The 51,634-nt window shown below is 55.8% G+C and overlaps 2 protein-coding genes across 6 annotated transcripts; one reads left to right on the forward strand and one right to left on the reverse strand.

Annotated features, from left to right (window-relative positions):
- Positions 1 to 528: 528 nt before the first annotated feature.
- CD74 (CD74 molecule) lies at positions 529 to 9,149 on the forward strand. Its single transcript, XM_027606088.2, has 9 exons — positions 529 to 807; positions 4,376 to 4,548; positions 4,755 to 4,834; positions 5,377 to 5,439; positions 6,124 to 6,219; positions 6,547 to 6,631; positions 7,612 to 7,803; positions 8,235 to 8,297; positions 8,556 to 9,149. Exons 1-9 carry the CDS (start codon positions 731 to 733, stop codon positions 8,564 to 8,566), a joined length of 840 nt encoding a protein of 279 aa, XP_027461889.1. The 5' UTR covers positions 529 to 730; the 3' UTR covers positions 8,567 to 9,149.
- Positions 9,150 to 10,242: 1,093 nt separating this feature from the next.
- Positions 10,243 to 47,775, reverse strand: TCOF1 (treacle ribosome biogenesis factor 1). 5 transcript variants are annotated; one of them, XM_027606862.2, is made up of 28 exons: positions 47,618 to 47,775; positions 45,166 to 45,221; positions 42,168 to 42,313; positions 39,814 to 39,887; positions 38,910 to 39,096; positions 38,202 to 38,275; positions 36,253 to 36,483; positions 34,903 to 35,115; positions 34,461 to 34,682; positions 34,133 to 34,297; positions 33,695 to 33,877; positions 33,280 to 33,531; positions 32,992 to 33,189; positions 28,688 to 28,825; positions 28,308 to 28,493; positions 28,046 to 28,222; positions 27,743 to 27,883; positions 25,412 to 25,522; positions 20,974 to 21,160; positions 19,138 to 19,271; positions 17,444 to 17,557; positions 16,854 to 17,076; positions 16,107 to 16,189; positions 15,432 to 15,612; positions 13,037 to 13,585; positions 12,159 to 12,256; positions 11,442 to 11,485; positions 10,244 to 10,677 (listed from the first exon to the last, which is right to left on the reverse strand). In XM_027606862.2, the coding sequence occupies exons 1-27, from the start codon at positions 47,723 to 47,725 to the stop codon at positions 11,459 to 11,461; spliced, it is 4,458 nt and encodes a 1,485-aa protein (XP_027462663.2). In that variant the 5' UTR covers positions 47,726 to 47,775; the 3' UTR covers positions 10,244 to 10,677; positions 11,442 to 11,458. The 5 variants fall into 5 exon arrangements, with proteins under 5 accessions (XP_027462665.2, XP_027462663.2, XP_027462662.2 ...); XM_027606861.2 differs by having other exon boundaries at positions 10,245 to 10,769; XM_027606864.2 differs by lacking the exon at positions 34,133 to 34,297 and having other exon boundaries at positions 10,243 to 10,769.
- Between the last annotated feature and the right edge of the window lie 3,859 nt (positions 47,776 to 51,634).

Consider the following 51,634-nt stretch of genomic DNA (forward strand, 5'->3'; position numbering starts at 1 on the left):
CTTGGATGCATGATCCTATGCGAGCACATAGCCTCTCAAAGCCTCAGCGTCCCTACCTATAAATGGAAATAATAAAATAAAACAGGCCTCAAAGGGTCACTATAGAGATTCAATGAAACAAAGCATGTAAAACAATTAGCACGGTGCCTGGCACAAAGGAAGGCTTAGTAAGTGGCAGCAAATGTTAGTACCAGAGCCTTAGAACCATGGACTCAGGTTCATAAAATGCCCAAGTTAGAAGGGAGCATGGGGAACACTGAGCGTATCATTCCTCACCCCACCCCCGACGTTCTGCGCCCACTTTTCAGTGGGGAAGCAGGGGAGACAAAGGCATTTTCTCTGTCCAAAGTGATTTTCCGTCTAGGGAGTGAATGTTTGCCTGTTTCTTGCAATATCCAAAGTGCCTTATGATTCCAAAGGTCTGCCCAGAAACAAGTGATGAGGGCCCTGAGTAGCCAATGGAAGTATACTGGCCTTTCTACCTGTCTGGGGAGCCCCCGCCTCCCCATCCTGTCCTGTTAAAGGCAGCTTTGCCCAAGTGGGGGTATTTCCAGCTTTGTGGTTTTCACTTCCACTTTTACCAGGTGGGCGGAGTGGCCTCCGGTGGACAAATCAGATTCCTCCTCAGCTCCAACTTCAAGAGGTAAGCCGGGGCTCAGGGTCCCAGACACCCAGGCGGCGGCAGCAGCAGCAGAAGCAGGAAGTGTGGGGAAGACCAGAGGCCAGAACCATGGAAGACCAGCGCGACCTCATCTCCAACCATGAGCAGCTGCCCATGCTGGGCCAACGCCCCGGCGCTCCAGAGAGGTATGTGTGAGCTGCAGGAGAGAGCACACAAATCCTGGACCACACAGACGTGCCTGGGTGCCATGGGAGGAGCACGAGACAGGGAGCCACGGGAGGGATGGATTCAGGCCCTGCCTCTGGGTGATTTTGAGCAGGTCTCTGGCCTGATCTGGGCTTCTGTCCTCCCTCCAATAAAATGAGGGAGCTTCTCCAGGGCAGGGGTCTTAAATTTCTTTGTATGATACACTTCTGTCCTCAAAAATCATAAGAGAGCCCTGGATTCTCCCCCTAGACTTACACACAATATCAGGGGCTTCCCAGACCCCCTGAAGCTAGACTGCGAATCCTAGGTTAGAAACCTTGGACTAGATTTGGAAAATGTTATGGATCCTAGATGGAGAAACTGAGTTTCTCAGAGAGGATGGTAGAAGCTGCTCATCACAGTGGAGTTTCTCCCTAATCACCACGGATAGGTGAATGTGTTTGTATCAGGGAAGTGTGAGTAGATGGACGCATCTGCCATTACAGGAGGGATTGAGAGATGCTGGGAGGAGTCAGGAAAAGGCAAGGGTGGGGGCTCTGGCTAAATTTTTAGAAGGGATTGAAGGTTCATGTGGGTCATGCCCTGCCTGTGTCCCTCTCCCTTTCAGCAAGGGGCCAGCACAGCCATCCAGGAGGACCCCGGGACCCCTTTCCCAGGCCCAGAATTGTCTCATCCAGGTGTTTCCCTGGGGAAAAAAAAAAAGAAAAGAAAAGAAACAGGGTTAGAATGTGGCTACCCCATAGCCCCACTCTCCCCAATCTTCAAAAAGTAATTTGCAAATTGGGGCGATCGGCTGGCTCAGTCAGTAGAGCATGAGACTCTTGATCTCAGGGTTGTGGGTTTGAGCCCCATGTGGGATGTAGAGATGACTTAAAAATCTTAAAAAAAAAAAAAAGTAATTTGCAAATTATAGAAACTCAGGGCAGTGATGTCAGCTGTTGCCAGGCAGAAAGAGGTTTGGGAGAGACACTTAGAGATGTCATGAGGAACTGCATTCTGCAGGACCAGATATAGACCATCAGAGCATTCCTGTGAAAACCCCAAGGAATCCCAGGGCTCGGAGGGCTGACTCTCCTGTGAGGGCTAGATTCTGGTCCAGGTTCTGCTGCTGTCACATATGACTTGGACAAATTGCTACTTCTTTCTGGGTCTCAGTAATAATAAAAACAATGACACTAGCCATGATAATAGTTCCCGTTCACTGACTACCTGTCACCAGTCCTCAGCCAGGGTTAGTAATTCCTATGATTAGTTACCCAACCCTAACTCTCACAGTAGCCCTATATAAGTCCGGTACTTTTATCATCCCCATTTTTACATAAGAGAAAATTGAGGCTTTGTTAGCAGCTTACTGAAGTTATCACAGGTGGTGAGTATTGGAGTGAGCTACTTAGAATTTGAATCCAGGACTAGCCTGACTTCAAAATGTGAGCCCACTCTACGATCTGGCCTCCTTCTAGAAGCAGGATTTGCAGAGAGGGCAGGAAGGGCCACGCAGTGAGTTGCAGACCTAGTGCGAGCTCAGTGTACAGAGAGGGTGCCCCCTCCTCAAATCCTTGCCTGACTCTCCTTTTAGTTCAGGGACTGCTTCTAAAACTGGCCCTGGTGTGTGCTCAGTCCATTCTAGCCTTGAGCCTGTTTCTCATACCCCTTTGTGAACACTTCTGCTTCGCAACATTTGTATCATGGTTCCTGCTAGTTCTGGTTGGCTCCTGACTTCAGCCAATTATTATTATTATTTTTCATTCAAGAAGGAGGCCGTGGAAAGGAGGAAATGAGGAGAGAGGTGGCAAGAGTTGGCAGTCATCCAGAACCAGGGGACCCACATTCAAGGGGCAAAAAGAGGAAGGAAACCAGACGCTAAAGTTAACTATTAACTCCCTTGAGAGTAGTACTCAGTGCTAACTGTGTACCTAGGTATGGAGCCAAGAGCTTTACCCTCATGATCTTATTTTATATAACAACCCTTTGAGTAGTTGTTCCTACTTCAGGTTACTCGGAGGGGTTGACTTACCCCAGCTCCCTGACCTAAGGGGGTGGCAGAGCCAGGATTCCACTCCAGGTCTCATCTCCAATATGACTCTGTAGATTCTTAGGCATTATGAGAAACTGAGGTTCAGAGAAGGTATAGTGGAAGGTAGAACTGGGACCTGATTGGGGTTGCAGAGGGGTGAGCATGTAGATAATGAACTGGAGAGCTTGAACCCAGGCAAGACCCGGGCTTGGGTGGATGTTCACAGAAGCCAGGCTACCCCTGTTCCTGGAGAAGGCCAAGAAGTGGTACTTGTTTTCCCTTCCTGTCTGGTCTCCTCCTTTTCCCCACGCGGGGTTTTTGCTTTCTCCTAACAGAACAACAATCTTTTGGCCTGGACCTTGGCCCAGAACATGCAGAGGACTGGCAAGCAGAGAGCCAATAAGAATGAGCTGTGTGTGTGATGTCATGAGTTACTAGGCAGAAGGGTCTCCTGGAGTTTCCTAAACTGTCCTTGTTGGTTCCTGGAGTAGGCAGAGTGTAGTCTCATGACGACAGTTTCTAGTGGGGTTCTGGTAGTCCCACCCCCGGGGTGAGGTGGGAGGAAACAGGCCAGGAACTGTCAGGGTCCTGGGGCAGGATCCTTACATTCCCTAAGCTGTGACATATTCATGTGCCCTCAAAACCGTAACCGAGGCCAACAACTCCAAGAACTACCTGAGGTCTGGCCACCCCTCCCTGTGCAGCCAACTCGTTTAGAGAATGTGAGACATTGTCCCAGTCACACAGGCTCAGGCACCATACTCCTACTGAAACCCCGCCCGGGTTGGGAGTACCATCTGAAATACTTGCGTGGTCACAGTCAGATTTTGCTTCAAAGAAGAAAACCACCAAATCCTAGAATTGCTGAGGTGAGAGGCACCCACATGACAGGCCCGGAGAATGGCAGAGACTTGCTCAAAGACACGGGGAGCTTGGGGTGAGGGTGTGTCCCCAGAGGGAGTGGTGCCCGACTCTGCTCCAGTCTGACATCATCCACTGTCCCCAGCCTGCTCCTAAAATGTCAAGGCCTCACTTCTCGTTTTCAGGTGGGCCACATGCTCTGCTGCCCAGGGCCCACTTCCTTCCCTTTTCTCTGATTTCACTGCAAGGGTTGGGGAGGTAGGGGGCTGAAACGTGTTCCCCTTGAGGGCAGTCCTGATGCTCAGGAGACCCCCCTGGCAGAAAGAACCCGGGGAGACCCTCCGTGTCAAGCCCTTGTAGCACAGGTGGGACGAGGCCCAGGAAGGACAAGGCACTCATCTCTGGCTCTTCCCCACTCATCCTAGGTCCAGGGGCAGCGCTAGGGTTTCTGCTCAGGACTGTAGGGAGCAGCAGTGGTTAGAATTGTGGGGCTGGGGGAACGTCTTCGAGCTGTGTGTCCATAGGCACTTGTTGTTTATGTGTGCGTGTTCGGGATAGCTGAGGGGGTGGAGGAGCCGACGGAAACGGGGGGCATCCCCCTGCTCTCAGTCAGCCCTTGGGGCAGCCACGTCTGTGGACCCTCCTCTGACCTACCTCCTGCCCCCCAACAGCAAGTGCAGCCAAGGAGCTATGTACACAGGCTTTTCTGTCCTGGTGGCTCTGCTCCTGGCTGGCCAGGCCACCACTGCCTACTTCCTGTACCAGCAGCAGGGCCGGCTGGACAAGCTGACGGTCACCTCCCAGAACCTGCAGCTGGAGAACCTGCGCATGAAGCTCCCCAAGCGTGCGTCCCCCACCTCCATCCCGACCTCCCCCACCCCACCATCCTTCCCTCGAGACCCCATCCCTGCACCCAGCTGGGCCCACTCTCTTCTCCCTCGGGTCTGGGATTCCAGCCCCTCCTCACTGGGTTGATCTTGGTCCCCAATCCGAGTGCTCTCTTCCCTGGGCACTGGGGCCACACTCATACTGTACCTCCTGTCCCCACAGCATCCAAGCCTTTGAACAAGATGAAGGTCGCTGCCCCCATGATGATGCAGGCGCTGCCCATGCCAGGCCTGCTCCAGGGGGTAAGGACAACCGGAGGGCGGTGGAACGGGGAGGTGTCATCTAGCCTGGATGGAGGGTGAAGGCCAGGGGAGGATGGCTGAGCCAGGAAAAGCCCAGCTCGGCGGGGGGCGGGGAGGACAGGGCCTGCCTTAGGAAGAAGAGAGCTCCCAGGGGTCGGGGAGGAAGGAGCCTCTTGGGGCCATCCCTGGGATGTTTACAAAATGCTTCTCGTTTCCCAGAGCATCTCACGGCCCCCTCCCTTCTCAAAGCCCTTGATGTCCTCTATGGGTAATGTTTCTGTCCTAAAACAATCTGCTGTCCACGAAGCCCTGGGCAGGAAAGCTGATGCAGATTTGACCACTAAGGATGTTGACGCAGTAAGGGAAAGTGACTGGCTTGAGCTCTCCTACTTGGGCTCCTACTCCGAGGTGGCAGAGATGGGCCTGTTCCTGTTGAGCAGCTGAACTCTGGACTCCTACCAAGACCCGGAGCCGCTGGCTCTGTTGCAGGGCCCCTCCTCTGTGGGCCGGTACTGGTAACCCCTGTTTCTTTCCTTCCACAGCCCATGCAGAACGCCACCAAGTACGGCAACATGACACAGGACCACGTGATGCACGTGCTTCTGGTGAGTGGGACGCCATGGGTGGCCCTGCCTGCCCACCCATGGTTCCCGCGACACCACACTCCAAGGCCTGCACAATTCCGCCCTCACCAGATTAGCGAAAGAATGCCAATGTGGCCCTTAACTGTCATATGTAGTCTAGCCCTGCCATCTGCTTGAGGGTTTGAGATGGAGAATCTGAGGCCCAAAGCCCGGAAGTGACTAGCTCAAGATGCCCATTTTCCCTTCCCAAGTTTCTGCTGTGTGTCTACTCCGCACCAGGAGCTGTGCAAGGCTCTGGGCTCACACTGGGAAGCAATCAGACTCTGCTTCCAACCCCACAGGGGTCCCAGGCTGATGTGGGAGATAGACAAGTGACCAGGTGATGAGGGACATGCAGAGGAAAGCAGTAGAGGACCCAACTGAGTGGGGGGGAGGGCAGGGGTGTTGATGAGGGGAGATCTGGAGGATGAGTAGGAGTCTGCAAGGAATGGAAGACTGGGGGTTATGGGTAGAAGCGGGCCTGGAACCTGGGTCTCCGAACTCCCAGCCCTAGGATCACATAGCCATGCAGGTGGAAGGCCCTTGCTGCCTCCCCCCTCCTTGGCTCCATTATGGCAGAGGTGCAGGGAAAGGCGGATTGCACATTTCACCTTGCCTGCCAGAGAGCTCTTTTTAGACCTTCCTTCCTGCCTTGCTACCCCACAGGAGACTGACCCCCTGAAGGTGTACCCGAAGCTGAAGGGGAACTTCCTAGAGAACCTGAAACACCTTAAGAGCACCATGGGGCCCCTGGATTGGAAGGTCAGCAGCTTCCCCTGCGCCGGCCCCCTCTCATCCCTGACATCTAGGACAGGGCTGGGAGAAGGTGCTGTAGGGCTGGGTCGGGGAAGCTATCCTCAGGAGGCTGGAGGTGGTGCACCGGCGCCAACAAAGCCACCGACATGAAGAGGGCTCGGAGTTGAGGAACCACCTCGACCAAACCCTATGGGTCTCTAAGAGGGAGCCTGGCTGCAGCTGGGCTCTGGGGTGTTGGGTCCCTCTTGGACCCTCCATGTCTGTCCCCAGGGGCAAAGTCAGGCAGGGCTGGAGGGGGCTGTGGAGCCTGACCCCTTGCCTCTATCCCATTAGGTCTTCGAGAGCTGGATGTATCAGTGGCTCCTGTTTGAAATGAGCAAGAACTCCCTGGAGAATAAGCCCGAGGTTCCACTAAAAGGTATGAGGAGCAGGAGCCTTGGGATGCCAGGGCTTCTGGAAGCTCCCTCAGGGCTCTCTGGGAGCTGCAGTGGGACTGCCCCAGCCTCTCTCAACTCTCACTCCTGTCGCTCCTGCCTGTTGCTTCTGGGCTTGGCTGCTCCCCCTCAGCACTCCCTTTAGAGGCTGACCTCCCTTGTGGAGGCTGGCACTGCACACGTGGGGCCTGGAGACAAGGACCCGACCCATCCCAGGTGTCATCACAGTGACCTTCTCCATTCAACCCCACGCAGCTTCGAGTGAGGGGGCTGGGCAGGGCTCAGGACCCCACCTGCTGAGGGACCTCCCCGAGCTCACACGGCCGGTACACGCCGGACAGGAGGACCTTGGGGTTTTTCCATCTGGGGGACAATGTATGCTAGGATTTTCAGCCCTAAAGCCTCAAAGAGGGCCATGTCTTCCTCCTGGCACTAATTTGCCACACAACTTTGGGCAAATGTCTTCCCTCTAGGCTTCAGTTTGGGGAGTGGAAGATCAGGGGCCCAGCCCATCCCACCAGAGGCCTCCGATTTTCTCAACATAGAGTCATAGAAAGCACCTTCGATGCCAGGGTGACCAACTCCCAGCTGATGTTTGAATCCCTCTACCACATCCTCAAAGCAAGCCCCATTTGTACCTGGATAACTCCAGTAACAGAGGCTCAGACTTACCAAGATGCCCATTGCTTTTCCCTAGAAATAAGAATCACAGGTGCAATTCCAAACTTCAATAGACATTGAGTGTCAGAAGAAACCGCGTTCTGGGATAAGCTTACTTCCACTTTGATCTCACACCTTGTTGGTCCAGGCCTTAGTTTCCCCACCTGTGCCAGGGGTAGAGTGAGCACAGCCCCGTGGGCAGAAGGCATTAGGCCCACGGCAGCGGTATGTGGATGTCTGGTTCTGCCGAGATTCTGGCCCAGGGCTTGCTCACTCACTGTCTTCACCACGCCTGTCGCTTCAGTACCGACCAAGTGCCAGGAGGAGGTCAGCCGCATCCCCGCCGTCCACCCTGGCACGTTCAGGCCCCAGTGTGATGAGAACGGCCACTATAAGCCGCTCCAGTGCTATGGGAGCACCGGCTATTGCTGGTGCGTCTTCCCCAACGGCACCGAGGTCCCCCACACCAGGAGCCACGGGCACCGTAACTGCAGTGGTAAGCAGTGCCTACGTGGCCAGGGAGTGTCAAAGAAGCAGAAGGACCCAGAAGGCCCTCCTGGCACATGTGGGGCAGCCCCTCAGCCACTCCTTCATCCACCTACCCATGCAGTCATCTGTCCATCGGTCCTCTCCTTACATCCACTCATCTGCTCACGCATCTGTCCTTCCTTCCTCCATCTGCGACGCTCACGCAGCCAGGCACCGCCCACGGTGCATCCAGGAGTCCTACAGGCCCACCCATCTCATGTCATCGTTCCTTCCCTTGGCCTGCCCCGAGCACACCTTAGTGCTGCCATCCAGCCAGAGTCCCGTCTCCACCAGGCATGAGGCCGGTGGCCAGGCTGGGAGGAATGACCCCAGCCTCTCGCCAATGGGTATGGGAGGCTGGACTGCCAAGTGACACGTGGCCTTGCTGTTCCCTTGCAGAGCCACTGGACATGGAAGACCTGTCATCCGGGCTGGGCCTGACCAAGCAGGACCTGGGCCAAGGTAAGGGCCCCTGCAGGGGTCATCCGGGCCCCAGCAGCTTATCCCCCGAGGGGCTGAATCCCTCACGGGCCCTCCGGCGCAGCATGACTCCGGGCCATTCTCCAACCTCCCCGGGACATCCATTTCACACCCGAGGACCACTACTAGGGGCTGTGGGGGTGGAGAGTCCTCAACTGCCCTGAGATCCCAGGGTGCTGGGAAGGGGCAGGGCCAACAGGTGACCCCCCCACCCTAACCTGCGGCTTCTCTTCTCTGTAGTGGGCATATGAGACAAGCAGACGCAGATGCCGGCACGCAGCCCGCCCCGCATGGCCTCTGCCTCCTTGCTCCTCTCCACCCCCAGCCCTAGCCCCCCTCCTTCCCTTACACACTGTCTCCCACTCTGCGCCTCCTTCCACGACACCCTGGCACCTGGCTCTCCATCAGCCTTAGACACAAGTCACGTCAGAGAACACGGAATGTAATGATGCAGGAGGGTCCTGCTGCCTCACCCCTCATCCATCAGCAGGAACGCAGGGCCCAAGGGGGTAGACCAGGAGCTAGGCTGACCCCCATTTCAGCCTCCAACATGGAGCACCAAGATCCAGGCCCACAGACAAGATGGAAGGCACAGGGCGAGGGGACAGTGCTCCCCCACATTAACCCAACACGTTAGCTGTTCCTGCCCTTTCGGCCTTGCCTTTCTAGCCTACCTAGCTGCGGGGAGGAGCCACCCTTCCCCTCTCCAGCAGCACTGCCCCCGGGAAGAACCAGCCTCTCCACAACCCCCGCCCTCTTCCCTCCGTGCGGCCAAGCTTGTCACTGGCCCTCAGGGCCGCAGCTCTGTGAGAATAAAAGGTAGTAAGTAGAACACTTCTGGCTCCTGACTGTTGTTGGGATCTGGCTCGTGGACCCCAAGGAGGTACCCGAGACCTTGAATCCAGTGGCGTGGGTGGGAGGACACAGCCCAGCAAAGCCCAGCCCCAGATGCCTGTGGGGCCCGGCCGGGCTGTGCGGAGTGCGCTCTTTGGACGCAGGCAGGCTCGGTTGCCGTGGGGACACACAAGCACACTCTACTTCCAAAAAGAAAGAGGCTCTTGCCCAGAATCGTTTAAGTACCAGTTCCTCCCGTTCTCATTCCTCTACTAAGAACAGCGTGAGTGTGAGGACGGACGGCAGTGGCACAGGCCCCGGTGTCGGGACTGCCAGGAAGCGGGGAGCTGTGGGGAACCAGGGGCTCACGCCCTACGTAGACCCGTTCTAGACCACCACACTAAGCAGGAGAGAGAAGCTAATACGGGGCAGGGGCCCGAGTGAAGGGTACAGCGGATGCCAACCCGGGCCTCCAAGACCTCCAGCCCAGCGCTCTCCTTCGCCACATGGCCTCTTACTCTCACTGGCAGGAGGCTCAGCGCACTGGAGAGAAAGCTCCGTGTCATCTGGGGCTCCACGCAGCTCTGGGCGATGGCACTCACCACATTCTGGAGATTTGGCACCCAGACAGGTCTTTGGAGTTCGTACATTTCTTGCCTGCACCATCCTAAAACCTTCCTTATCTGGACACGAGGGCGACTCAATCCTAACTGCTTTTCCTGCTCCTACTCTGCCCGCGGGACCTATTCTCTACCAGGCACATCAAGAGGGCCTGCCTCCAGCTCACACCCCAACTTCAAAAGGAGGCTCGTGAAGTCATTCCCCACCAGCCCTCTTCCATTTCCTGCCTCTGGATGTTTGCCAGGCCCTAACCAACCAGCCGTGACGATGCACGAGGTCCCCCTTAGCGGAGATGCCACTTCCTCCGGGAAGCCTTCCCCATGCTGACTCAGCACCTGGGGCACTTCGCAGGGTCTTGTTCTCTGGCGACCTGTCTGTTCCACTCACCACAGCGTCCCAGAGCTTGATGTGTAGCCAAGAACAAATCCTGAGCGGGATTTGGTCACCTCCAAGCGTTAGCCAGGCTGTCCCTTCCAAGAATAAGTCAAATGCAAAACATTTGTCCCGGATGCGCTGGGAACTCGCACCTTTCCTTCAAGCCTTTTATTTTCTGAGTTGATACAAAAAACCACACACAAAACAGGGAAAAACTGACAGAGGACAAAGCCTCAGCATCAGCCAGAGACCAGAGACGTAGAAGGAGCTGCAGGCTGGGCCTTGCTAGGTCTGCAGGAACAAGAGATGGAAAGTCCCGAGGCCTCTGGCCCTGTTGGGTTTGAAGGGGGAGGGGCAGGTCACTTAAAAAAATATATATATACTGTACACGTCTATCTGAAGCATTCTGTGTCAGGGCAGAAGTCAGACGCGAAGCTGGTGAGCTCAAGTCACTTCTCCTCCTCCTCGGACCAGCCTCTCTGCAGGGCTCACTAGCTCGGCCAGCACGGGCTCTGCGGCTGGCTGGCTTCTTCTGGGGAGGGAGGGAAGTTAAAGATTCAATTCCAACCCATGGTGGCCAGAGGGCAGAGGCATGGGGCTGGTCACCACTTGGCTAGGAAATCCCTGGGGGAAGGAAACATATCCAGATATAAGATTTCCCGACCTTTTTCTCCAAAGAGAAGAAAATAAAATCAAAGCCTGGTGTCTCTGACGCAGGGGAGGAGCTTTAACCACAGCGGGCACTTTAGTGCAGACCGTGTCCCAGGAACGGGGCTGAGCACTTTAGCGCTCCATGCTTAATCCTCAACGCCAGGCAGGCAGGCTCTGTGTGCCCCCCCCTCATTTCCAGGGGGCTGGTGGCTGCTGGGGTCCCATCAGCCCCTTCACCACCACCCGGAAAGCACAGCTCCATCGGGGTGGCTTATTATGAGGAAACCATCTTCTTCCCCATGAGGAATGCCCTCAAATGACAAGATCACAAGGAAGAGGAAGTGGGCAGTGGTGGGAAGAGACCGAGCTGTACTTGACCTCGAGCCTCATTCTCCTCTACAAAGAGGCACTATCCCAGTGCCCGCACCCAGAGAGTGCTGTGTTGGTCACGGCCATCATTATTCTGGACCCTTCTGACTCTGCAGCTCTGATTTCTGGCATCGCCTCACTGGCCCCACTGACCTTGAGGGACAGAACCACTTTCTCCAGCCCCTGCTCCTTCCCCCTGCTTGGCCCCTGCAACCAGGCCAGACGCTAGAGTTACCCTCCTACCCTCACCAGGGACCCCCCGGCCAGGAAGCGTACCTGTTGCCGTGTGCCCCTCAGACAGTCTGCTCTGCTGTCTTCTTCTGTGAGGAGAAAAGGACGAGAGGCTCCTGTACCTGAAGCAGCTCCGCACCCCCCCCATGCCGCCCCCCACCCCCCGGAGCAGAAGTGATGGTTCTCTCCTGAGGACTTGTAGCTCCCCCACCCGGAACAGATATTGGGTACACAGGGATCCCCAAGGGCAGGGCTGGGGCCCCATCTGCCCAGGAAGGAGCCCGGGACACTGAAGCCAACAGATGCTCAGCTTTGAGAACTGCCCCCTGCTCCGGTGATCAGCCTCTGGAACCCATAAAGCAGAGGGGACACCCTGCCAGCTGGGGTACATACATCCCAGGGAATGCCTCCTCTCACCTCAGCCTACCTGGCTAGCCTCCCTGCCCCCCACCTCAGGGCTCTCCTTCACCCATCCCAAGAACATCCTTCTACCTCACAAAGACGGGGCCACTGCCATGGCTGCACACACACAGGCCGTGTCCCTCCCTCAGGGTGGCCCCTGCCCTCCACCCATCTGCGCCAGCTTGTCACAATTCACGAGGCCCCAACCGCTGGACCCTGAGAATGGCTCGGGGGCAGGGAGCAGGTCTGGCCTGCCCGACCCGCACTCTGACACACACAGGATGGGGCTGGTCACATCCACCCTGGGGACCGGGTTTCCGTCCTTCTTCTGGCTGGAGACCCCTCAGGAACACACGCTACCTTTTTCTTCTTTTTCTTCTGGAATGGTGAGTCAGGGTCTTTGGTTGAGGTCTTTTTTACTTTCTTCTTCTTTTCCTTTTTCTCCTTGTCTTTTCTTTCTAAGGAAAGAAAGTAAACCCCCTAAGTAACAGAAGCACGGGGGGGGGGGGGTCAATGTCAAGAGACAGGGCTGGTCTCAAGGGATCCTAGAACCACTCCTCCAACGCCAGCTCCCCAGTTCTCCCCACACTCCGGGGACCCATCGAAACACAGGCCCCAGGCCTCTGTGACCACCTGCCCTGGCCCAAGAGCCCATCCACGGACCATCTGGACTACTATTTCTAACTCACTTTTTAAGACTTCCACACATTTTAAAAAGTGACATTCAAGGGACAGACAGGGCTGGATGAAAGGAGGTTCTGCGGCACGCAGTCTGGCACAGAGCTTGGGAAGGGCCAGCTGCCGTGAGCTCTGAGGGAACCTTCTCTCTAGGTGCCTGGGCCGCGGAAGCAGGACGCTGAGGTGCGCGGGACAACTGGCCACCCGCCGTGAGCTCTGAGGGAACCTTCTCTCTAGGTGCCTGGGCCGCGGAAGCAGGACGCTGAGGTGCGCGGGACAACTGGCCACCCGCCGTGAGCGAGCACCGGTGGCCCGTGAGCAGGCCGCACCGTGCAGCTGCATCTCCCCGGATCCCCGGCAGGTCAGCCCAGGAGCTCCGCGACCCAGCTCTGGCTCTGCCACCACCGCCCCACCCCACCCCCCGCCCCCGGCCCCCCGCAAACCAGTCTGCAGCCTTTCCCTTCTGTGCCCGCTGGGCGCCCGCCCCCACGGCACGCTGACCGGAGGCTCTCAGCATGGGCCCCGAAGCCTGCTCCGGGCTGCAGCGGCCAGCCACTTACTCTTGTCGGATTTCTTCTTCTCCTTCTTGCTCTTTGGGTTGCCTTGGTCTCCACCCTCAACCTTCAGTGTCCCTGGCTCCCCTTCCGGCTTTTCCTTGGCCCCCTGGGAGCCAGGAGACCCCTTCTCCTTCTTCTCCTTGATGTCACCACTCGCTCCGTCTCTCTTGGCTTTCCCCTTGGGAGTCCTGAGGGCCTTATCTGGCGAGCCAGCACCCTCCCCACCTCCCCCGGCCACCAGCTGCTTCTTCTTCTTGCTCTTGGGGGCTCTGGCGGCCGTCTGGTCCCCCGACAGCTTCCGCTTGCGGCCCACCCGGCCCTTCCTGCTGCTCTCCTTGGCGGCATCCGCGGCCTTCTTCCTCTCCTGCTCCAGCAGCTCCGTCAGGACCTTCACCACTGAGGCCTGGACCCGGGCCTCGTTCAGGGGCCAGGGCTCACTCAGGAGGCGCCGGCTGATGTCGCTCTGCAGTGCCAGCATGGAGGCCTGGGGGCTTTCGGCCTCCTTCTTGGGCTTCCGGGGCTTCTGAGGCATGGGATTAGCCTCTCTTCTGCCTGTGGACAGAGAACATGGGGTCATGGATCGGGAGAGACAGCAAACAGGCTCACCCTGAAGCTGCAGGGTGCGGCCTACTCACGTATAAGCCAAAGGGGGGGCGTGGTCTAGGGACACAGGTGACCTCCTCGGACAAGGTACAGACAGGGAAAGGGGGCCCAGAAGTCACTCTGCCCCATTGCCTGGCTCACACCTTTCCAGCCGTTTCTAACTTAGCTCTTTTGTCTCCTTGCACTCGAGTCAGGTTGGAGATGGAAAAAGACTCCAGAATCTTAAGGATGGGGAGTGAACTCTGCCAACAAAATGAGAGATCAGACAGGAGGGGACGGGATTGTCCAGTCAGAGGCCCAGAGCTGGGAGGTAAGGGACTTGGCTTCCAGCTGTGCCCACCGCCAGCATGCTGGGGGACCGTGCTCCTCCCTTGGCCTCGGTCTCCCCATTTGTAAAATAAGGGCTCAGATAAATGGTGAGGCCTCTATTCTAAGGCCGACTCATGATAAAAGCTGGTCAGGGAACAAGGCAGCCTAGCGGGTGACGGGCATGGTGTATATGCACGTGGTGGCTGACGAGGCAGGTTTGCTGCCTGCCAGAGCGACTTCTCGTGCCTTTGTTTAGAATTTTCCACGCCTCTGCTCTCCTTTGATAATTGTGTGTTGACTACACGTGTGAAAAAACCTGTCCACAGTCCCCTCTAAAATGTCTCCCTGTCGCACCCACCTCTCACAAAGAACAGTGGGGCAAACAGTGAGCAATGGCTCTTCTGCTGACCCAGCAGCGGTGAGCTGCAGCTAAGGCCAAGGCTGGGGTACTGGGGGGAGGGAGGGCGGCATTAGCAGTGTCCCACTGCTGCCCCTGACTTCCCAGGTGACTCGGCAGGTTTGCACTCATTCTGGGCCTCACAGACACAACCGTGCCTACACGCTGGCTCTGAGAGGCGCCCCGTGGCTCGGCCCGGCTCCCCGTCACGGGGCTGGGGCCTGTTGCCTGCAGCATGCAGTGGGCCCAGGACAGGAGCCCAGGGGAGGCGCAGACGGCAGGCTGAGCAGGGGTCGGTGCGGGGGGCGGGGTGGTCCCAGGACAGACGGAGGCCCAATTCAGTTGTTTGGTGCTTCTTGGCAAGGGCAGGGGTTGGCTGGAGAGGGAAGCTGAGGAGGTTTGCGCCGGCAACCTCCCTCCCCGCAGCCCACGTCTCTGCTTCCTGTCTACAAACACCCTAGAACACCACAGCTGGGGAATGCCTAGAGCTGTCCCAGGCGTGCCCATCAAAGCTACCTGTCCCTCAGCACTGGCAATGCCCCAGGCTGGGTGACCTCAGCAACTCCAGTCTGCCCTCCAAACACCTTGTGACAATTGTTTGTGTGCGCCACGCCCTGACACTCACTGGATGGATCTACTCTGCCCTGTGTGGTTGAGACACAGAGGCCCAGGGTGGCTAGGGTCCTGTCTGAGGCTTTACAAGTCAGACCATCACCTGGGGTCTCTGCCATCTGCTAGAGGATTCGCCAGAAATGGCTCCTGCCTTCTGTCTGAACTGCCCTCAGTTCCCACACCCCACACCATGAGTCCATTTGTTAGGAAGCAAAGGCAATGGGGACAGTTAGAGAAAGCCAAGGCCGCTCTAAGGCAGGGATCACCCAACCAGATGCACCAGCATCCCACAGAGCTGGAAAACCCAACTTCCAGGCCATCCCAGGTCCTAAGAGCCAGACACCCGGATGTGGGGCACCAGGCCTTGCTTGGAGAGGCCCTTGTGACAGACAGGACCATACTGGTAGGACTGTTCCTGAGGCCCACTGCCTTGTCCCTCCGTGTCCCACTGTCTCTCTCCTGTGGCCCTTGACTCACTTGTTTTAGGGGATACGGTGCCTGCTACATGTTGGCGCTCCACTTCCTGCTTGCCGTCTGGGGCATCTTTGGTGGCGGAAGTAGAGGAAGCCGAGGGGTTGAGGTCTGGCCTAGCAGTGGCCTTTGAAGCCTGGGAATTGGCCAGAGTCGGCCCAGGGGTCACATAACCTGAGAGGAGAGACTGCAGAAACCCAGTGTGAACGAGACCGGAACCCCGCCCCACCCTTGAGTGCAGAGCCTACTGTGAGGAAGCCGTCCCAGGAGCCCCTGAGAGCGGGCCAGCCCTCTCGGGCCTGGCGTGGGGCACACTAGCCCTTTGTATGAACCTCCTACACTATTTTAATTAATACAGATTTTCCTCAGTCGCATTTAAAAAGACAATCTCCCACTACTAACGCGAATGGAAAATCACTAGCACTTGCCGTGTACAGAAGATAACCTTAGAGAAATCCCATCTGTTCCAAAGTGTCTTTTTTTTTCTGGGACTCATCTAAAATCCGGGCAAGCCTTTCCTACAGGCTCTAGGAGTCCATACTCATGGCTCTATGCTGAAACAGAGCCCCACGGGGAGAGACGGGCCCCCGCTGTGGCCGACGGCCTCGGCCTAACACTGCAGCAGGCCTCCAGCGCCTGCCCGAACGGCCCCCAAGGGGCCAGTCCCGCCCTCACCATTACCTGAGAGGGCGCCACCACCTCGTCCTCACTGGACTCCGCTGTGGTCTCCTCCACCAAGGTCTCCGTTGTGGAGGGGGCTGGACCTACGGGGGGGGGGGGGGGGCGGGCAGAGGCCAGCTGTCGGGAGGCCCTGGGATGGTCTGAGCCTTCCGCTGGTCCCTCCTGCCCAAGGCTTTACCTGCTCCCACGACTTCCTCCCAGCTCAATGGCTATTCGCAGCCTTCTAAGCAAAACATCTCAATGCCAAAACCTTCCATTCTAATTCCTGAGGCCCGACTTCTGCTTCCCTGCTTTTCTTTTTTTTTAAAGGTGTTATTTGTCAGAAAGCGTGCACACGCACAAGCAGAGGGAGTGGCAGGAAGAGGGAGAAGCAGTCTCCCTGCTGAGCAAGGAGCCCGATGAGGTCCTGGGATCACAACCTGAGCCGAAGGCAGATGCTTAACCGCCTGAACCACCCAGGTGCCCCATTCTGTGTGGGAAGCATGACCCCAGGACTTTGGGGGGCCAGTTATGGGAGCCTGAGAGTAAAAAGCTGGCAGTCAAACAGCAGGGCTGGAAGGTCTTTGGTATCATTTGGCCCAACCTCCTCGTGGGGTTGTACAGGTGGGAAACTGAGGTCCAGCATGGGGTGACTGGGCCCAGGCTGCAGAGCAGGTGGAGATACAGTGCCGAGGCCTGAGACTCGTGCTCCATCAGGCTGCCACTCCCCTGCTCTGGGCCCACCTAGCCTTCTCCTGGGACCCTCACCTAGCCTGGGGGCCGAGGGAGCCATCTGAGGCCCGGCAGCATCTTCCTCGCTCCCTGAAGAGCTGCCGCTGCTGTCATCACTGTCATTGGAGGTGTCAGAGGCCTTGGCTTTGGCACATCTGGCAGGAGTGGCTGTGGCCCGTTGGACTGCAGGAACCTCAGGCTTTCTGAGCTTGTTGGTCCCCTTGGCCTGCACAGGGAGTGTTCCCAGAGCACCGTCAACCTAATTTGGTAAAAAAAAAAAAAAAAAAAGAGAGAGAGAGAGAACAGAAAAAAAAAATGAAGGGAAATAAACTTGGTGCTTACGGAACACCCCAGTTACCTCAGGGCTAGGCGTCTGTTAGCTGCTCTGCACCCGGGCCTCACTCAGCCCTCCCACAAACGCTGAGCTGGGCAGCAGAGGTTGGGGGGCGCGGGTGGTGTGGGTTAGAGATGTGTGCATGCTACAGTCACAGGGCGGGTAAACGCTGGCGCTGGGACTTGGGCCCCTCCCTGGGCCCTCCCTTCAATGGTCTGTCATCTTTGCTCACTGTCCCCTCCAGGGTGGGGCCTAGCCCCCCCCCCCACCACCACCAGGCTCCCCGGCTCACCCCACTGGAAGACGGGGTCCCAGCAGCAGGAGGCTGGGCCTCACTGGCTTTCTGGGCAAGGACCTTCAGGGCGGCCTGGGTCAGAGGGAGGCGAGCAGGGCTCCTCTTTGTCACCTGTGGACAGCCACAGGCAGCCCTGAGACTCGCAGGTCCTCGGGATGCCATCTGTGCCAGGCCCTGGTCAGATCCTGGCTGGGGTTGGAGGGGACCTCTATCTGCACAAGGAGCCATGGGGCTGGAGAAGGGGACTGAGGGCGAGTCAAGGGGGTAATGCCAGCATCGGGGCAGAAAACAGGGCCAGGCTTCAGGTTATCAGCTGATCATACTGTTCTCAGTGGATCCAAAGACAGCTTTTAGCCCAGGGGAGGGAAGCTGCTCGGGTCCCACCTGAGGCCCCCCGACTCAATCTGAGCTTGCACTTGGGAAAAGTCTCTAGCCTGGTGGCTGCAACAACCTCCTCAAAGGTGTCCCTGGTGCCACTCCTGCTTCCCACATCCGCCCCTAGTCAGGGAGACAGAACTGGAAAAGAGCTGGGCTGGGCAGGCACCGCCCCCCAACCCCCCCAGTCTCTGCTGCTGGGCGGCCCTCACCACAGCCTGTTCGGCCTGGCTCCTCTCGCCTTATTGCTTCCCCCAGCTCTCCCGCCCAAGTGCTTCCCCAGAGGGTCCCAGTCTGGGTTCCTTCCCCTGGCTGGAGTACTCCCTGGCTCGCCCTGGCGTGGCTGCTTCTCTAGCCTCGGTATCGCCTCCCTGGAGAGGCTGCTCTTTCCTGCCCACCCTTCCTAAAGCAGCTCACTTCATTATTCTCTCGTTTAGACTCAGTTTCTTTCAAAGTACCCACCAATTGGTGAGTACTTTACTTTTTGGCTTCCTTGTTTCATGGCCCATGAGACCCTCCCGGCTGTCTGCCTGGTGCGGACAGATGCTCAGCACCATCTGCTGGCCGAATGGAGGCAGGCTGCCGGGTGCCGTGACCACAGCACAGCTACCCAGCTCCCATGCTCCCAGGAAGCTTCTCTTGGGCTGTAGCTCGTGCTGAGCCCCTCTGGGCTAGGGGTGCCCAGCTCCCTCCTGCCCTCTTCGAAGAGAGGGGTGGGGTGCAATGGGATGGGAAAACTAGCCCACATGGCCCAGGAGCAGGGTGAGGAGTGAGGAGACCTGGGTTCTGGCCCTGCCTAATTCTGGACAGGCCTCAACGGTCTTGAGGGACAGCGCTCAGCTCTGTCGTTCGCACAATGAGTCGCTAACTCCACCCTGCTCAGGCTGTAGATTTAGGCAAAGACCCAACAGAAATGCACTGAAAATGGTGAAGCCAGGAAGTCACCATTATCCACACTAAGACAGGCAAGGTTTGTTCACAGCATTTCCAAACGGGGAGGGAAAAAGCAAACAAACCAAAAGCGCAACCACGTTGGAACAGCTGCCGAGGGGCGCGCGGAGCCACAGCGTGGCTCTACCCGGGGGCCACACTCCCAGACTACTCTTCCTTACAGCTCAGAGGCATCTGGGAGCCTGGTCGGGGCTGCAGCCAAGCCAGGGAAGGTGCGTGGCTGTGAGGGGGCGGCTCCTTGGGGGCGGGGGGTGTGTGGAGGAGAGCGACGGCAGCCCCACCCAGCAGCATGTATGGGGGTGGGGAGGGCGGGGGGGGTCCCCTCGCCCCTGCAGGCCCACATGGCCCTCCCTTGCCTGCCGTACCTGAGCACCAGGCGCCTCCTGTTTCTTGCCTTCTGACACCCGACCGGACGCCTCCCTGCTGCCGGCCCCAACAGTGCTGGCTCTGGCAGTTGGCCTTGGGTGGGCCGTGAGCACAGCTGCTTTGGTTCTACTGGCTGAAACGGAGCGGGATGGGGTGCAAGTCAGGGCACACGTGGAGCAATCCCCAATTATCAGCCCTTCCTGGGGATGTGGCCCAGTGCTCACGGCATTTGCAGCAGAAGCCTGTTTAATGTCCTCCCCGAGGGCGCCTGGGTGGCTCAGTCGTTGAGCGTCTGCCTTCGCTCAGGTCATGATCCCGGGGTCCTGGGATTGAGTCCCGCATCGGGCTCCCTGCTTGGTGGGGAGTCTGCTTCTCCCTCTGTCCCCGAATCCCTGGCTCATGCTCTCTCTTCTCACAAAAATAAATAAAATTAAAAAACCAAACACCATCCCTGAGCCTCGCAGGCAGGAGCCGTCACTAGCTCTGTGTCACGAGCTCAGGGGAACCACAGAACTGCTGTGACCGCAGGCTTTCTCCCCGGCCCCTCCCCACACCTCAGTCTTCGATGCTGCCGCCCCTCAGCTGGCCAGGCCACTACTTTGAGCAATGGTGGGGAGCACAGCTACCAAATGGGACTCTGTGCCTTTAGAAGACTTTTTTTTTTTTTTTTTTTAAGATTTTATTTATTTACTTGCCAGAACAGAGAGGGAGAGAGAGAGAGCACAAGTAGGGGAGTGGCCGGCAGGCAGAGGGAGAAGCAGACTCCCTGCTGAGCAAGGAGCCCGATGTGGGGCCCGATCCCAGGATCCCGGGATCATGACGTGAGCCGAAGGCAGACGCTTTAATCGAATGAGCCACCCAGGGGTCCCTACAAGAGTCTTCATTAAGAGTATCACGGTCATTTGCAAAGGCTCAGTTCCGTGTGCTCACTGTAGCACTGTTCGTGATAACCCCAAAGCCCCCAAACAAAGCCGGTCGCTTCCTCCAGCATGGCACTGCCCACATAAACTATGCTAAGCCCACCCAAAGGACAGCTCTGTGGCCAGCAGGACTCACACGGTAAATACGTAATGTCACAGTCCGTCAGGTAAAAATCAGAGCACGCGTGCACGCTATGACTCACTAAACACACGCACAGCTGAGGTTTCTGCAGTTTCGGTAAAGTTAACAGTTCTAAAACGCCAGTAATTATTCCAGACAGCGGGATTACGGTGTCAGTTTTTTCTCCTGTGCTATTCTGTATTTAATGAGCCCACCAAAACCAGGTCTTATTATTATGCTCACAGAGTGTCACAACAACGTTAGCTATTTTCCTGATGGCAACGGGAGTACCAGAGATTCTCAGAAGTCAAAAGAAACCCCAGATAGGGTCCTGTCTCCCACTGACAGATGGAACCCTTGCCTACGATGTCTGTACATGCCACCAGGACCGCGAGGCTCACTACCACCTCACAGCCCTCTCCCCGTTCAGGCAGTCAGTTGCTACAAAGCTCTCCCTTAGATTACGTAGGAACCTGCTGTCTGCAGCTTCCAGCCACTGGCATGGGTACCACCCTTTGGAGCTGGCACAGAGAAGTCCCGGCAAATGTGGTCTCCGGAGATGGAGACCAGAGCTAGTTCCTTGTCAGGACGAACCAATGTCAGGGGCAGAGACCTGGCTCCAAGCCCCTCTGGGCAAACAACTGTGTGCTGTGTGACTCAGCCGGCAGCCTCTCCCCTTGGGCCGCAGGTAGCTGTGTGTGTGCTGTGTGCGCGTGTGTGCCCGGTGGCCTCTGCCAGGCCAGCTTGGCGGTGGCGGCACGGGAGTCAGCCCTGCGTAGCGGGCCTGTGCTCACCAGGAGTGGAGCACTGCGTGGCGGGGATAACATCCTCATCCTCACTCTCGGAGGAGGAGCTCCTGGCTGTGCTCGCCGAGGCCCGGACCTTCCTCGGGCTGTTTGCCGCCGGGGCTTGTGTGGTGGTAGCAGCCGGGCCAGCTGGACTACGATTAGGGTCGACAAAAATCAGAGGGGGTTTAATCACCTTGAAAAACAAAAACAAAACATACCCCCCCAGTGATTAAAGGTTTGGCCAGGCAAAGGGGAGGCTGGGTGGGGGTCCAGAGCGCTCAGGGCAGCCGGGCAGGCGGAGGCCATTCCGGCCACCCACAGCACTCTCCGCGCGCCGCCCCCGCCCATGCACCTGCTAAGACCCACACAGCACCTAACAGCCCCCAGGAGCCCCTGAGGTCAGCGGTACTGGCTCCACTGTACAGCTGGGAAAACTAGAAGTCCAGAGAGGGGAGAAAAGTGGCCAAGGCTGCACAGCTTACTGACTGTAGAGCTGGGGCCAGAAGAGCCAATTCAGCCTTCTTTCCTCTGGCTGACTTCAGGGCCAGACAGACGCTGGCCAAGCCAGGTGCTCCAAGCAGCATGCCCCTCAGCTGCCCGGCTGTCACCCACAATCCTCCTGGGGAGCTGTGCATAGCCGAGTTGCCCCCACCCCAGACACGCTGGTGCAGCCTCCTGAGCTGTGGCCCAGGGCGCAACGACCTGACTCCACGCTGACCCCATGTCTTCAGCAAACAAACCGCACAGGGGAAAAGCCAAGGTGAAGACTTAAGGGACCCAATGCAGTGTGTGGCCCTGTGTGAATTCTTATCCGAACACACCAGATGTAGAGACTATCGTTCATGAGACAATCTGGGAAGTGGGGATGCCGAGCGCGCAGGCCAGTTTCTCAGGAGTGATACTGTATGGTGGCCGTCCTCTCATCAAAGAAAGGAACCCAGGGGTGCTGGGGAAGGAGTGCAGGGTTTTCATGAAGCAAGCCTGGTCACGAGTGCAGATCCACTGAGGCTGGTGAAGGCATGTGGGGGTTCTGCACGCCGTTCTATCTTGGGGCAGGCTGTACAGCTTCCAGTGAGGCAGTAAAAGAGAGAGAGAGAGTGGCCGCTCCCTGGGGCCCTGCGAACCAGGCGGGGTCACAGCTCTGGTGGACATGTCCGCCGTACACAAGGGCACCCTCACACACATGGAGCCTGCACCTGCCATCCCCAGAGGTCAGACTCGGTCTAAGTTCCACGCCCTCTCTTGCCTGGAGGGGAAACAGGACAGCAGGAGGAGGCAGCCCGAGGCCAAGGTCTGGGACCCTGTCTCGCCCACCACCCCACCCCGCCCACCTCCGGGGCCCAGGGGGGCCCAGGGCGCGGTGGGAGAGGCATCCTGAGAAGTCAAGCAGAGAGGTGCCTGCCCAAGGGTGGGAGTTCTGCTGGGCTGCGGCCCTTCCCACCCTTGCCAAACAGCCTCCCCCGCGGCTGCTCTGATCTGCCACTTCCAGAGCCTGCCTTCCCACATGATGAAAGAGAGAAGGATGGGAAGTGGGAGAAGGCTTACAGTTGGGGGGGGGGGGGGGAATCTATATATATGTGAGAAGACAGAAGAACAGATTGTCGGGGACGAAGAGAGGCACCGAACCCACCGAGGCAAACAATAGCGTCTGGGATGTTAAAAGCAGCTCAGCAGCAAAAGCTTCCTCCTCCCTGTTCCACCTGCCCACACGGCCTCGGCACCGGGGGCGGTGCAGGGGGCCTGGCACTCGAGGGCAGGGACACGAGGGGCCCGGGGCTGAGCCCTGGACACAACAACAGTGCAGCAGTGGCATCGGATCGTTCAAAAGGTGGGCCGTCCGACCCAGGGATATGGGGAAACCCACCTCTGACCCCACTCCTGCCAGACCTCACCATGTGGTGAGGCCCCTGAGCTTCGAGGGCCTGTTTCCCACCTGTTGAAAAGGCTATTAGTAATCCCAGCCTGGGCTCGCTCACCAGAGGGGCTCTGATGCACTCTGAAAACCGCAAAGCACGGCACACAGAGGTGACAAAGCCTCACGGGAAGCTGACGCAGCCTGGACACTTGGCTGGGCCTCCCTGTCGGTGCCAGGCCGCGAGGGCCCAGAGGGAATGTGGGGATGCCCTTCCTGCTGCAGAACCAAACCTGGGGGCCCGCCGTCACAGCTGGGCTCACCAACTCTGCCCTCATTCCAGTCTGGGGCTGAGTGGGGCTGGGGGGCTGACCAGCCCAGGCTGTTAACTCTGGGGTAAGGGACAGAGCTGAGAAGGCACCCAAGAGCCCCTCGCAGGACTGCCTGGGGCCTAGTTAACAGGTCCCGGGCCAGCCCTACCCAAAAGGGCTGGGAAATCCCCCTCCAGGCTGGGCCTGCAGCCTCGTGGTTCACCAGCCCCCAAGGAATGTCACCCCACGGGTTGAGAAGGCAAGTGGCCTCACCCAGGGTGACCAGCAAACTGTGCCAGAGCTGGACTGGAAGTCTGCTCTCCAGGGACCAGACAGGAGCTCCTTCCAGGACCAACCATGCTAGGGCTCCGACTTAACACCCTAATTTAGCTCCTTACGGGTCTTCTTCTCTGACTCTACCTGAAACATTGAGGGCAGGGCTTAGGTCTTTTTAATACGGCACTGACCCCAGCAAAGACCCTGGCCTGGGGTTAATAATGCCAGCAACAGGGCAGAGCCACAGACCACCCTCCCTGAAGTCGATCTCAGAGAAAGAGGCTGGGGTCCATCCTTGTAGGCGGGGAGACTGAGGCACAGCGAGGGAGCCTGGGAATGGAGCCACGATCGCCCCTGCCCCCCAGCCTGAGGCTCTGCCCACCACTCTGGCATTGAACCCTTTTCTCCACTGATAGGCTAATAATAAAAACAGAGTGAAACTTGTCAGTAGGGAAGTACTTGACAAATGCATAATAGTAATAATAATCATAATTAGTGAGCTAGGGATGAAGGAGCTCAAAATCCCCCAGCAGGGAGGAGAGGCTGCAGCTTCCTCAGGCTGCACCGCTCCTAGGGAAATGCACAAAATGCCAACTTTTTTCCTGCTTCTTCTTTAATAGGGACTCCAGAATCTTCAGGACTAACGTACCAATTAAATGGTTCAACTTAAGCATGATGTTCATTTTAATTGTGTTAGTCCGCCCCCACAACGCAGGGCGAGGCGGCCCCCTCCCTCCCAGCTGTCCCGATCCTGCTCAGACAAGGAGACGGCCTCCTAAGGGTGCCTGGACCGCCAGAGGGCAAGGCCCGGGCCACCCTCCCCTTTCCCTGGAGAGAGGACAGCGCAGTGCTGGCCCGTGGGCACCGTATGCACAGCCTGGGTTCAAACGCCAGGTCTGTCCCCTTGTTCCTGGCCGTGGGATGCCAGGGCAGGTCACTCAACTTCTCTGAGCCTCACTTGTTCCTCCTTCAAATGGGAATAAAAGAACCTACCTTCAGAGGGCTGTTGTGGGGACTGAGCAGGATAACGAAGTACGGGGTTTGTGACATGGAAAGTGACCGATAACGTTAGGTGTAGCTGTTCATCAGGACTTTTGTCGCCTGCACTACGGAGCAGAGAACGGCAGCGAGCACCCCACCCCATCACCGAGGGTGGCACGCAGCACCAGCCACTGACCTCACTGGTGGACCGATCAGCACGCGGTAGGTATATGAGGGAGGTGGTTAAGCAGACGGTCTGGGAATTATAGGACTCTAGGGACCCCGAGAGGACCTGGCAGAGGCGTCCAGCCACCTGGGGCTACAGGACAAAGGGCACTGCTACCTGCTGGAAAGGCTGGGGCTCACACAGAAACCTGGACTCAGCAAGCTGGGGAGATAAGGTGGGCCTGGTCCCAACCTTAGGGGGAGTCTGGGGAGGCCACGGGTGCAGCAGAGCACGTGAACGCGTGCCATGGGTGCCGGAGTGAGGTCCCGGACATGTCCGCTGGATTCCAACAAGCCCCGCAGGGAAGGCTCCCGGTCCCAAACAGCAAGCGGGATGTATTGGGAGCCAGGGGACCAGCATCCGGCCCTGCCTTGTCTTCTCATGGGTCATGAGAATTTGGGGAATGGACTTCAACTCACTGGGCTTTGATTCCTGATGCATCAAATGGGCCACAGCATGTGCCCTCCCGCAGGAACAGGCACTCCCATCAGGCAGTGCGTTGTGCAGGAATGCAGGAGGGAGGACCACTACCCTGCCTGCTTCCAGGACAGATATCTGGGCCTCAGGGTGGTCATGGAACTGGCAGCTGGGAGAGCCAGTACTGACCCTCCACCATTTGGCTGTGAAGCCTGGATGCTCAGTGATGCCCCACTGCCTACCTCCTGGGGTTACCGTGAAGATGAACGGCTCAACCAGGAGACCGTGAAGTGCTGTTTAAATGGCAAAGGTCTGCCCTCGCAACCCTCAGGGGCCTGCTGCCCTGAGTCTGCAGTGTCCCAAAGAGAAGGAAAGGCCTACCTGGCTGGCCGGCAGCTCCTCGTCGCTGCTCTCCGAGGAGCCCTCTGTGTTCTTCTCTGGGGGTGCTGGGGCCAGGGGCTTGCTTCTGGCAGCTTTGGAGTTACCCTCCTTCTGAGGGGACAAGCACATGGGTAGGGGACAGGGGGTGTTAGCTGAAGGGGAACACAACTGAGGGACCGGGGCAGGGAAACCATGGCCAGTGAGCAAGGATGCTCTCGTATGCTGGCTGTCCACGGGAGGCAGCACGGCCCCTTACTACATGCACAGGAGAACAGCTGCTGGCTTGGCATGCCCCCGGCCACTGGAAACACAGCCTTCCCCTCTGCTAATGCTCCCTCCAGAGCCGACTCTGAACTTGAAAGGGAAATAGGAGTCAGACCGCACTAAAACCTGAGAGCTGGAGTGCTGGTGGCCAGGCGTCCAAAATAGAGGAGACAGCAGCCTGGGACAAGGTTGCAGGGGTGAGCCAGCGGTAGTGGTCCCAGCGCGCTCACATCTGGCTGCAACACCCTCAGGTAATAGCAGGAGCCAGCCAGAAGTGTGCCAAGGCTGCTGCCCCCTCCTGCCAGACCAGGCATAAATGAGGGGGGCTGGCTGGGCATGAGCTGCAGTCGAGGGGCCAGAGGAGGAGAGCACGGAGTAGCAGGCACTGGTGGTGACCAGCTCAGGGGAGCCCAGGGCAGGGGCTTCCTTCACTGGGGCTTCCTTCACAGAGGCCCCCCCTTCACTACTCAGTCTGGCCAAACAAAGTGGCAGAGCAGCCTACGCTGCCCAAGTCCACTTTCTCAAGAGCAGCTAGGAGATCCTGATTTGTGTCACTTCCTACACCACAACAGCTGTGCCCCCGACTCTGCTCTGCTAGCCCCCACCAACCCCGCTCACCAGGCTCTGGGGACGGTGGCCCCCTCTCCCAGCCAATCACAGAACCACAGGCCCCTTATCAGTGAGCGGCCCTTTTTTTTTTTTTTTTTTTTTTTGGCAGGGGAAGCACATGCCTAAGATCTAGACAAGGAGGTGAGGGGAAGGGAGGTCTGCTGGGGGACTTCCTAGCTCTTTGGGAGACGCTGCAGCCCTGCCATGACAGTGAGCAGAAGATGGAAGAAATCTGGGTCACCCATGACACCGAGCTGAAGGAACCACCTTTAGAGCAGTTTTACCCCAAAGCTTTGTGCGGCATGATGGAACCAATCTCTTTTAAGCTCTTGGAATTAGGTTTTCTTCCGCAGATTAGGATGTCCTGATCCAAGAACCCACTTAAAACTTAAAAAACAAAAACAAACCAAAATACTGCTATGTCTAAACATGGCTGGGACTCTTGTGTCTTAGTCTGGCATTAGGCCCCCATACATGTGACTGGTGACAAGCAACTAGAAGTGACTATTGCCTACAGGGTGGCTGGCCTTTGTGGAACCCACCTGAATTCACATTCCCTCCTCTTGGCAACGCCCCTGCCTCGGAGTGCCTAGCTCCACTTGTCTGGTGAACCCCTGGTCTTCCTTTAAGCTCTGCTCAATCATCTCTTCTGGCCTCTAGAGACCTGTTCTCCCAGCTCCATCAGACAGGGCACTACCAGGATATTCTCCAATAATCCACTACTTCACCTTGCCCTACTGACTACAGGCCCCATGAGATGAGAGCAGGGCCAATATCTTTCATTCCTTTATCTCCACCCGCGAGATGGAGCGCTCGTAGTTGGTCTGATGCACTGAAGGCAGAGGTCAGTGCTAGGAGCATTTAACAAACTTCTTGGTGCTTGTTTTACTCCTGAAGAAAACAGAAACCTAAGAGGGGATGGAGCTCGGCCTGGCACAGGGATTTCCAGCTTCCCTTAAGAAACAAACATGTGGCCACATAGAGGTACGCTTCCATGCGGTCATAATCAGCTGCTGGGGCTGACAGGGACCATCTTTCTAGATGGGACCAGAACTCTCCAGTTTGGCCTAGCTGCTACCACCTTCTACTGCCTCTCCTGACACCAAGGCTCAATGGTGGCTACCAGGCCATCACACACGGGAGCCCTCTATGTCCTGGAGTCTGTTTCCCCGAACTTCTGCAGGACAAAGCCACTCCTGCTGCTTTCTGCACACAGACAGAAGGGAAATCTGCTTTCTGCACACAGACAGAAGGGAAATCGTCCACGTAGAAGTCGGTTCCTCATTCACTCCCTCTCCCCACTCCCCAGGCTTCACCCAGCTGAGCTCTCCCTGGGGCCCCAGGCCCAGATGAGGAAGGGGACTTCCTCTAGCTCCCCAGCACCTCCTGATACCTGCATCACAGCCCAAGCCTCCTCAAGACTCCCCATGACATCCTGAGATCCTTGGCCTCATTTACCTTGGCAGGAGTTGCTGGTCTAGCCTTCTGTGGGGCCGGTGTGTCCACTTGTGCTATGGAGGCCTCGGTAGAAACAGGAGTGCCCGGGACACCTTTCATCAGGGAAGCCTTGGTCGGGGGGAGCTTTACAGCAGGTTTCACCTAAAGAGACACGGAGGACAGTAGCTGGGGTAAGAGTCCAGGAGTCATGGCTTTCATCTGGTCTTCCTTCCTCACCTGGCCCTGACCCCAAGTCCTGCGCGAGGAGTGGGCGGCGGTGGCTCAGAGGCCTGGCGTTGTAGCGGCTTCCTCATTAGGCCTCACCTGGGCCGGCGCCTCCTCCTCGCTGGCCGACTCCTCCTCACTGCTGCTCTCTGAGTCCTCCTCTGACTTCCCAGCCTGGGTGCCTGTCTTCTTGGGAGGGGCTGCTGCAGCCCCTTTCCTGGAGAACCCCTTGCCGGGGGCTGAGGCAGTTCTGACCTGGGGGGTCTTCCCTGAGGGCTTCGCGGGCAGTGAGAGAAACAGAATTAGGGGAGAGAGCCAAAGGGACCGCAAGAGCTGCTCTCCACTCTCCCCAGGGCCTCACCTGAGGGGGGGCCTCCCTGTCACTGTCCGACTCCTCCTCGCTGCTCTCGGAGACCTCCTGTGGGCTCTTGACTGGCCCCGGCTGGGCCTGCGCTGCAGTGGCCACTGCCTGCCCCACGGCTGGCACGGACCCCCGGCCCTTCACCGAGACAGCATTGTTCCGGGGGGCTCTCGCTGGTGGCTTTACCTGAATGGTGAGAAGGTAGCAGCATTAGGGAAGGAAGCAGACAGCACGGTTCTATTTAGGTTAAGCACACCCATGGTGTGACTGTGTGGAAGTCTCTCCCGCCTGTGCAGGGCCCTGGCTAGGCTGAGCCAACTGTGTGCTCCCCTCCCGGGCTCCACCCCACCTCCGGCACCTGGGCTTCTGGTCCCACTTGCCTTGGCCGGGGACTCCTGCTTGGCTGGAGCAGCTGCAGTGACCACTTTTCCCGGAGCTGATGCTGCCCCTTTGGCTGAAGCTGCTCTGGTGGGAGCTGGGCTGGCTTTGCTCTGAGGAGTTTTCACTGAGGCCTTCACCTGGAAGGAGACACAGGAATTACGGAAGGGAGAAGGTGAGATGCAGCAGAGTGGTTAGCCAAGAACACCGATTCTGGAGTCAGATGCCTGAATTTGGATTCTTGCTTATCCATTTAACAGCTGTGTGAACCTGGGCAAATCACTGACTTCTGTGGCCTCAGTTTCCTTCTCTGTAAAATGGGGCTAACAACAAGGCTCACCCACAGGGTTATCACGAGGATTAAATGGGAAAGTCACAGTGTTTAGCATGGTGCCTGGCACATAAACTCATTTACTGTGAGCATTTTTCTTAGTGTTAGCTAAGCAGGAGCCTACCCAGGGCAGAGGTATTTTCCAGGCTCCCTTTTCAGCTAGGCGGCCACAAGTTTAACTTCCGGCTAAGAGAATGGAAGTCAAGTATACAATTCAACTTTCTTACATGGGTAGAAAACATGGGTCTTCTTCCTCCCAGGTGGAAGAAATGCTGAGGTAACAGCTGGAGCTCTAGCAGCCATCTTAGCATATGAGGCAGGAGCCAGGTACTCAGGATGGCAGAACAAGACAGAAAACCATGGCTGTTTGAGGTTTTCTTCAGTTTAACCTAATCTTAACTGATATCCAAGGGATCCTCCCAAACCCTCTCAGGGCATCCAAGCAAACACAGACCTAGAGAGATGAGGGCAACAAAGAGTAAAATCTTTTGACGGTGAGATTGCTCACAGGAGTGTGAAAGCAAACCGGGCTAATGTGAAGTAGAATGAGGCATCTGGCAGTGTTTCTAGGCCCCTGCCTCATTCAGAGATGCCATCTGATCAGTAACTTCCCCCATCCACATGAGACCAAGTGAAACTAAGAATCAGCACTTCAAGAAAGAAAGCCCTCTAAAGCACAGACTGTGTCTGGCTAAGGTCAAGGCGCTCATCAGCATAGAAAAGTCATCCAGAGGGGAGCAATGTCTTTTACATTCACTTAAGAAAACAGAAGACACCAGCATGAAGTTGATCTCACAAGTCTCAATACAGTATAAAATATAACTGACTCAAGAAGCAAAAAAACCTGAATACACCAATAAAAATTTTCAAAATTGATTTAGTAATTAAAAATCTTCCTCACAAAAAATCCAGGCCCAGGTGTCTTTTTTTGGTGAATTCTATTAAGGAAGAAATAATACCAATCCAACATAAACTCTCAGAAAACAAAAGAGAGAATACTACCAAATCCATTTCAGGAGGCCAGTATCACCTGGATACCAAACCCAGGCCAAGACATTACACAAAAACTACAGACCAATATTCCTGATGGATACAGACACAAAAACCTTAGCAAACCAAATCCAGCAACAAAGAGAAGGGAGCATGACCAAGTGGGATTTATTGCAAGAATGAAAGGTTGATTTAATACCTGAAAATCAACTAAGTGCAATATATTGCATTAATATAACAGGAAAAAAACAGTAAGATCACTTCAACAGAAAAAAGCATTTGACAAAAATTCAACTCCAACTCATAATAAAAACTCAACAACCTAAGAACAGAAAAGAACTTCCCTGGGGTACCTGGCTGGCTCAGTCAGTGGAGCATGTGACTCTTCTATGGTTGTGAGTTCAAGCCCCACATTGGGTGTAGACCTTACTTAAAAATCTTAAAAAAAAAACCAAAAAACTTCCTCATACTAATAAAGGGCATCTTTGAAAAACTTAGAGCTAAAATCATACTAAACAGTGAAAGACTGAACACTATACCCTAAATGAGAAAACAAGGCAAGGGTGCCTGTTCTCACCACTGCTATTCAACAGTGTACTGGAGGGCCTAGCCAGTGCCATAAGGCAAGAAAAAGAAGTAAGTGCCATCTAGACTGAAGAGGAAAAAGTAAAACTGTCCTTATTCACAGGCAACATGGTTTGTATATAGAAAATCCCAATGAATCTACAAAAGCCAGGAAAACAGGTAAGCAAATGTAATATTGTAAGATGTAAGGTCAACAGGGACACCTGGGTGGCTCAGTTGGTTAAGTGTCTGCCTTCAGCTCAGGTCATGATCCCAGGGTCCTGGGATCGAGTCCCGCATCGGGCTCCTTGCTCAGTGGGGAGCCTGCTTCTCCCTCTGTCTGCCGCTCCCCCTGCTTGTGCTGACAAATAAATAAAATCTTAAAAAAGAAAAAAAAAGATGTACGGTCAACATACAACACAAGGTCAGGCCCTAAAGGCACCGTACCACTTATTCAGCCAATCATGACACGCTGACTGACCAACTCTCCCACCCCTCTCACACAAGGGCTCTCTTCCTATGGCATTTCAATGGAGAATCACCTCCTTCTCAGTCTCTGGCACATCTGGTTTTCCAGAACCAGTCCTGTCTTTGTTCCTTTGTTTTGAACCGCACCTCTCACGTGGACGGTTTCCTTTGAGCTGGCTGGGGTCTCTGAGCAGACCAGAGACTATCTGACTCACTTGACCCCAGCAATACTGAGCAGTGTGGGACCCACTGAGTGTGTGCAGACAGCATTTTGAGAGTGAAGCCATACAAGGATTCTCTTATTTCACCCTCACCAGAACCCCACAACGGAGGCTTAATTATCCTTACCCTTCAGACAAGACTCCTATCAGAGGCACCTGTCTCGGTGGAGGCAATTCAGACCTCTTAAAGCTGGGCAAGGCACCATATTCTGACAGGGCATCAGGCTATAAAGCTGCTCCCCTAGAGAGGGATTAGCTGCTTTATTTTGCACCTTGGAAGAATGTAAGACCCCAGAGCATAATCATGTCTGTGGTTGGAAAAGTTTGGGCCAGGATGTAGCAAAAGGATGTGTGAAAGTCAAAGGCTTTTGAGGCAGGCACACTGGGGCCCGGGCCCAGCTCGGACCCTCACTGGCTGGCTGGGCTGAAGCAGGTCAGCAAACAACTCTTCTAAGCTCTAATTTCCTCCTCCAGAAACCAAAGCAAATGAACACCCGTCTAATGGTACCGGTGGGAGGCTCAGATGGGAAGACAAATACTTAAGCAATAAGCACAATGAAACTTTTCAGGCATTCGTCTGGGATGTGTCTGCAGCTTACAAACGGGATAGGAGCTGTTGGGCTGGGACTCCAGCAGGGCCCACACACAGGTCAAAACCTCACTAGGGGAATCACAGGAACCTGGGTCCCACAACGCAACAGGGAGAGGGGGACCAAAAAAAAAAAAAAAAAACCATAGAAAACGTGTGCCTTGGTATAGGGAAAAAAAAGAAATGACTAATTTCTGAGTGGTTATTGGGGTGGGGCGGGGGGGGAGAGTGACAGTTACAAATAATAAAATGGTGAGTGAGCGCAGGGCATGAGCAATCTTCACTTTTCGCAACTTAACTCTTCCAGACTGGGAGGGGACTCCTGATTCTGTTCCCCACTGGCCTGGCCCACCCCCAGGGTGGCAGATGAGCAAGCCTGCAGTGCACAGGCTCCTTGCTGGGTGTGGTAGGTGAGATCTCGTTACATTCTCAATCCTGTGAAGGTTGATTTCCAATTTACAGAAGAGTAAAACAAAGGCCCTGGATGGATTCCGTCACTTGCTAGGACACGGAGCTGGGACTTGAATCCAGGCAGTTTGGCTCCAAACCCCTGCCGTCTGCCCCTGCCACACCACCTCCCTCGGTGCTTGGGGCAGTTTACTCAGGCCAGGCACTCTCCCACCCTCTGGGCCTTCACACAGGCCAGTTTCTTTGCCTGCAACATTCCATTTCACCCGGCCAGCTCTCTCAGCCCAGTTCCCGATGCCACTTCCTCCAGAAGGCCTGCCTTCCTGGACACCCCTAGACGCTACCACCAGCCATGCTGTTAGCCCAGGTATGCGCTCTATTCTCAGCCGTAGCACACACCATACTGGAATAACCTGGGCACACGTCCACGCCCCCATCTAGACTAGGAACTCCCTGAGGGAGACCGGACAGCGCCTGGCAGATGGGGTGCTCAACAAAGCTTGTGGAAGGCATAAGGAATCCCAATGGGAGCTCAAAAGGCCACAGGGGAGACCTTGCCGTCTCTGACAGGCGGAGGAGACAGAGTGAAAAGTGGGGAATGAGGCTGAGCTGAGGCTGCCCTTGAGGTTTCTGCACACCCGGGGGCGAGGGCAGGAGCAGCCCAGAAAAGCTTCTTCTCAGCCCTGCGCCAGGCTCTGGTGTGGCCGGGATGGGCTGGGCCTTCCTCGGCCTCACCTGGGCTAGAGCTTCAGCCGCCTCCTCACTGTCGGAGTCCTCACTGCTCTCCGAGGAGTCTTCCTGCGCCTCAGCTTTGACCGGTGCCACTGCAGGCCCTGCCTTCCCCGGGGGTGCTGGGGCAGTCCCTTGGCCTGAGGTCCCCTTGGTGGGTGTGGAGGCAGCTTTCAGGGCGACAGCTTTCCCCACAGGCTTTGCCTGGAATGACAGGGAAGAGAAGCGGGTCACAGGTGCCCCAGGGGCCATGTGAGCGCTGGCCCTGAGTCAGCTGAATAAACTTGACCTCACCTGTCCCACGGCTGGGGCAGGAGCGGGGTCCTCCTCACTCTCGGACTCCTCGCTGCTTGAAGAGTGCTCTGGCCTCTGGGCACCCCTGGCCATAGCTAGGGATGAGGCGCAGGCTGGAGAAGTTGCTGCTCCCGCCTTCCAAGGGGCTGGCGTGCCCACTCGAACCGGGGGGACCTTGGCAGGTGCTGGGGTAATGGGGGTGCCCTTCCTTGGGGAGGCCTTGGTCTGGGGTGTTCTCACAGCTGGTTTTGCCTAAGAGGAAGCAGAAGTCAGAAGCTAGAGAAGGAGCCTGAATTCAGAGCCCCCATCTGCTCTGGGGTGGAGCCCTGCTGCCATCCTTCCCCTCTGCTCCCGGGGGAGCTGACTGGTGGGAGTGGTGAGGTCAGGCTGCAGAGCGGCCCCTCCTGGGCCCCACCTGGGCTGGTGCCACGGCTGCAGGCGCCTCCTCTTCACTGTCCGACTCCTCCTCACTGCTCTCTGAGTCATCCTTGGACCCCTCGGCTTTGCCCTGGGTGGCCACAGGCCATGCCTTCTGAGGGGACCCCTTGGCAGGACCTGAGGCAGCTCTGACCTGGAGGACTTTCCCGGAGGACTTTGCCTGCAGTGAGACACACAGGATCAGGGGAGGGAGTGGAGAGCATGGCTGTTGGCTGTGTGCAGAGACACAAACTGAGAGGGCAAGCAGAGAGAGAGAGAGAGAGACAGAGAGAGAGAGAGAGAGAGAGAGAGAGAGAGAGAGAGAGAGAGAGTGTGTGTGTGTGTGGGTGGGTGGGTGGGTGGGTGGGTGGGTGGGTGGCGGGGGGTGCTCCCGACACTGAGGGGGAGGGAAGAGCCTTACAGACAGGGGCCTCACCTGGGCTGGTGCCTCCCCCTCGCTGTCTGATTCCTCCTCGCTGCTGCTCTCAGACCCCTCCTCCTGCTTCCCTACTCGGGGGGCTGCTGGTCCCACCTTCTGAGGGGGGCCCTTGACAGGACCCGAGGCAGCTCTGACCTGGGAGTTTTGCCCCATGGGCTTTGCCTGGGAGTAACAAAAGACAGGATCAGGGCAGGGGCCCACAGGGGACTGCGTTTGAGGGGAGACAGGTGGGGAGAAGGCAGATGCAGGGCGCAGGGCCCCAGGTGCAGAGGGGGAAGACAAGCCGACAGATGGGCTCTCCAATCAGGGGCACCTGCAGCCTCACCTGAGCAGGGCTCTTGGCTGGGGGCACAGCTGCTGGGGCCTCCCCCTCGCTGTCGGACTCTTCAGTGCTACTCTCTGGGTCTTCTTCCCCCTTCCCCGTCCCCACCTGGGCGGCTGCAGACCCTGCCTTGCCAGGTGGCACTGGAGGGGCCCCTTTCCTAGGGGACTCCTTGGCAGAAGCTGAGGCAGCTTTGACCTGGGGGGTCTTCCCTGAAGGCTTCACCTGAAGGGAGACAAATGGAATCAGGGAAGGGAGCCCAGAGAGTGGACATGAGGAGGAGACACAAGAGACCGGACAGAGCAAAGGACATCACACATACCCCAGGGGAGAAAGGGTGTGACTCTGAGCATGTCTAGGGCTCTCGCAGAGGGCAGAACAAGTCTGCAGAAGGCCTTCAGGGGAGGGGCGGGGGCTGCACGGACTCTCCCTCCCCAGGCCTCACCTGAAGTGGCGTCTTGGCAGCCGGCGCCTCCTCCTCACTGTCGGACTCCTCCTCACTGGGGCTCTCCGAGTCCTCCTTTGGCTTCCCTGCCTTGGCCTGGGCAGCTGCAGACCCTGCCTTCCCAGGGGGTGCTGGGGTGGCCCCTTTCCCAGGGGTCCCCTTGACAGGACCCGAGGCAGCTCTGACCTGGACCATTTTCTCTGAGGCCTTCACCTAGTAAAAGAGAAAGGGTGGTTTGTTCCTCTCCTCACCCTCTGGTGGTGCCTTCAGGACAAAGCGGAGGCCTTAGTTGGGGCTCACAAGACGCCCCCGCTTCTCTCCTCACTCTCTACCTTGACTGGTGCTCAGGCCTGGCCTATCAGCTTCACTCTCTCACTCCTGGGGCCTTCACAGCCCTGCCCATCTCCCTAGGCCACCACTGTCTCCTCCTCTGGGTCTGAGACAGACGCCAGTTCCTTTGGCAGTCCTCCCTGAGGCCCCTCCCTGCACTGCTCCCAAAGTTGCCCGTACACAGGGGTCAGAGCCTCCCTTGGCCAGGCTCCCCCGCTGGGAGAGCTCTGTGAGCACGGGCACCAAGTCTGGCTCGGCCCACTTCCGCGCCCTCTGTGTGGCAGGTCCCCGATGTCTCTGTAAGGCCTTCCCTGAGGACTCTATCTCAGTTGCCATTCCTACAGCCCAGCCCACCTTACCTTCCTCTTTAACACCCAGCAAAGTGAACCTTATTTACTACGTCTCCCCTGATCATCCAGACCTGGGCCTCACCTGGCCAGCTCAGGGCTGTGGGGCCTTTTCCCACCACTATCTGATGTTTTCCTCCTCCTGGCTCTCCGGCCCCAACAGCCTCCCAGCCCCACTGCTTTCTCTTCAGATGTGCCCAGAGCCCTGGCCACCAGCCCAGGGGAGGGGATCCCAGCAGATGGGAGTTAACAGGATTCCTGTTAGCTAACAAACCATGATTTGGCCCGAGGAGCCAGACGACCAGGCAATTAAAACTTAAGTCCCTTCACAATAGGGCCAGCTGGCCACATCCCATTCACTAGACAAGGAAGCCGAGGTAAAGGGGTGTTACTGACAGAGTGGGGTGCAGGACCACCCTGTAGGAAGCAGCCCTTCTAGGCTGCTGCTTGGGCAAGAAGGGCAATTTCCACAGGTGGCTGACGCAAGCCCAACTGTCCTTGCCCTTCAATTTTCACACCTCCACCTCCTGCTCCCCAAACCCCAAGGTGAGTCTTATCTGGCAGAGGAGCTGCTCATCATGTAGCCACTCGGCCAGCCTCTGCTGGCCATGGAAGACTCCCTGGCTACTGGGGGATGCGAGATGCCGAGGGGTAGTCCACCCCCAGGCCTCACCTGGTGGGGTGGCTCCGCAGGGGCCCCCTCCTCGCTCTCAGACTCCTCTTCACTGCTCTCTGAGTCCTCTTCCGGCTCCTTGGCCTTGCTGGCTGGGGTCAGAGCACCTCCTCTGACTTGGGGTGTCACATCCCCTGCCTTCCCAGGGGTTGGGGCTGCCCCTCTCCCGAGAGAGTCCTTGGCAGGGGCTGGTGAGGCTTTGACCTGGGGTGGTTTTACTGAAGGTTTCATCTGGAACAAGAAAATGCGATTAGGGAAAAATTAATCATCTTTGCCTCTGAGGGGTAGGAGAGGCTTTATGGTTTATAAAGTCCTTTCCTTGTATCACCTGATTCTCAAATCCCTGAGACAGATGCTATCTTTACACTCATTTTCCAGAAAAGGACAAGAAGTTCACGGAGGTTAAGTCATTCAAGACCAATAAGAAGGGCAAAGTCATGACTAGAACCCACGTCTGGGTGGCCTTGGGGGCAGAACCCTCGAACACTATGCTCTTCTGCCACCTGGAGGCTCACCCCATCCGCCCCTTCAACTACAGTATCTGATCGTGGTGGCCATCCCAAGGGCTGGGAGGCCAGCATTTGAACTCCAGTCTCGCCACTGGCTTGTTCAGGCACATTCCTCTCCTCTATGGGCTCTTTCTTAGACTTCTAAAACTCTGACATCTCCAAGGCAGGCAGTGCCCTACCTCCACCTCCGTCATCAGATTTCACCTGACTCCAGGTTCCCGGGGCAGCCATCTCCTCAATCACAGACTCCTCACTACTGTTAGGGCCCTGTGCTGGCCTCCAGCTCACCGAAGCGGTGTGTCTGACTTCTGGCTTTCCGGGGCGCCCTGATGGCTGTAGCCAGGTGGGGATGGGATGTGGGGAGCGGCCCTCGGCCAGGCCTGGGGTAGACAGGAGGTTACTGGGTGAGGCAGGAAGCAAGGGAGAAGTACTCTGGGCACCAGATCAACCCTCCCGCCCCGATCCTTGCTGGTTCTCCCTCCACAAGCCTTTTCTAGTAGGCGCCCTGGCGCCTGCCACCAGCCTCACTCTGCCAGCTTCAACCGTCTTGCTACTTTCGCTCTGCCCTGTCCTCCAACCCAGGCCACGATCAGCAGCCTTTCTCCAACGTAAATCAGGCCACCTTACCTCCATGCCTAAAACTTTGAGATGGCTTCTCACAGAGCCTAGAGCACAGCCCAAACTCCTGCTGGCCCTCACGGTCCGGCAGCAGGATGGGGCCCCTGCCCACCTGACCCTTCTTCTGTGACGTGCACCTTGCCTACGGCACCACATCCTTGTTGCTGCCCCTCGGGGCTCTCTACCTTTCCCCTAGCAACCTTTAGCACTGCAGTCAAACTTCTGAGGGCCCCTCCACGTCCCCACAGCAGCAGGAATCATGCATTCCTGCCTGCCACTATATTCCCAAGGCCCAGGTGCCCCATAAAGAAAGACTCCCTGGTCACAGTTCAGAGAAGAGCTAAGGCCACAGACCAACACCTAACGATCTGACGATCTCTGACCACGCGCCCAGGCCTGGCATTCACCCGTGTGCCCAGAGCCCCTCACCCAACTCACCTGACCACACCACGGGACGGCCGCCCTCCTGCCCCTGGGCCTTGGCTCGTGTAGCTCTTCCTGCTTAAACACTTTCCCCCACATCCCTTCCTGGCGAGTCCCCCGTGCATCGAGGCCCTGCTCCAATGCCACCTCTCCCAGGAAGGCTCCTCTTGTCCCACAGACAGGTTGGCGACTCTCCCCGCCAACCCGAGACCTCTCTCATGCCCAAGGTGCGATGAGCAGCACCTGGCTCCCCTCCCCAGGCCTTGGCCTTTCCAGCTCCCAGTCCCCCTGAAACACTGGCTGAACTGATTTGGCCCCACTGGTGTGCGAAGCCCCGGCCAGGCCTCTGGGAGGGTTAGAGGTTCGCAGAGGGCAGCTCCCGAGGATGGTGGCCATTACCTCCACATAGGTCTCATCGCTCGAGCTGGAGGTCTCCTCGCTGGAGCTGTCGGCCTGGTTGGCTGATGCCATTCCTGAGGGAGGGGGAGGGAGAGGACTGAGGGCCTGCCCTTCCAGACTGCCCTCCCCTCGCCAGCACTCTGCCACGCCAGCCGACGAGAGGCACGTGCCCTGTGCTCACTTCACGCGTGCGGAGCTTCTGCTCCACCTGTCCCGGAACCCCAGAGCCGCGGCGCGGGCCGCTCGCACCCCCCACCCCGCGTTCCCACACTCCTTTTGCCCTGGGAAGCGTTAGACTAGGTCCTAGCACACACGAACCAGCGTCTGATGGGTCAGAGGTCTCCTTCCATCAGCACCACACTGAGGCAGGCAGGCAAATGCCTATTTGCCTCTTTGACATGAGAAACTGAGGCAAACCCAGGCCTCTCACTTTAGCCTCAGCCTTTACAGTGGGCCCCGGGCCCACCTGAAGGCAATAAACCAGAAAATGTTCCACCATCACCCAGGCTGCTCCAACTCCCTTGGCAAAGCCTGACGTGTCCCGGCAGCAGACCCTCCCTCATCGAGGTGCGGAGCCCTTACTGCCATGCAGACAAACCGCTAAATTCCAGAATGTCCCAGAGCTGGATAAAGCAGTGCCCGGGGCCTGCCTCCCCAGCCCAAACTCGGGGGGGGGGGGCTCGGAGTCTAGAGGTCAGCGCTGCTCACCAGGCTTGGCCGTGGTTCCGAGGGCCGGGACACTGCCCTCCTCCTCAGTTTCTGAGACCAGGATGGTATTTGCCGAGGGCCCTGCTGACTTCCTGGGGGACCTCCCAGACAGAAGGTGGGCCACTGCCTTTCCAGAGGCCGGATGTGGTGTGGAGTTCACCATCTGGCTGGCTTTCTTGGTCTTTGCCTACAAAGGACAGGGGTGACAGATGGGCCGGGTGTGGCCTGGTGAATGACAAGCACAGACCCCTTCCTAGCTGTGAGAGTTTGGGCAAACTCCCTCCCTCGGTCTGTTTCTTCATCTTTAATGTGGGGCGAAAGCCCACAGTTCCTGGGACACAGGAGTTACTCGCTAAGTGGTAACGAGCCGCCAGCTGCGGTTCCTAGCACTTCTTCGCATCGCTGCTAGTGCACCAGGCAGCTCAGGGACGCGGCTCAGCGTCCTTGTGTGTCCGATGCTGCTTTATGGACTACCAGCACATGGTATTCCTCTCTAAGTGGTTTCAGTCTAGAAAATGAGCTTCGCGCTTTCAGAACCATAGGTGTCTTGTTCACTGTGGTGCCCCCATTGCCTCCCACGGTGGCTGGAAAGTAACTGGATGGGTCACAAGTTGTTGGCTGAACAGGAGAATGCGGGGATGACGGGGAGCAAGAAGCTGTTACAGGTGCATACTGTGCCCAGGGGCCCAGAGCAGTGGGCATTGTTCCCACCTTACAGAAAAGGAAACTGAGGCCCAGAGCGGTGAAGGGACGCCCTAGGGATCACAGAGCTGGTGACAAAGGCTGACATATGAATCCAAGTCAGTCCGTTACCCACAACCCTATCCTTCTCCGACGCAGGGGACTGCCCCCTGTAAGGCACTTCACTCCCATAGGCCACAGCTTGGAAGGTGGTCCTACTCACCTTGGCTTTTTCTTTTGCACTTGATGGCAAAACTGGCCCTGCCACTGAGGAATTGGTAGACGCTAGTCTTGGGGCTGCAAGACAGAAACACCCGCGGGATGAGCCAGATGAGTTTTCTCTCATTAAGAACAGCCAACAGGTCTCGGCTCACCTGACAGTTCAACTGGTATGGCTGCCTGGTGCTGGCACCAGGACCTGAGGCTGAGCCCAGACTTGTGGAAAAGAGCTCTGGGGTGCAGGAGCCCCAGCCAGAAGGAGCAAGAGGGCAGGGAGATGTGAAAGCCACGGGTCCAAGTCCCCCAGGGAGTCCCGACTCCCTGCTGGCATGAGACACTGGTGCCCCCAGAGGAAAGGGCTGGCTCACAGGCGTGCTGCATACCTCAGTGGCCCGGCCCAACTTCAGGGTGGGCCAGCCCGACAGGTGACCACACTGCAGCCCAAGAGTCACGCAGCAGGACAGGGGTAGTGGTCAGCCAGCCCGCCCCCGGGGCCACAGAGAAAGCTGCTGGGGATTTCAAGGGTTTCTAGCGGAAAGGCAGCTGAACCATGGGCCCGGGAATTGGTCAGATGTTGAGACTCACAGATTCCTGGTGCTCTTACACCAGGAGACTGTCTCCCCAGATCTCAGACAAAACAAAATTTCTAGGGTGTGTTGTGAATTAGAGAGGACACTGCAGAGATGAACAGCATGGTCTAATTCCCTTCCTGGCACTTTTACTCCATCTCCCTCTCTTTTTAATTTTAGATACGTTTGTAAGTGGAGAGGAAGTACAGCGAACCACACAGCCCCAACCATTAGCAACTTGTGGCCAATGTGATGTCACCCAGCCTTTCTGGCACCCTTCCCCATCAAGTATGATTCTGAAGGGAACACCAGACATTGTACCACACTGCCCACAAATATTTCCATATGCTTCTCTCAACGGGGACTCAATTATGATTCTGTTATCACAGGAAAAATTCATAAGGTATCACTAAACAAAAGTCCATTAATATCAAATATCAGTCAGTACGAAATTGACCAATTTTTGTGTTACAAAGTGTGTAGATATGGATGTGTGCACATACGGATGGCTGTCTCTGTAGGACTAGATGCAAAGGGGAGAGCTGTAAAGCTACCCGCCGGGATACATTTTGGGGGGGGGGGGAGGGAACCAGGATAGGAGAACAGAAAACCTCTCATTTTCCTTCAACGTGCTTCTGTATGGTTCAAAGTGAACTTGTTTTGCAATTGTAATTTTAAAAGATTAAGAAAGATATAAGATATATATTCAATATGATCTTGAATATTTTTAAAAACAGGCTCAGGGGGCGCCTGGGTGGCTCAGTCGTTGGGCGTCTGCCTTCGGCTCGGGTCATGATCCCAGGGTCCTGGGATCGAGTCCCGCATCGGGCTCCCTGCTCAGCGGGGAGCCTGCTTCTCCCTCTCCCACTCCCCCTGCTTGTGTTCCTGCTCTCGCTGTGTCTCTCTGTCAAATAAATAATAAATAAAATCTTAAAAAAAAAAAAAAACAGGCTCAGGAAAAATAAATGGAAGAATAATTTGCCAAATCGAAGGTGGCGAGAGCATGGGTAATTTTTTTCCTGCCTTTTTAACCAGTCATTTTCATATATCCTATAATGAACAGTCCACAGTGAATCCCAGATTTCTTTGACAATCGGAAAGTATACCTAAAATTAAGAAATTACCTTCTACGTAAGCAAAACCCAATTACCTTGCAGCAAAAAAGGACGATTCCTCTGTGGAGTTATAGGTGTGTTGGTTAAAGCACGAACTGTCCTGAGGACTTGGGGAGAAGGGGCTGGGCAGGCCTCATGGGGTCACCCCTGCGAGAGCTCTGAAAGCAGAGTGCCCAGGACAGCCTCCCCAAGCCACTTGTACTCTTCCAGAACAATGGAAAGCAAAGAACCTCTCCCATAGCCCACAGGCCACACTGAAGGGGTGCCCGCCAGCTGCCCTCCGCGATCTTTCCAGCAGTTCTTCTACAACTGTGGGCTTCTTTCCATCTTTATCAGAATCCCCGGGGGCTTGTACCAACATAGCCGCTGTACCCCAAATCAGGCTGTAAGGGCCCAGCTCAGTTTTTGTTCACCACTGGATTCCCAGTCCCCGGCACACAATGTCTGGCACGAGAAAGGCCGCAACTAAATATTGCAATATGTATGCAAGATGCTTCCAATCTTCTCTCTAAAAGGTCCTGGTCTTCCCAGGACTCACTGGAGGAGAAGCTGGAGGCGGGCTCTCCCCCAGAACAACCCAATATCCAAAAGCCTGCTCCCCAAAGCTGCAGGGCCCTGGGCTGAGCCCCTACAAACACACCGATGGAAGCTCCCCCAGCATGCAGGACTCTTACCGGCTTTGGCGGCTTCAGCTTCCACCTCCTCCTCTTCCTCCTCTTCCGAGCTCTCAGAGCTGCTGATGGGGTCTGACACTCGGGTCTTCTTAGCCTGCAGCGCCGCATCCTCCTCTGCCTTCCGCTTCTGACCAACCTCTGAGGTTCTGCAGGACAAGGGTGACTGGCTATACCAACCAGGTGACAAGGACACCTCCAGGACATTTGAAAAGAAAGATATGCCCCCCCCCGCACCCCCCCAAGGAAATGTGTGTAGAGAGTTTGTGAACATGGTGTAGTATACTTGTATTCTGCATTTTCCCACATTTCATAAACTATTAGTCTTCACAATAATCAGGAAGGGTCAGTAACATTATATAACAATGGCCAACAATCACTGAGTGGGATGAGCCAGCACCTGTAGGCCATTCACAGAACCATCTAGGCTCCCCCTCCTCCAGAACTGGCAGCACCTGCACTACCCTCTTTCTGGAAGACCCTGCTCAGGCCCTTCCTGTGCTTCAGGCCTCAGCGCCAATAAAGACTCCTCAAAGGCCCTGTCTGATCGTGGCCCACCCACGATCTCTGCCCTGCCATCCTGTTTCATTTTCTTCAGAGCACTTTTCTCTCTCCTGCTATTCTACTTACTTCCTGCCTGACTCCCCAACTATGTAGTCAAACCCCAGGGGTTTGGGGGGGCTGGCAGGAACCTCTGCTGTCTCACTAAATATCTTCAGCATGTAGCTTACATCTCAAAAAATGAACAACTAAGTGACTTGCTTAGGGTCAGAGAGGAGGTTTGGAAGGCTGGGGCACGGGCAGGACAAGCACCCAGATGGCTGAGTCCCTGGAATGTGCAAGGACCATCTCCTCTGACCTCACCCTCTCACCCCGACAGCGTCACTGTCTATGCCCCGTGTTCTCCAGCGGGCTAGACGTGCTCTGACACAGTTTGTGGTCCCTTGTTCCCAGGAAGGCCACTTTTTGGGACTCCCCTGAGGTTTCATTTATTACACTTCTCAATTCATTCTGCCCCTCTCACCCCAACAGAATCTTAAGTTTCACAAGGGCGGGGATTTTTCTCTGGTTGGTTTCAGATATGTCAAGAATAGTTCTGGCTCATAGTAGCTACTGCTCAATAAATATTGGGGGGGGTGCCTCTGATGGTCAGGTTTAGCACCTTATTTATTATTACTATACTTTACAGATGAAGACACAGACTCAAGGAAGCCAAGTTTGCCCAAGGTCATACAGGTCGTTGTGGGGTTTGAACTTTGCTGAGAACCATTAGACTAGGCTGCCTCTGGTGGGTGTGAGGTCCTCATTGCATTCAGTACCCCTCACCCACAGAAGGGACCAGTGACAAGGAAGGGGCTCACTGAAGCAGCTCTCTAGGGAAGGAAGTGCCAGACAACTGGGCACGCTGAAGGGGGTGAGGGAGAGGAAGTGCAGGGTGCGGGGTGTGCACTGCACTCTGACCCTACCTTACAGCAGAGGAAAGCTGAGAACTGAGAGCTGACAGGGCCTTCACAGACCTTAGCTCTCCACTGGAAGCTGGGATGTCTTCCACACCATTCTTGCCTTTGCTTACACACCTCCGATGACAGGAAACTGCAGCTTACCTCATTTTTGGATTAGCTCTGATGACCAAGTGCTTATATTCAGAAGCTGAAGCCTGTCTTCCTAGAGCAGTACATCTGGGTCCCACTTCAGTCTCTCAGAGCCCCAGGGAACGGCCCACTCCCTTCGTCCTCAGAGATTTGCAGACATATCACCTGCCCCTTTGCCATCTCTTGTCCATCCTGGACAGTTCAGTATTTTCTAATCATTCTTCATGGGACATGACTGCAGGTCCTCCACTTCCCTGGATGACTGTGATCAGGCCAGTTCACGGAGAGAATGATTATCCCCTCCCTCCCTCTCAAACCATTCCTCTGTTGATATGCCCTTGGATTATCCCCCCTTTCCTGTTTCTGCATGTTTCACAGACATTTCACACTCAACATGTCCTCCCCTTCCCTCCATCTCTCCCCCCAAATTGGGCTTGTTTCTTGCTCAGGCCCACCTTCCATTCAAGGGCATAAGCCAGGCACCTGGGAGTCAAGGAGCCCACCCCTCCAGATCATCCACAGCTCCCGGTCTCATCCCCTAATATTCCTGGAATCAACTATCTGACGCTCAACCCCCTCTGTTATTCCTGTCTCAAGCCCCATCAGCTCTTGCCTGGATGATGGTGTCCACAGCCCCAACCAGCCATGCCATCCTGCAGAGTGATCTCTCCAGTCTGTACTGCACCCTTTCATGGCTCCCACTGCTCTTGGGACAAAGACACAACTTCTCACCATGAATGATGAGGCCTTGCACGGGGTGGACCCTGCGAGCCATCCAGCCTCCTCTGGCCTGTGGCTGCAGCTACGGCCTCAGCACTGCAGTTCCTTCTGCCAGACCCACTTTACCTGCCTCTCCAGACCTATTGCCTAGTTCTCTCCCCCACTCCCTGCAGCCCTTATACCAAAGGTCACCACAGGGAAACCTCTCCTAAGCCCCCAAATGAGGCCCAGTTAACCCGTTTATGGGGTTTTGGCACCAGGTCCTTTTTCATAATTGTTACTACCATTTTAATTTTACACTTACTTGTTTCATTCTTTGAGGCATGCCTACCTACCTGACCCCAATGTCAGCTCCGGGAAAGAAGGAACCATGTCTGTCTCACTCATGACAGTTATCTCCATACTCAGAATAGGACCTGGCATTTAGCGGGTAGGTACTCAATAAATGTTTGTTGACTGAATGAGTAACAAGCTGCTGAGAAGCTGTGGTCCTTGAAAGCACTGATCTCAGCTTTCAATGTTCTGTCTCACTATCAGACACCCATACCTGTGACCTGGCTTTTCGGGGGCAAAGCCAGTGTCCTCAGTGGGCTATGCAGACAGATTGCAGATCAGATTAGAATCCTAGCTATTTCAAGCTGATGGGTTGGGGTGTCCCTACTCCACTCTTTCAGTCCCATCAGACTTACTGTTGCCAGTGAGTATAGATGTCCATAAGGGTTACAGGCTGAGTCAGGAAACTTTTCTGCAGAGAAGTAAAGAGAAAGCACCAATTAACCCCCCAGCACAATATGGGTCCTCCTTGGGCCCAACTCTCCACGTCCTCACGGGAGACTATTTGCTCTGGAAAATATATCTGCTTGGTCCTGTCAGTACCACTCAAACCTTCCAGAGACAAGCAGGGCAAGTAGTTCCAGCTAAAAACTTTTAAGACAACATGTTAATGAGAGGTACCTTTGAGAGACTGGAATTAGAATGTTCCAGGCTAGCATTTATCCAGCAGTCCCCAACCACCCTTGCACTCTCCATGCTTAGAGGCCACAAGACAGAGTTTTTTCCACTCCTGACCTTTCAAAAGTCTTTGAAAGGCCAGGTGGGTAAATCTTCCCAGGGCAGTACGAACCACAGCCCAGACACCCAAGGTGTCCAGGTGGCATGACTGCGGTCCACTCATCCGCTGGGAAGAGACTAGAACCAAATGGGCCAGTCCCTTGGTGGAAGCAGAGGGAACTGGGTGGAATCCAGCCCTTTAGAGCCAAGGCCAGATGGTCCACTTTGTAAATGTCAAGAACCCAGGGTGTCAAGTGCCTCAGGGAGGTAGAGTGAGCAATGTGAGGTGAGGGCAGTATCATGGATCTGGGCAGAATGGCCAAGAGGCTGCATCTGGAGTCAGGCACAGCTCCTCTGTTAACTGGCTGAGCTAGTCTCTTCACCTCTTCAAACTTCAGGCTCTTCTTTATAACACAGGGATAAGAGCAACACCCACCTAGCAGGATGCTATCAGGCCTGAACAAGATATTCTAGTCAGTGCCCAGCACATGAGCTGATAACACAGACTCCAATTGTCTGTTTCACTCTGCTCTGCCCCAGGCACATTTGCTTCCTCACTGGCCCTCAAAAGTGCTGCTTTTCTTTCTGCCTGGAATGCTCTCTCCTGCTAACTACATAGCTCACTCCCTCACTCCTTAAGGTCTCTGCCTTCTCAGAGGTGAAATGTCAGGTGAAATGTCACCTTCTCAGTGGGGCTTCCTGATCACCCTATTTATAACTGAACCCTGATATTCTTTATCCTCCTTGCCTGCCTTATTTTTATAGCTAACACCTATGATCACCTAACACACTACCTCATTAACTTTTTTAAAAAAATACTTGTCATCTGTCTGCTCCTGCTACATTGTATGCTCCATGAGGACAAAATACCTTGGCCTAGACAAATGCCCCAGTGAAGATGGGTACTGTCTCTTACCCCACTTACCCCTTGAGTGACCTAAATGGAGTAGGAAGGCAATCAAGGTCCAGAGAGGGTTGAGAAAAACTAGGATAATGTCTTAAGGCCCATCACCCTTTAGGGAGATCCTGGGAGCAAGCATCAGGACCAGGGCCTATACCACAGCCAAAGGGGTGACTAATCAGGTCAATAACCACTTTACCAGCTTAAAACCCTCCAGTGGCTTACCACTGCTCTTCAGATAAAGACCAAACTAACTACAGTAGGGCTCTAGCCAGCTCCCTACCCCCTGTCACCCTGTACTCTATGCTTCAGCCACAGTGGACTTTCCAGAGGCCAGTACAAATGCAGCAAGTTCCCTCCCACCACAGGGCATTTGCACCTCTGCCTGGAATATCCACTTTCCTTCTCCAGGTCTCAAATCAACATCCACTTCTCGGTGAAAGCAGTCCTGGATATCCCTGACACGGGCAATTTGCCACCCTATGTCTCTCATTCTTGGCACCTAATATGTTAGGTGTACAGTTACTTTTGTGATTCTTTGATTTATGTCCACTTTCCCTACTAGATTTAGAAATGTAAACCCTAGAAGGGCTGAGGGACCGTGCTCAACATTCTATCACCAGCACCCTGAGCGCCAGAGTTGAGTGCTGAAAAAAATGAATGAAGTAAGCAATGACTCCACCACAAGCTCGCAATCCAAAGCTATCTGACCCAGTACGGGAGGGATGAGGGCCGGAGCTTCACCTCAAGTTAAGGGGCCACAAGCCCCTTCCCTCGGCGCTCTTTCACCTCCCTACCCTTCCCGGGGTCTGGTCGCAATTCACCCCTCAGACTCTCAGCAACCCTCTCGCCCTCCGGGGCCGCGCTGAGCCACGTGGCCCGAGACTTCGGAAACTTTAAACCGCCACTACCAGGAAGGGGGTGGAGGTAAGGGGCGCGGGAATTACAAAGCCCTGCGCGTCGGATCTCACATGCCGGCCCGCCCGCTGCACAGATGGGGAAACTGAGGCCCAGAAGGACAGGGAGCCGCAGGGGGGCAGAGGCTGCGGCTCCTTCACTACCCCTGGCCGCCTCCCGGGGCACCGCAGGGTCCGGCTCCGGGTGCCCGCCAGGCCGCTAAGGGAGGGGGTGCAGGCAGTCGCTCCCCAAAACCTGCACGCGGCCCTAGTACACGGCTCGCGCACGCTTACCTGGCCACTCTGCTCCTTCACTTCCCGCGCCGCGCGCACATAGCCCGCCTGCAACAGATGCTGGTAGATCAGGGGAAGCAACTCCCGGCGCTTCCTGGCCTCGGCCATGCCGGCGAAACCCGGCCCGTCCGCTCACCTGCACGCCCCCTTCAGTCCCCGCCCGCCACTTCCCTCGTGCCCTTAGACCTCGCGCGCCCCACTTCCGGCTCCTCTTTAACCCCGCGCCGCGCGGCGCGCCGGGAAATGTAGTCTTATTTCCTGGAGTGGCCGGCCCCGCCCCGGCGGGTGAAAGGGGCGGAGGCTTGGAGGATAACGAGGCCTCCCATTGGCGGGGGAGGGCGTGGTCAGGCTTAGACACGCCTCCTGGCCTTGAGATGAATGACTCCCTCTTAAATCCTCTAGACTTGCTCACTGCAGGCATTTGTGTTCCATGTTCGCTGTGACATCTGCGATAGGGTTTTACTCATCTCTGAACATCTTAATCTGCATCTTTCTCTGGTCCCGAACTTCCAGTTACCCACTCATTTATTCACTTCACAGAGTTTTTAGGACCAATGACTATTTGTCATTCATTCATTGCCTAAATCGTTTTTGAGCACCATACTTTAGGCTAAGTGCTCACCTAGAATGGAGGGATAAAAAGATGGATAAGAAATGATGGCTACCCTCAAGGCTCAAGGGAGATTCGGTAACAAAGCAACTATGGTTCAATGCCTTGAGTGCATTGTCAGGGACAGGCACAGCCTATGGGAGCCGGGAGGAGGGGCACCTAACCCCAAAGAGACATCTAATTTGAGGCTTAAAGATGGAGCAGGAATTTCTAGGTGCAGAAGAGAGGACTGGCATTCCAGGCAGAGGGCACTGCCTGTATACAGACAGGAGAAACCACCCTGGTATAGGCTGGGAAGCCAAAACAGAACCTGGTCTGTGCTGGTAGGCTGTAGTTGTGGGAAAGAGGGGATGAGTAAGGACACAGGAGGATGGAGAAGTAAACAGGCCCTACAGCATCCTCTCCTGCTGAGCAGAGCTTGCACTTTGTTCCAAAGGTGATAGATAATCTCTGACTGGTTTTATGTAGGAGGGTGACCTGGGTTTGTGTTTTTAAGAGATTTCTATCACCAAAATGTGGAGGATGGATTTGTGGAGAACAAAACTAGATGTGAGGTTGTTGTACTTATTGAGGGGAGGTTGGCAGGGAGGGGATGAGGTAGGCTGGGGAATATTTGAATCAGCTCTTTTTAACTTCATGGACCCATTGAGAAACTGAAGATAGCATGAGCCACCTAGACTCTGCTGTAGAAAATTTTGAATGTGTACAGACACATAACATATTCAAACCAATTTTAGGACGTGGATAAGCGCATAACTGAACCTCCTAGAGTTAGGAACTGCAGCTCCAGGAAGCAACAGGGATAGGTCCAGGTGACTGAATACAGTGAGTGAGGAAGAGGGAGGAGAGGAATCTGCATTCAGCCATTTAGTAAAATATTTATTGAGTACCTACTATTGGGATGAAGTAGTCTCCACCCCAACAGAGCTTGAAGTCTAAAGGGGGAGACACAGGCTAAACAGTCATATGAACACTTTATTACAAACAGTGAGTCCAGGCAGAGAGGAAAAGAATGGAGTTTTCTTTTTTTTTTTTAAAGATTTTATTTATTTATTTGAGAGAGAATGAGAGAGAGAGAGAACATGAGAGGGGGGAGGGTCAGAGGGAGAAGCAGACTCCCTGTTGAGCAGGGAGCCCGATGCGGGACTCGATCCCGGGACTCCAGGATCATGACCTGAGCCGAAGGCAGTCGCTTAACCAACTGAGCCACCCAGGTGCCCAAGAATGGAGTTTTCTTATGGAACAGTAAACACTGTGTAGGAGTCACACGGCTGGGGTTCAAATTCTGGCTTTGCTTCTTGTTAACTGGAACCTTGGGTAAGTTACATAACTTCTCTGTGCCTCAGCTTCTTCAACTGTAAAATAGAGATAAGTGTAATATCTACCTCATAGGGCTGTCATGAGGAGTACCTGAGTTCTAAGGAGAAATGCTAAGAAGAGCTTCTAACAATAGTGCTGTGCCTAGATGTATGTTAGCCATAATTGTGAAAGCATTTAACAGGAAGGAGGGATCTATCCTTTCTTGGGGGTTAGGGAAGGATTCCCTGAGAAAGTGATGTTTGTGAGGAAATCTGAATGATGTGTAGGTGATGATGAGGGGGCGGGGGATTCCTGGGCAGAGGGGAAGAACCTGTGCAAAGGGCCTGAGGCAAGAAGGTGCAGCTGAGAGAAGAGGCGAGACAAGGCCTTGGTAGGAAGGCTTAGGGGGAGAGCAGGGGGATTGGGGAATGTGGAAGGTGGGCACAGGCAGATTCCGCATCAAGGAATCTTCCTTTTCATCTTAAGCATGATAGGAAGCCACTGACAGCGTAGGCCGAAGGACAGGATGATTTTTCATTTTAACGTGACCTGTGTGAAGGCCTGTGGAGAGTGGAGTAGGGTGTGTATGCGTCCATGCCAGAAGGCAAGTCAGGGTTAGGAGGGCAGGCAGGCATCCAGGGAGAATATAACGGGGCAATGTTGGTAGCAGCGGAGGTGGAGACTGGTGGAAGATTCCAGAGTTGTCAGGAAGTGAAATCGTCACAGAGATGTGGTGGAATGGAGGGCAAGGCAGAGGGAGCGTCAGGATGGACTGTGAGGTTTTGTGCAGCCTGGCAAGCAGCGACTTTCCCTGAGAAGGGGAAGCCTGGAGAGGACAGGGATGGGCGCAGAGTGGGGAGGGGAGGGTGACGAGGGGGCCAGGAAAAGCCGAGTCCCACTTGAGGCAGGTGGAGCTTGAAATGCTTTTGAGTCGTGGAGCGCAGGTGTCGGGTAGGCACTTGGGGGCCTGCGCTTGGACCCGCACGAAGATGGGAAGTTGTCAGAAGAGAGATGATAATTGAGGCTGCGCACAGCCGAGGGCCGGGTTGACCAGGGAGCAGAACGCAGACAGAGGAGAGAAGGTGGCCCAGGAGGGAGCCCTGAGGCATACCCACAGGGTAGGACTGCGCAGAGGAGGATGTGCCTGGCAAGGCTGAGAAGGAGCGAGCAGAGAGGCAGGAGAAAACCCAGGAGGGTGGGTGTAGGGAAGGAAGGCAAGGGATGAGTTTCAGGAAGGTGGGGTGAGCCCATGGGGAATGCTCTAAGAAGTCAGATGGGATGAGGGTGGGACCGTGAGCTTTGGTTTAATGATGGCTGTGGCAACTGTTGACGGCTTTAGGGAGCGCTTCTTCTGTGGAGTGATGGAGAAGGTCAGGTGGCAGTGGTCTGATGAGTGAAGGGGGGATGAAGGAGGCAGTGGGTCTTTGGAGAAGTTTCTGTGCGAAGGGGAGGAGAGAGACAGTGTGCCAGGGTCAGTGTGTGTGCTGGGGGAAGTGTGTTATAAGGTGCAAGAGAGCTGGGTTTGTTTAAAGGCAGATCAAGGGGAGAGAGCTTAATTAGGGGTGTAGGGAACAGGGGAGATAATCAGCAAGTGATGCTCAGGAGCATATGCAAGAGGGAATGGGATCAGGCATGTGGGTGGAGGGGTTGGTCTCAGAGAGGAGGAGGGATGACTTCTCTAGAACCAAAAGAAGGAACAAAGAGAGGATGGGTGCAGATGTAGATGTAGGTTTGTAGTGGGATGCTAAGGGAGATTTCATCTTGAGCTTCTATTTTTTCTGCGAAGTGGGAGGCAAGGTCCTCTGCTGAGAGCGAGGAAGAGGTGGTGAAGAGTCTGGAGGAAGGAGGAGAATGAGCATTCCGACTTGGGAAGCAAACTTGCCCACAAAATCCCCAATTGCCTGATAGTGTTGACAACCCAGTTGAGGCTGGTGATCATTAATTTACGCGCGTCCTGTTCCGTCCCGCTAAGAGATTTCCCCCTCCGCAGCTCACCTCCCCAGGTGCAGGCCGGGGGCAAGTACTTAGTGGGGTTTATCTAGAGGCCTCGGGTTTTGCCAGATGGGTGAGGAAAAGAGGCACAGGGGTCTACAGTGTTTGCAAGAGAG

This window comes from Zalophus californianus, chromosome 5 (genome assembly GCF_009762305.2).
Source record: "Zalophus californianus isolate mZalCal1 chromosome 5, mZalCal1.pri.v2, whole genome shotgun sequence".
Classification (NCBI taxonomy): Eukaryota; Metazoa; Chordata; class Mammalia; order Carnivora; family Otariidae; genus Zalophus; species Zalophus californianus.

Coding starts and splice junctions, on each gene's coding strand:
- CD74 (XM_027606088.2), top strand. CDS start 731: ATGGAAGACCAGCGCGACCTCATCTCCAACCATGAGCAGCTGCCCATG. Junction 5,440..6,123: donor ACGTGATGCACGTGCTTCTG/GTGAGTGGGACG, acceptor GCTACCCCACAG/GAGACTGACCCCCTGAAGGT. Junction 6,632..7,611: donor GCCCGAGGTTCCACTAAAAG/GTATGAGGAGCA, acceptor CTGTCGCTTCAG/TACCGACCAAGTGCCAGGAG.
- TCOF1 (XM_027606862.2), bottom strand. CDS start 47,725: ATGGCCGAGGCCAGGAAGCGCCGGGAGTTGCTTCCCCTGATCTACCAG. Junction 38,276..38,909: donor CGGAACCACGGCCAAGCCTG/GTGAGCAGCGCT, acceptor CCCCTCCCTCAG/GAATGGCATCAGCCAACCAG. Junction 15,613..16,106: donor AGGTGGTGGCGCCCTCTCAG/GTAATGGTGAGG, acceptor GGGTTTCTGCAG/TCTCTCCTCTCAGGTTATGT.